A 71239-nucleotide genomic window follows, 5' to 3' on the forward strand; every position below is an offset into this window, starting at 1 on the left:
TATCTCTTATCAATTTTGGGAGCTTCCTCCCTTTTGAAACTTTTAAAGGCTCTTTGTTGTGATAATATCTTCCAGATAATAGAGAAGAAAAACCCACTCTCTAATATAAGGAGGAGTAAATCACAAATCAGAATCATATTCATATGATAAATACAACAACATGATCACGAAAGCTTGAAGGTGATTTAATGAATTTTAACATTAATCGTATAAGATATATTATTATAAGAAGATAGAAAAGATCTCAATTTCAAAGTTCAATTGTTATATTGAAATAAACTTTTGATTTTAAAAGAAAATTACACTACTAAAGGAGTTATAGGAGGAGAAAATAATCAACGGTGTTTCTTCCTTTAACTAATTTAGGGATGTCACTCATTGTTTATAAATTTTCAAAAACAAAAGACAAATAAGCATGTCATTCTAGCAGTGACCAAAATAAGAAAATTGTAGAGAAAAATAATATAAAAATGAAAAATAAAAAATAACGACACATAAATGAAGCCAGACACAAAAAAAAAAGATCATGAAACAAAACATTCAGAGTTCAGAAATCATCAATTTCATGCATTTATGTATATGACACCTAATCTGGACCTTAAGATGCTAAAATTTTCAAAGGCCAGTGATTTAATAAAAATATCAGCTAGTTGATTTTCAGTTGCTACATGGTATAGCTCAATTTCCTCTTTAGTAACATGGTCCTTAATGAAGTGGTGCCTAATGTAAATATTTTTTGTTCTAAAATATTAGATATTATTTTTAGAAATACAGATGGCATTAGTGTTATCAGATATAATTGATATTGTGCCTACATGTAATCCTAAATGCAGAATCTGTTGTTTTAATTAAAGGACTTGGGCCACAGAACTTCCTAAGGCTATGTATTCAGCTTCAACAGTCAAAAGTATAATTAAGTTTTATTTTCTATTGGATCGGGAGACTAAGGACAGCCCTATGAATTAACATGTTCCAGAGGTGCTCTTTTTATCAACCTTAAATCCTTCAAAGTATGAATCAGAATATCTTATAATTTTAAAAGAAGTGTTATGTCTTAGATACCATATTCTATGTTTTGGGTTCCTAAGAGATATCAAAATATTTTCTTAATTACAGTTAGGTAGGATTCCTTTAGATCAGATTAAAACCTAGCACAATGATACACACTAAATATTATATCATGTCTGCTAACTGTCAAGTAATGGAGCGATCCAATTATTCCTCTGTACTTCTTTTTATCAATAGATTTTTCATTTGAGACTTTATCTAATTGAACACTAGAGCTCATGGGAGTGTTTATTCGCTTGGTTTTATCCATTTCATGTTTCTTCAAGATGTCCTTAATGTATTTCGATTTATTAAGAAAAGTTCCATTACCAAATTATCTTATTTTAAACCCCAAAAATTAAGATAATTTTCCCATCATACGCATTTCAAATTCTTTACTCATTATTTTAGAAAAATCATCACAAATTTTTTTTCAGAAGAATCAAACAGTATATCATCAACATAGATTTGGACAATGAGTAATTCATCTCATACTTTCCTCAAAAAAAGTGTAGTGTCGACACTCCCCTTAACAAACTCTCTTTTTAGTAGGAACGTGCTAATCCTCTCATACCATACCCTAGGTGCCTATTTTAAATCATATAAATCCTTTTTTAACTTGAAAATATGATTTGGAAATTGGGAATTCACAAAACCTAGAAGTTGCTCTACAAACACATCTTCTTTTATCACTAAATTTAAAAATGCACTATTGACATCCATTTGGAAAAGCTAAATCCCTTATAATTGGTAAAGGCTAATAGCACTCTAATCACTTCCAATCTAGCTGCAGGGATAAAAAGACTCCTCGAAATCAATCCCTTCTATTTAATTATATCCCTTAGCAACCAATATTGCCTTATTCCTAACCAACACACCCAAACATTCATTTTTTTCTTAAAGACCCATTTGGTTCCTACTACACTTTGGTCCATAAGTCTTTCTATTAGCTCCTAGACATTATTACTAATAAATTGGTTTAATTTCCCTTGCATGGCTATGATCTAAAATTGATCATAAAGGGCTTGATTGATGTTGGTGGGTCAATCATTGATATAAAGGTAGAGTGGTTTACTTATTTTCTAAGTCTATGCCATGTTTTAACACCTTCAGAAGGGTCTCCTAAGATTAATTCCTTAGGATGACTTGAATAATATCACCACTCTCTAGGCAATGTGTTTTAAGGTTTTACCTGGTCCTCCATATTTATTCTTTTTACTCCTTGGGTAATCTCACCTACTTCATCTTCTTCCTCAACCCTAGATTTCTATGAATTAGATTAATAAAACATTACATGAGTAGTCTCCTTTACCACCAATGTTCTCTTATTAAAAACTCTATAGGATTTCCCTACACTTGAATAGCCTAAGAACACTCCATCAAATTTTGGGTAAAATTATCCTAGAGTGATTTCCCATTATTCAGAATAAAAACTTTACAACCAAAGACATGGTGGTGTGAAAGGTTGGGTGTCCTACCTTTAATGATCTCATATGGTGTCTTATTTAATGTGGATCTAACATTGACCTTATTGAACATATAATAACCTGTGTTCATCACTTCAGCCCAAAAGTATTTTGGAAGTGAATACTTAGCAAGCATGGCTCTAGTGGCTTCCACTAAGGTTCTGTTCTTCCTTTTAGCTACCCTATTCTATTGAGGGGTCCTAAGTGCAGAGAAGTTGTGACTAATCCCATTCCATTTAGAGGTGCTAATGTTCTTAATGGAATGTAAAGATGATTTGACTTATTTCTCTAATTGATCAGCATCATACAGGTTATCCTTAGTGAACTCAAGCTTGGGGATTCCTCTCACTAAGTCTTTTTGGGTTACTTTTCTAAGTGTTCTCATGCTAGAATTACATAATCTCCTATGCCACAACCATGACTCATCAGCAATAGTTTTTAAGCAAAATGAAACAACACATTCAATATTATTTAAATCATGCATAAAAATATTGTTGGTCATTTTTTCCTGCAAATTAGTATTGTTATTTAATCTTATAATAGAACTATTTGATATAAACTTTATACTGAAGTCTTTATTACATAGCTGACTGATGTTGAGCTACTTATGTTTCAAGCCATCAGTAAGTAAAATATTTTCAATCAAAAGGTTCTTAGACTTTCATATTATACTTGCACCCACCACTTTCTTTGTAGTATTATCTCCAAGAGTGACCTTGCCTCCAGCCCTAACCTCCAGTAAAATGAAGTGATTAATATCTCCAGTAATATGGTGTGAGCAATTACTATTTAGGAACAATATTCTCTCACGAGATCTTTTGTAAGAGCTCACCTACAAATCATAAATTATTAGATTTAAGAACCGAAACAACTTTGGATCCCTTCTTATAGAAAGAAGAATACAATGAATGTTTGTTATATTATGTATCATGCAATTTGGCTCTCTACATGAAATGTGTTCTATGGTGAATGGTGTATATGGGAGAAATAGGTCCAAGCATGCCACAGGAAAAGCTTCTAACACCAGGAAAAGGTTTTACTAGTCTACTTGTGTTATAGTGTCTCTCCCTAGGTTTGAATGATTCATGTTGTTGTGATGGATTATAACATTCTTCAAGTTAAGGTGGTTTTTTATTTTCTTTCAAAGCATTTATTTTGATTTGTAAAAATTATTTTACACTTCTAAGATTTTCATTTTCAACTTTCAAAGTATGCTTCCTACTATGTAAATCAGTTGCAAGAGTATCTAAGTCCCTGTATGCAGTTTATAGCTCAACATGTAATCTTTTCAGGGAATCATGCTCATCTGTGAATTAAGAATACTTTTTGTTCAAAGTTTCTAATTCATCTAATAATATCATGTGATTTCTATCAAGTGTAGAATGATCTTTACTTAAAAGTTTATGCTTGTTTTATAAATTTAGAAATTCCAGTTTCAAGTTAGCATGTGATTTTTTAAGCTTTCTATAAGATGAATGAATTTTTTTAGAAATATCAATCAATTGATCGTATGTTAATTCACATACCTCTCCTTTGTCAGAGTGACCAAGATGATCATCCACCATCAAACATAAGTTTTGGTCTCATCTTTAGCTTTAGTTTCAGAGAAGTCAGATGTAGAATCTGCCTAGAAAGCCTTCTGGGTTCTAAGCTTTCCCTTCTTGAACTTAGGTTTCTCCTCACCCTTATTCTTTCTTGGGTAATCCTTAAGTGTAGGGTAATAAACTTTATATATACTAGCTTCCTGCATTCAAAGAAAATCATACCATAAGAACCTTTAGAATTCTTTCTATTGTTACCTTTGTTCCATTTCGGTTGGTGCTTATCTTTCTTTCTCAAAAAGCTTTTGAACTTCCTTATAATTATGATACTATTATCATTCTCAAAACGTGAAGTATCAGTGTCATAATCCTCAGCCTTTAATGCTACAATTTTTTCCTACTTTTTCTCCCCTACATCAAGCTGTCTTTGGTTCACTCCTTACTCGTAAGCAATGAGTGATCCAAGCAAGTTATCTATAGAATAAACATTCAAATCCTTAGATTCAGTTTTAGCAGTAATATTAGCATCGAAGAAAGAATGTAAACATCTCAAAATTTTGTAAACATTCTCATACTTTGTTAGCTCTCTTCCTAAAGCATGTATGGAGGTGACTATTCGCGTAAACCTAGTATACAATTTAGATATCGACTCACTAGGTTTCATGTGAAAAAGTTCATAGTTATGAAGTAAAATATTTAACCTAGATTGCTTAAATTCACTTGTGCCTTCATAAGTAATACATAATCTATTCCAGATTTCTTTACTAGTAGCACATGTTGAAACATGCATGTAATATTTAGACTTTAGAGCACATAAAAAATAGTTTAAATATTTTACAATAAGTTGTGTTAGATCTCTATCATCAAAAGTCCACTTAGTAAATGGAAGTTTGGTTTTTTCTCTATTAACAAGTTTAATTGGTATAGAATATACATCCATCCACATGCGATAATCTATAGATTGAAAAAAGGTGGATATATGAATTTTCTATAAATGGAAAGGTATATTATCAAATAAGCGTGGTTGAGTAATGGAATACCCTTCCATCGTGTTCTGATTATAAAAGTTAGTCATTGATTTTTAATTTAAAGTTTTCTAATACTTGATATTTTGAATCCCACTCTGATGCCACCTGATAGTTTGTTAGGGTGTTAACCCCTTATAAACTAGTCCCGAGGCTAACCAAGAGGGGGGTAAATTGGATATTTAAAAAAAATTCTTTAACTAAAAGAAAATCTTTTTGTATCTTGCAGTAGAAATAAATTAAAAAAACAATCAAAATGACTAATCAGAGATTTCAACTAAGCAGTTAATCACAGTAAAAATAAAGTGTAAAAATAATCAGAAAGAACACACCAGATTTTATAGTGGTTAAGTCAACTTGATCTATGTTCACTCCCGAAGCCTCTCCTCCAAGTTTTGCACTAAAACCACAGAGAATCTCCCTTTACTCCCACAACAATGTGGGAAAGCCTTTACAAAATCCTTTTCATCAACCCCGATGGCACAGAGAACCCAGACTCCTTTTGCTTCCTCCTGAAGCAGGCAGAGAACCAAAACTCCTTTTACTTCCTCTTGAAGTAGGAAGAGAACCTTCTTTTATATATAATGAAGACCTCTCTAGAGCCACCAAGTAATAAGGGATGATGATTGGAGAAGAAGACCTGAATCCTTATTTATAGAAACCTTTGTGAACACCTCATAAACTCCCCCTCATAAGATCCGCTCCCTCTCTCCCAAGCTCTCCCACTCCTTCTCTAATATCTCTTAGGTTAGGAAAACATCAAATGATCCTCTCATTATAAATAAGATATCATATAAATAAGGCCTTAAAATTGCCCTCATTTTTAACTTGCCGTCAAAGATTGTCAAATACAATTGACATATCATCATGTACGATAGTGTAATTCAGCCCTTCCAACTAGGACGATAAAGTTTTACTGTACAATTAAAACATAATATTTGTTCATATTATCCAAGACAATGTGGACATCATCCCATATGATTAGTTCATAATCATACATTATTAACCAGCAGATAGTTCTGGACATCTAGGAGATAAATCTAGATGATAAAAAAATATGTATGATCATCTAGGACGATACTTCGATCATTATGTACGATTAGTTTAAAATTACTGATTATGGTCCAATAGATAGTTCAGGTCGTCCTGGAGAAATATATGGACAATGAAGAAATATAACTGATCATCTAGTAGATAGTTCGGGACGTCCAAGAGAATTAGGAGAATTCTAAGTTTTTTTTTACGGATCATCCTGGCTGATCCTGAGATCGTCTAGGATGATATGATCGATCAATCTAACCTTAATTACTTTTCTTAATCACCTGATTAATTTAGGCATGATTGTAATGAATCATCCAGGATGACATGTGATCGTTCTATATGATTAGAAAGTTTAGTGAACATAACAAATTAAGCAGATATGCAAGTATCGCACTAGTTAAAGAACAAAAATATTTGTTATCATCAAAATCATAGAACTTGGGTCCAAATTTGCAACAAGGGCTAGCTATAATGGAGGTTATTATCTTAAGCTAAATAATTCAAACATCTGAGCTTCTTTGACTATTGTTGACTATTTGACCTCTCAACTTTGTCAAGTGAGCTGAGGTAGCATTCTAAAGAATGAAACTACTAGTGGAGTGTATTCAAAGATACCTAGGGGTGTGAACTTGATGTTTGAGGAAAGACATCAACATATATAAAGGTATGACCATTCTTTATGATTTTACTCTACTAACGCAACCATGGTTTAACCCATGTTGAGTTAAAGAAGGTTTCATAGGGTATGAATGGAATGCCATTGGGATTTGAAAATGGGATAAGTGTATAGCTTGATTTAAACCACTATAGATAAATTGACCAAGTTAAATCTTAGATGGCCTGACTCATGTTAGGTTTGAAGGCACTTGAATTATGCATTGTAATTGGGTTATGTATTTGGATATGTTGATTTGGCTAGGGGTAATGATTTGACTTAGTCAGATTTGATCATACATAGGTCTAGTTGACCAAGTAAACTGGTGATTGGGTCAACATGTCTAGTCAAGTCCAAATTATTGGGATGGGTTTTCATGGGAGTCCGAATGAATATGTGATTTATTTATAATTGGATTGATTGAACAAAGGGTTTATGGTTAATCTAACCAACCTAATAAAACTTGGTAAACCAAGTTAACCTAGGGATAGGGATTGGGCTTACCAAGTTTAGATTGATAATTAGAGTCCCTTAGAGCCCCCAATGGATGGATTGGTCATTTTGGTTCATTTAACCATTTTGACACTTAATGGGCTATTTGGTCAAGCTAGGTTAATTTGGTCAACAATGTTAACCCAAGAGCTGGGTTTGAGCTCAATAAATTTAAAATAATAAAAAAAGATATGTTGAACGTAGTTTTATAGGCTTGTGGAGTAATTTAGTCCAAAAAAGTGTGCTTGGACCCTTAAGGGATATTTTAGTCAACCATAATTGACTTGGTCAGCTAGGTCAAATCAAAACTTTAGCCTGGATCCAATGGATCTCAAATGACATTTGGTATTCATTTGAAGAAGTTTCAAGGGTTGGAGAGGTTGAACCATATTGAGTATTGGCCAAAAGTCCAAAAATCCCCCTAAAAGATATTTTGATCATTTTGACCTCTAATCAACTCTAGGTCAAACTAGGTCCAAAAAATTGTAGTTTACTTGTCAACATACCTTAATAAAGGTTATGGGTATAGTCAATGGCCTTGGGAGAGGCCCTATGGTCAATATCAACAAGGTGATACATCTAGTGGCATATGGCATAATATTTAAAGGTTTTGCAGCCTTTGGAAATAGATTTAGGTTCTAGGGCTAGAAACCTCTGAATGAGTTCAAATATAGTGTGTTGAATCTAAAAACATGTCTGATCAATATGCAATTGATAGATCATAAATCTGGGATCATTTTAGTAGGTTTCTAAGGGTTTTAGGACTTACCCTTTTGGCCTTAGGTTTTGAATTGAAAGTCTAAGTTTGAGATGGATTCTGGATTTAATTAGTTATGTTTTGGAATACCCAAAATAATCACAGTCTGATAAATGATAGGAGTTTATTGGATAAGACCAAGGTTTTGTTGGAGATCATATTGAATTATGATTGTATGCAGGGTAGGACTCAAGGGTTGGAATTGGAATGATGACTGGATTAAAATTTTATTGGGGTCTCTATAATTGACAAGTGGACAACTCTAAATCCTACAATCACCAAGTAGGAGTCTGGACAGGTCCAAATGACCTCAAATAAAAATGAGGTCAACAAAACCTTAATGTTTATCTCATATGCAAAGGAATAGATGATTCAATCTAATAAGACTATAATCTAATTGGGCTGCTTTGACTACCTAAAGGAAAATAATTCCTTTCACTACTTTCTATAGACATTCATTAGATCTCAGAGGATTATTACCCCACATCTCTATAGATATATCAAGTAAAATCATTTGTTTGTGAAAATATGTATCTTTACTTAGTTTGAGATAATTAGACAACCTTTAGATAAGATAATTCATGGTTATTAATAGAGCTACTTATGGTAGGTTGGACTGATTACCTTCACGATTAAGTGATCTTGTGTTTTATAATGGAGGTTGATGGATCCTTAAAGTCCTTATTTGATTATTTCCACTCTTTTTTAGAATCCTTGATATATGATTTACAAATTTTTCAACATTCCTTCCTTTTGAATTCTAATGATTCATCAATTATCATCACATAGGATTTTTTAAGAGGAAAGATGGTCATTCAGTTTGTTTCTAAGATTCACCTTCTTACACGTGGTCAGACTTGTCTTGAAGCATAGACTGTTATATTAGGTTGTTATTTTTTATTCATAATCTGCCCCATGATATCCACTGCGTAAAAAAGAACACAAAATGTTTCCCTTATTAAGAGCATTGATTGGAGGTGTCATCAACTATAATAAGTTTTAGAGTTTTTCTTTTCTTTGGCAGACTAATTGACCAAGTTTCTCTTATTTTAAATTTCAAAAATTCAAATGTGATAACATTACATTTTATACGTATTGTACAAGAGTTAGAATAAACCTTGTTGCTTCTATCTCCTTTAATAAATTTTCCAATAATTTTCATGGAATGTCCATACGAATGGCCTTCTTATGTCAACAATTTTTTTAAAATCATTTGTCAGACATTAAATTATTTGTATATTATATTTCAAGCTTATTCAAAGTTTGTTGTGTCGTCTAGATTTCTAACCTATTGTTCGATGATCTTTCTTGAACATAGTGTTCTTATTGTGATAAGGGGCAAAAACATGAGATCACTAACATTGGAAGGGATGTTGAATGCATTATAACTTTTAAAAATATATATATTATTAACATACACTATAACTATCAATATTGGAAGGGATTACATGAGGGAATTGTTGAAGGCTTTGAGTTCAATGAAGATGCAATGAAAAGGGCATAATTTGCTCAATCAAATAAAGAGTTGCTTGAGAAGATGCATGATTGATAGAAATCTAAGTTTAAATATATAAAAATGTTCGCAAGATTGGGCGGTGTTTTCTCTCCTATTTTCATATAACTATTTTTTTTCTATAATTTTAAAGGCTATTTGGTGAAATAAAATTATAATTATCATAATAGTTAAAATAGGTGTATTATGAGGGATATAAAATATAATTTTCTATATAAATAGAGTCATTAAATATTGTAGTTGGCTATTGACCCTCATCTCATACCCAAAGGAACAAAAGGGAGAAGAAAGAAAAAATAGAAATCCTTCATACATACCTCATACCCATCGGATCGTCAAAATCTTGCCGAATTGCGCCGATTCGGCGCCGAATTGCGCCGATTAGGCGCCGTTTGTGTCGCTTCCCCACGAATCCCGCAACGACAGCCTCGATCGCTGATTTTTTACGCCTTTAAAAGCCAACCAAGCAGACACCTTTAGGGCCACTCCTCTGACACATTCGACTCCTCCACGCGATCCCAGAGCCACTTCCAACCCAGTTCTTCTCTCGCGACCAACCCCGACTACAGCTCTTCCTCCCGATCTCCCCACTTCTCCCTCCTCCACAATCCCAACCTCCTACCTCCAGTTTGCAAGCGCTCGACCACCCGTATCCTTTATAATATACACTTCAAAACCTTCCACGCCATTTCCTCAACCTAGCCGAACACAAGCCCAAGGCAACGTCTACCTCAGCCTCCCCATCCCGACGTTCGAGCTTGCACTATGGCTGACTCTTGCTCTCAGATCGTTGAGGTTTGATCCAAGAGAGAGAAGAGAGAGAGAGAGTAGAGATCCACTTAGCTGTTGAAAACCTTCCACTTCTCGAACCCTTAGCCAGCTCCTACCGACTCCAGGCCAAACTAAGAAAACCTCCCGATCTCCTCTCTTGTTGTTCGATCCCGCAAAGCGCAATAGCAGACGAGGTTGAGGCTTATTATTATTAATTATTAATATTATTATTATTATTATTATTATTATTATTATTATTTATTATTATTATTTTATTATTATTATTATTATTAATTATTAATTTATATTTTAGGTATTACTTTATTTTATTAGTTACTAATTTAATTAATTATAAATTAATACCCTTTATTTATATATATTTATAAATAATCATTAATTATAAATAATTAAATTATTATTAATTCATTATAATTATATTCAATTAGTCATAATTTTTTAATTAGTATTAATTAATTATTAATTATAATTTGTTAATTAATAATGAGTAATTATTTATAGTTAAATATTTTAAATTATAATTAATTATAATTAATTAATTAATTAATAATCTATAATTAATTATTCTTAATTTAAACTAATCATTATTAATTATAAATAATTATGATTAATTATAATTAACTATAATTAATTATGGTTATTATGATTATTAATTGTTAAAAAAATAGAGAAAGAAAATTTTCTCCTTTTGCTTCTATCTACACGTCGACGGTCTCTATAGTATAACACTCCTAAACCCTAAAACTCCGAGAACCAATTTTCAATGTTTGCAACAAAATAAAATGACCACCTTTACACGCTTTTCTTAGCATGGTGGGACGAAGTTTGTTGCGGTAATCTCGACGAATCTGGTGATCACTTGATGTTCCTTCTTTAAAGTTCATAGCACACCAGAAAATTGCCTATGCACACTTTTCTTAGCGTGGTGGGATGGGAACCTAGTGCGATGTGTATGACGAAGCGGGGATACCCATAAGTACCCCCTAGTAGGGAAACAATTGCTTTTCTCTTGCAACAGGTACCAAAGACCATACAGATAAAAAAGAAATACAAGACCGTGGTGTCCTCCTCCGAGGACACCTACTACCATACACGCTTTTCTTAGCATGGTGGGAAAGGCCCAGTTTCCCTTAGTTTGCCTCTAAACTGGGGAGACGCCGGGAGGCTACCAAAATTTTGGGTGAATGCAATGCTACACAATTGAACTCAAAGGACAACCGAACTCGGACTCAAAATTATGAACCTTTGAATTTGATTGAACATTCGTAGAAGACTTGTGGGTAAAATGCAAATGACTAATTCTGAACTTAATTAAAATAAAATTGAAATGAGAACTTGACTCAAGCTTTCTTTGAACTCGAATTGAATAATAATAAGCTTGAACTTGAAAATGATACAAGGGACTTGATGAACTACAAAGGGCTACACTCAAACTTGATAATAGCTTTAATTGAAGTTAAACTCACACTTGATTTGGAAATCAAATGATGTGAGAAAAGACTTGAACAACTTGAATACAAGCAAAGACTTGCAATTTAACTATGAAGATCAATAAACTTGAACTTGGGTCACTTGGACTTGCATACAGGAAAATGCAATGGATTATGCATAACTTGAACTAAAATGAACAAATACAAAGAATTTGAGTTTTGAATAATAATGAACTTGCAAGCAATCATTAACATGGAGCAAATGGAGAATACAATGACATGCTCATAATGAAATAGGAGGTGCAATGATGTGTCCACAATTAATATCAAGATTTCAATGAAATATCAAATGAGCATCGTACCAACATCAGTAGGTGAATCTACAACGTTAAATATGAGTTCTCTTCAAAATCTACAAAGGACCCATGATATATGATACGACTCATGCATAAATAGTAACTAATAAATATTATAGAAGATGTAATGATGCCCTGACAATCAAGAGCAATTCCATTGTGGAAGAATACACCAATCCCTTACAAATAACAAATGCAATGACTTATTTGTTAATGTGTATCCAAGAGGTTCGAAATGAAATGCAATTTACAAACAATCAAAGTTGCTTGATTGCAAACACACGTAGTAATATTGCCTACAAATCACAATACTTCATATAAATATATGTGATACAGTTTGTTGATGAATGAACTTATCTCCTACAAATGAAGATATATAATGAACGCGAGCCTGACACTTGTACAAGTATAAAAGTTCATATGTATTAGGAAGAATGTCATTTGCAAATAACAAAAATACTAAAAGAGATATGATTTTGCATAGGAGACATTTTTACAAGAATGATATGGTATATTTCAATCATAAGAAACGAAAGGAATCGTAAGAAATGTAATGAGTTACCTATGAATTATGGTACAAAATTGACTCATCCATGTTCATAGAGTACTGGGGCCCAGTTTCATTCCCCATCGTTCAATTAGAATAGTACTAAGTGGATCTAAAGAAATTTTCCCTTAGTGATATGCTGGATGATTTTCCCCAACAATGAATTCACAGAAAGATTCAGAATGCAAAGAATTGAAAAACCAAGGTAGGATATTAGTTAGTGCACTATAATATACCTGTGTAAATCATGCAAGTAGTGCATGATAGTCTACCTGTACGAAGCAGTGAACAACTCTATTCAAAAGCTAATATGCCATGCCACCAGATCCATGATAATCATACAAGCGAACAAAAGGCATTTCTAAATATTTTCAAAGTACCCCCACACGTGCACCATAGTTTGTATACGCATATGTATACTAAAAGGGGTAAAAATAATCAAAAAAACCTCGTATGGTCCCTGGTGATCGTGTTATTGGTCCACACGTGACGTGTAGGGATGCTACATCGGCTATTAAATTTGAACCCAATCCTTCTAAGTAGATAAAAGAAGTTGACATGGTTCAATGATAAAATGCCCTCAAACACCCGCATGGGCCCCAGCAAACATGTCATTGGTTCACATGTGATGTCTAGGGATGCTGCGCAGGTCAATAAGTGAATTCTAGTTCGAACCCAATCCTTCTATACAGATTAATAGGAGTCGACAGGGTTTGAACCTTCAAATAAATACACGGTTATGGCGACCAGTGTATTTGTTATAAAACATTCATATTAGGCCTTCAAGGCCTATAATAAAGAGAATTCACTAATAAAGGCATAACACCCATGAAACTTAATCCTCTGTCGACTAGTAGACAGAGTCGACAAGGTTCAATCCAGAAAATGAAAATGCCCCGAAACACTCCGATGATGGCCGTGTTGAATGTTTATCTTAACCGGAGGGGTTCAAAAATATTTTAAAGCTCCACCTAAATAGCCACAAAAATCTAAAACTCCATAAAGTCCAAATCCAAAAACCCAAAAATTCAAAATAAAAAATTCCAAAAAAAAATCTAAAAATTTCAAAATCCAAAGATATTTAAAATTGAAATAAATTTATCAAACCACTAAAAGAAAAATCCCTCCACCCTCCGTAACAGTTTGCTGAGATGGACAAATTAAAATTTACTTCATATCACATAAAGCCAAATGCCTAATCGAATATATCACTAGGATCCATTCTCAAACAATATCCTGCTACTAAGGATGTGGTACGTGTCCTCTAACCGGTAATTTTGGCGCCAAATGGCACCGCAGTATAAACGGTTATTACCTGGGGCCCTTTGAACTGAGTTGTTTTGCCGCCAAATGGCACTACGAAATATTGGTTATGGTCAGAGCCAATACGCTCCTTAGTGGAATCAAATCCTTTATATATGAATCAATATGATATGATTGATAAGGAAAAAAGACCTCTATTAACTAAGGTTGATTCAAATTTGTCCTCTTAGGCAAATATACAACTTAGGTCTACAAGGTACCCTTAGATGAAGCAACCCATGGCTTCCGACAAGGATCCTTCTATCAGGTTGGGTTGACTACCTCTTATGAATAAGTAGACCAGGGACCATAATGGACTGGGACGACGGAACCATGGGATCTTGATCGGGTCTATCATCCATTCCCCCACCTTCCGCTTTAAGTGCAAGATGGTGCAATTTCTAATTTTAAATATCAAATCTCCAAATTTTCAAATCAAAACTTAAAACTTATATCAATGCCCATTGTTGCTACTCTGTGCCAGATAACACGTATCTCTATGTATCTGATTAAAAATTAGCCTTAATCAAAAGTTCTCTCTCATTATCGGGAGGGGTAATTAACTATAGGGGCTTGCGCCTATAGGAAACCAGAACTCATATCATAAAGTCCTCACAAAATGAGGGCCAAATCTCTTGGTAGTGTCTTATCTACAAACCCATCTGCCTTCCAAAATTTACCCTAAAACTTACTTCGTTAAAACTCCCTCGCCAAAGATAAAAAGCAAAGCAAATAATGCGCGGCAGGGAGGCTAGGGCTGAAATTTTTGGATCCCACAGATTTTTGATGACTCTGCTGGGGATTGGTTTCTCTTTTCATCTTTGGCTAGTCATCTCAGAGCTATAGTAAAAGTAAAAATTAATTTGAGCTTAAAACTCAGAACACTTTCAAAATGATCATTCAAAAAAATTAGATCTTTGAACATTCTAAAGAATGATTGTTCAAAAAATTTTTCATTGAGATAACGTATTTAGTAGTATTTTAGATTTATATTTTTTTAATTGCTCGCTAATATTATATGTTTTTATTTTTATGTTTTGTGCAAGTCTCTGCATTTTGAAAGTGTGGGGTGACGTATCACATTTTGATTACTAATTCATACCTTTCATTTATGCAGATGGATCTACAAAACACCTTGATGACCGTCCAGTTGGGACGATCAGCCAAGATTCAACTGGTAAATACTGTTATTAAAACTGGAAATACTGGAGCTACCATTCAGTTTGGTAGCATTGATTTTCCTACAGTCGTTGCAAAGACTACCGCCATTTCTTTGAATTGAAGGAGTGCTGAGAGGCCTTCCAGGAGGCCCCATTCTATTGAAGCTGTCACCCGTCGTGTACATCTACCGGCACATCGACTTATTGCTAAAAATTCTTATGAGAGGGTTTCTGTATTCATGAGACTATCATAGCCTGAGGTCCTGACCACCAGAAGAATTATGAATGGCTGAAGAGTCTCTATGGTGACTGCAAACACCACGGCCTTGTCAATCGGGTTATCTGCACCTGGGAAATATAATGCTGAAGCCTCCTCATCTGGAGTAAGGACTACAAGGAGGCAGAGAAGAAAGATGAATAGCCCAACAGTAACTGGTGCTTGTTCACCCTTCAAACCTATATACCCAAGAGTCTGAAGCTACCATTCCAACCCGGAATGGGTTTACAAGTATGAAGTGGGTCAAAAGAAATAGCTCTACTAGGGAGATAAAAAAACCTTTTTGGGATCAACGGCCTGAAGCTCCAATCCCTCCAAGGAAGAAATAGCCTGAGACTCTTTTAGCTTGAGTTTATCAAGTTATGAAGACCGTGAAAGAGAAAGGTCTGAAGAAGAAGAACTTCCAACGGCCTTTGGTGATATAGGCCAGGAGAACCCCGCCAAGAGAATGCCTATCTTTTTATGGTGGAAAGAAGAGAAAGAAAGCAAATTCCATGCGATGAATGTCGGGGCGTGACACCTTAACCATATGTTCAGGGATCCGCCCCTAAAAGGTCCCAGTAGAAAGAAAAACAAATATGGAGGCCAATACCTTGTAGACAAGAAAGAAAAGGAAGAAGAAATGATATGGGTGTGACAACCGGTATGGCTTCCCAGAGATCCGCCACCATCTATAATGAACGTTATAAATGGGTCCCAAAAAAGATCTATAATGACTCCCCTCCCTACGGTCGACACCATGAAGATTCCTCCAAGAGATCCCTTCGCCCACCATCCCCTCCAAAGGAATAAACTAACTTTGACCGCAGTCCACTAATCAAAGAAATCTCCTTGCCTAACCAAGAACCGGAGATCCATTGGCTCGTCGCCGCTTACAAATCCAAATAGTATGAGAAAATATGGAAGAAGAAGAAAATATAGAAGGAGAAGACTACCTTAAAGGGGAAGAAAATATTGAAGAGAATGCTGAAGAAAATATTGATGAATTTATGGCGGAAAACATCGAAGAATATTTGAAGAAAAATCTAAAAGAAGAACTGCAAGAAATAAATAACACTCTTGATATAGAAGTTATCTATATAGTGACACATATAAACATTATTGATGGAGCCGATTATGATGAAGATGAAGATAAAAATCGTTGGCAATTTCCACCAAGACAGGTATACCGCATCGCCGCTTAGATAGGTCTGCCACTGGCCGAAGTGGCCATTCTCAAGAAGAACAGGAAGTAAACGAAGTGGAGGAGAATCCTTTGGATGATGAAAATGTTAAACTCGCCGATATGATAAGGCAGATGAGGCGACAAATGAGAGCCAAGGATAGAGAAATCTCTTAGTTAAATGAAAAAATGAATGAGATGATGGCTCAAATGGGGGAAATGATGTAGATGATGAAGAGAACTGCTACTATTGGCGTCATGCCTAATCCTCTTGCTGATCCTCTAAACTTTCAAATACTATAAGTTTCAGGAGTACGGGGAGCTCCTAAAGGTGATCGTGAAGTTCATAATATCGTTCGCCAACCCACTCCATAAAATATTGCAAGTACTTCTAAACCTATGATAGATGCACAGTTGGAAGGAATTATTACGAGAAGATCAAGACTATCATAGCCGTTGATCAGGCGGAGAAGTTGGTGGAAAATGATCACCTGTACCCAACTGAGTATGATCAGGTGCCATGTCCAAAAGGATATTCAGTACCAAAATTATACACTTTTGATTGTAACAAAAATCCTTGGCAGCACCTAGCATAATTTAAAACTACTTGTGGGAACACAGGAGGCAACGACACCTTACTCTTCCGTCAATTTGTTAGCAGTTTGACAACAACTACTTTTGAATGGTATGCAGAACTGCCAAATGATTCTGTGAAGACTTTTGTAAAAATAAAAACTATGTTCATAAAGAGTTTCGCTAGTGTAACATAGAAGATCACCATCGCTGGCCTTGCTCTGGATAAAATAAAAAGGGAAGAATTATTGATGAAATATATCACTCGCTGGAGAAATTAGAGCATGAAATGTGAGTAGCAGCTCGAAGAAGAACATGTCGTATATTTGTTAATGGGCAACATTGATGACAAAATCCAACCATTCTTATGCATGGCTATAATTACCACATTTCAAGTTTTTCTGGATAGAGTGGCTAAGTTTGAGAAACTGAACTTATCCAGATCAGAGAGCCACTTTGATAAGCCCAAGAAGGCTAAAGCCTCAGGTGCTAGAATAGGCGAGGGCGACTCCACATTTTTGTCCAGAGCTGATAAGGGAAAATAGGTGGTTTATAATGTAGTCAAAAGCAAGTAGCCGATACAATATCAAGAAAAGTCTAAGCAACTTTACAACCTTAATCCTCAACCAAAACTCATACTCGGGGGCAATAATAAGCCACAAACTTCCCAGGTTTGTGGAGAACGCCCGAGACAAGCAATAGGAACTGGTGATAGAACGTTCCCATCTCTCAAGAAAAAGATGAACAAAGAATATTCATTCAAGAAGGAAAGTGTCGCAAAGTTATTTCGATAGGTATTGAAAATGAGTCTAGAACTGCTTGAATGCAAGAGGCCCGAAGAGTCGAAGCACCCTGGTTACCCAAATTATTGCCTATACCATCAGAAAGTCAGACATCGTATTGAAGATTGTTATGTTTTTAAAGATTGGATTGGAAGAAAATACGAGAAGGGAGAGATTATATTATTAGATAATGTATTGAATAATCCCAAAAAGAATTAATTCGGGTGGTTACGTCCTCTTCAGTAACCTCGGTTGACGAAAGAAGAAATAAAAATAAAATAACTCAAGAAGAGGAATGGGAGATTGTAATCTCCAAGAAGACAGTGAAAATGTTGAAGTAACTTGAAGGAGTTTCGGGTGTAAAGAGGAAGTCTCCTATTGAGCCGACGATAGATTTGAAGGCACTGCCTATGACACAAGCATCTACTTCTAGACAAACCTTCAACCAAGCTAGCACTTCAAAGCCTGGAAGAGTAAAATCCTCTAAGAAGAAGACCAAGTTGAAGAAGCCCAAGGAGAAGATGACTGCAACTCAAAGGGTTATTGATAGTCTGAATAAATACTACCAGACTATGAGGTGACCTATTAAGCTCATTGACTTTATGTCACAGCTTGAAATAGATGAAGTTGAAGAAGGTGATGAGAATTCCCTTCCCATAGAAATATGTCGGTGATACCAATGAAAAAATACTACCAGACTACGAGGCTATTAAGCTCATTGACTCAGTGGCACTAAATACGCTGATAAAAGAATAATACATTGAAGAAGTACCCTTTGAATCATGTATGATGGTATTTCTAATGGATTACAGTTTGGAGGAGGATCTGTACTTTCCAAAGGAAGATGGGTTGGACACCGACTTAGCCTCACAGATGGGACATATAAATATGGGTGGTGATTCTGAATCAATAGATGAATCCTTGGATGCAACAATGGCTGACTTTGAATAAAATATCCCAATAAAGAAGCTTAAACAAGAGGAAGTCGATCAAGTGCAACTAAGGAGTGGTAAGATATTTCCGCCTCCACCAAAAAAAAAGGGATCTTGATTAGAGATCAGTAGAAAGAGATAGTCATCAATGATAATATTATTCCTTAGGATCCTAAGAGAAAGAGCATTTCAACAAAGGGGATAGATTATAATATCTTATCCCACTCGAAGAAGATCCCAGCACAACTCAGCATATATGATGATCTCTTGATGTCTAAAGACCTTCGAGAGTCTTTGATTCATGCTCTTAAAAACCCCGAAAGGTATGAGGCATATTTTGTCGAGCGTAATATGACGGAAGTCTTGCAAGCCTGCAATGAGCCATTCATTACCTTCTTTGAAGAAGACATGATGCTCAGAACGGCGGATCATAATCTCCCTCTATATATTACTCCAGAAAGTGATGGTATGATGATTAGTCGAATTTTGATTGATCCAGGGTCATCTATAAATCTAATGAACTTGAAAGCATTAAGATCAATATGCATCGATGTGGAGCATTTTGGATCAAATAAGTTAATGGTACATGGTTTTAATGAGAAGGGGTAGAAGACCCTAGGATTGTTTACACTCTCCCTCACATTTGGAGAGCTTCATATGAATGACAAGTTTCATGTAATTGATGCAGATACTGCCTTTAAAGCGCTTCTTGGTAGCCCTTGGCTGCATGAGTACGGCATCGTCTCATCAACGCCATGGATGGAGAAGAATTCAGAATCTCTAGTGACATCCAACCCTTTGCAGTTCATGAAGTGAAGATATATGAAGATATTAAATACTTTATACCAAAGAAGTTGAAATCATTGAGCCCTCTTGAGGTACAAGCATCAGAACCAGAGACTCCAAAGCGACCTAAATAAGAAATCAAGAAGCAGCAGGTGGGGAAAAAGAAGGCAATGCCTACTCTTCTTAAGGTATCAACCATCCCGAAAGAAAAGAAATACATACCTCATTTAGGGAGTGGCACATATGAAAGTGATGCCACCCCTACAAAATCCAAGAGGATACATTAGTCAACAACCAAAAGGAGTATGGAGGTTGAATATTCAAATGATTATTATGACTATGACTCTATTTATATAAATACGGTGCAGGGTATATTCTCCAGAAGGATAAATAACCTATCAATCTTAGATAGCATACTTGTAATCACACGTGTTCACTTACAATACTTCAAGGAAGTCATCCCGTGCGAGGAACACAATGTTGAAGAACTCGTGAAATTCTATGTGCCTCAACCAAAAGAAAAGAATGAATCGACGAGTCTATTTTATTCAATTGGGAAACTAGAAGAAGAGATAAATCGAGATTGATTTCGTACACTCATTGATTCCGGGGAATTAGTAGTTACGAGGTTTCCCAAGTACAATATCATAAATATTCAAAGAATATTGCGAAAGTAGGGTAAAACTCGTTCCTCCAAACATCAATTTTATTTCTTCTTGAGCCTATGGTATCGAAGAAATCCCCACTCAATAAAGAAGAAGGATATTTTTGCAAAAAAGGGTCTAAGATTTAGAAACGAGATTTGCCAAACAATCACATATAGGGAAATTAAATCTGAGGACGATGGTGATGAGGAGGCATACGAAGTTGATGATTATGATGAGCAACCTGTAAAAGCCAAACCTACACCAGAAGATCTTGAAGATTGTGGACAGGCAGCCACTATAGATGAGCTAAAAGAAGTCAACTTGGGGACTGAGGAGGATCCTCGTCCAACCTTCATTAGTTCTCTCCTACTCGAGGAATAAATAGAAGAAATAAAACAACTTCTTTGTGAATTCAGGGACTACTTTGCCTGGACATATGCTGAGATGCCCGGCTTATCCCCTGATGAGGCAATTCACAGTTTGGCCATCAAATCAAATGCAGTACCTATCAAACAAGCTCCAAGGAGAATGAGATTAAAAATTAAAGAACAGGTGATTGCAGAGACAAATAAGCTTATAGTTGTTGGCTTCATACGAGAAGAAAAATATGCCAATTGGATCACAAATATCATCCCAATGAAGAAGAAGAACCGGTAGATTCGTATCTGTATCGACTTCTAGGACCTCAACAAGGGTTGCCCAAAGATGACTTTCCACTCCCTGTATCAGAACTACTAGTGGACAACACTTCTAACTATGAAATATTCTCATTTATGGATTAATCATCAGGCTACAGCCAGATCAAGATGGCACCTGAAGATAAGAAGCATACATCATTCAGGACGCCCATCGGCATTTTCTACTATACGGTCATGCCCTTTGGCCTGAAGAACGCTGGTGCCACTTATCAATGGGCGATGATGCGTATATTTGATGAGTTAATACATCAAAAGGTCGAATGCTATATGGATGACCTTATTGTTAAGAGCATGGATCGAAAATACCACTTAAGTGATCTAAGGATCATATTTGAGAGAATAAGAAAGATTGATCTGAAGATGAATTCTCTCAAATGTGCTTTTGGGGTCTCTTTCGACAAATTTTTGGGGTATGTTGTGCGCCACCGAGGAATCAGATCGATTCCAACAAAATCAAAGCAATTATGGAGATGCCGCCTCCCAAAAACCTTCGCCGACTTCATTCTTTGTAAGGATAACTGGCCTTCATTTGGCGATTCATATCAAATCTATCGGATAGGTGCCAACCATTTTCAAAGCTAATGAAAAAAGATGTCCATTTCAAATGGGATAAAGAATATCAGGAAGTATTCGACAATATTAAAAGATATATATTGATTCTTGCCATTCTTGCTGCACCAATCCCGGGGAAGCCTCTTATACTATATAATGCAGCACTAGAAGAGTCTCTCGGAGAACTATTGGCCCAGCATAGTGAAGAAGGAAAAGATAATGCATTTTACTACATCAGTCGGAGATTGATTGGAGCAGAAGTGAGGTATTCCCCGTTTGAAAAGCATTGCTTGGTATTAATTTTTATAGTTCAAAAACTTTGCCATTACATGCAATCCCATAAAATCACCTTGATATCAAAGATTGATATGTTGAAGTTCTTGATGACAAGACCAGTATTGATTAGTCATTTATCCAGGTGGGTTGTACTGCTCCTACAATTTGACATCACATATATGCCACAAAAGATAGTGAAATGGCAGGTGATAGCAGACTTCTTAGCTGCACATCCAATCCGGACAGATTCCCTACTAAATGATTATTTGACCTATGAAGAAATTTACTTAATGCATTCTGCATTTCTTAAAAAAAAAAAAAGAGACCTATGAACAAATCATGCAAGTTGACAAGAATGAAAAGCAACCGTTCTGGGAGATGTATTTTGACGGGGCACCATCTATTAGACCTACCCAACCTCCAAATATTGCAAGGGCCTGAGCTGGCATTGGGCTCATTTTCATAGAACCAAAGGGAGGCATAATGAGATTTTCATTTAGTTTGACTGAACCTCATACAAATAATGAAGCCAAGTATGAAGCTCTAATAGTAGGATTGGAGATTGCGATCGATGTCAAATCCAACATCTCCAAATCTTAGGTGATTCTCAGCTCATGATAAATCAAGTCCTCGGTATTTATAAAGTTAGTAAAGTTGAATTGGCCCATTACCACTGACGAAGTACCAAATATTGAAATAGCTTGAGTTCCTCGAGGATAGAATGTTAAAGTTGATTCCTTGGCCAAATTAACTAAAGAAATAGAAAATATTAATGAGAAGAGGCCTATATTCAATGGAGTTTACACTCGTAGGGTCTTAGAGCCTGCTCTATTACAATTCCAGGTGGCAGAAAGAATTCTATATTCATTCTAGCAGAATGAAACCCTGGTTGACCCTCAACTACTCCATCAGATCATTATGAAAATTTATCCAGAAGGATATCATATGGCCAAGAGACGTAAAGCTATTCAAGCTTCATAATTGTGGTGGCATTGTTTAGAAATTGAAGTCAAAAAGACTGGAGACAGTCATTTATTAACTAGTTCAAAGAAAACAAACTCCCAATAGAAAATTATATGGTTGCAGAAATTTGAAAAATGACGTTGTGATACGCATTTGTCAATGACACATAGTACAGATAAGCTTTTGATCAAATGTGACTAAGGTGCCTAGGGAACAAGAAAGCTAATAAAGTGGTAGTAGAAGTTCACGAAGGACTTTGTTGAGCACACCAGTTAGGTGCCAAGATGGCTGCTAAAATCAAGATGATGGGATATTATTAGCCGACCATGGTCAGAGATTGCATTGACCACACAAAGAGGTGCAATGACTGTCAGATCCTTGGTGATGTTATACATCAACCTCCAAATTCTTTACACCTAACAATAGCATCCTGGCCATTTGAATGCTTGGGTATTGATATCATCGGGCCAATAGATTCGTCATCATCAGCAGGTCACCGTTTCATTCTAGCAGCGATGGATAACTTTTCCAAGTGGGCAGAAGCAGCTCCATTCAGAGAGGTCACATCCGAGCATATGATCAATTTCTTTACCCATAATGTTGTCTACAAATTTGGTGTGCCATGCCGCATAATATCAGACAACGGCACTGCATTCAAAAGTATAAAGATCTATAAGTTCATTGATCGGTATAAAATTGATTGGCGTTATTCTTCCATATACAATCCAAAAGAAAATGGGATGGCAAAAGCCTTCAATAAGATGTTGGTGAAGTTGTTGAAGAAGATCCTCACCAAGAATAAATGAGAGTGGCATACGAAGATGGTAGAAGCACTGTGGGCATATCGTACAACATACAAGACACCAACAAAATGAAAGTTTGTTAGGGATGTTAAGCCCTATGAACTAGTCCCGAGGTATTTTAAAATTCTTTAAAAATAAAAGAATGATTATCACAAACCAAAATCACCACGGAAAATTAAATGTGGAAAATTAAAGTGCGGAAGCAGTACAAAGAACACAAGGGTTTATAGTGGTTCGGTCAACTTGACCTACGTCCACTCCCCGGAGGCGGCCTCCGAATATTGCACTACCAACGTGACTCTCGTTTAGCCCCCACAGCTAGGTGGAGAAGCCCTCACACAAACACCTCCTTTTTGCCATACCCGGTAAGACAGGGAACCCAACTCATTTTGCTTCCTCCTGAAGCAGGCAGAGAACCGCGATCACTTTACTGAAACTTACCTCTTCCAACTCTTCCAAGGATAAGAGACTCTAAGGAAGAAGAAGTGGAACAATTCTTAAAGCAACTCTTGTGAACCCCCTCACAAGCTCCCCCTCACAAGATTTTCTAACTCTCTCTCTCCTTTAGGTTTTCTCAGGTCAAGATAGCAGCCAAGGATGTTCAAAAAAGTTGAACAAGAGCTCTTAAATAGAAGTGCATCAAAGGAGCTCATTAATTGCAAGTTACTAACTTTATCTTCTAGGACGATATGGAAATCATCCTGGCCGATCAGTATAAAACTCATAAGATCGGCTAGAGCATCGACCCAAATGTAAACTGGATGATTTAAAATTTTCTTGATCGTCCCGGATGATCTCACGATTGTCCTGGCCGATCAGTTCAAATAATAGGAAAATCGTCCAGAGCATTGCCCAAAATTTGAGCAGGTCGATATTTATCATCTAGAAGAAACTACAGGTTTTTGAATAGATCGTCCTGGCCGATACTGCGATCATCCAGGATGATGTGATCGTATCAATCATCCTAAATTACTTCCTTGATTCATGGATCAATTTAGACATAATTGTGTGATATCGTCCATGCCGATTTCCAAAAATACAGAATACCTAAATTGATCATGGCGACAAATTCTTTCTGTATTGAGCATATCGTCCTGGCCGATACAGGTATCGTCCAAGCGGATCGGTTAATTACGGCTACCTTAACTAAGAAATCCTGATTAGATCTTCTGTTTTGAACTCGATCGTCCATGACGATACAAAATATCATCCGTAACGATGTGAGTAAAAACACAAGTTCTAAATTTCTCAAGTGTGTGTGTGGGGGTTACTTAACATCAGTCACTTCAAGCAATTACAATTGACTCAGAAAAGAAAAAAGAAAATTACAGACTAACTCAATCCTAATATACCCAGTCTTGAGCTGATTATGATTTCCGTCCGATCTTTGAGTCTTGAAAAGTCAATGTAAAAAGGCAGTCGTAGTGAAACAAGATTTATTTTCTATCATCAAAATCATAATCCAAAAAATATGTTTATAACAATCTCCCCCTTTTTGATGATGTCAAACATATCGATAATTAATTCTAAAACAATAATGCAAAACTAAACAAGCTTTCAAATTTTTGAACATAACAAGTACAAACATACTACAAGAGCAAGTACATTTCTAATCCCCCTTTTGACATCTCAAAAAGGAGGAGGAAACTAAAAACACAAACTAAAGCAACTAAAAACACAATTAAAAAAAATAGAAATCAATCCACAGAAAATAGAAACTAAAACTACATAAACGAGCGATCCTGATCATCAGATGGAGGTGGAGGTGGTGGAGCCTGCTGAAAGTAGCTTGCTAGCGTAGTAAACTGAGCATTGAACCAGGCTATATCCTGGTCGTGTTGCTGCTACTGGTGAGTAATGTAGCTGTCAAAATGGGCTAAGTCCTCTGTGCGGTGCTGCTCATAGCGGGCAATGTCCTAAGAATGTTACTGCTCCTGTGCAGCAACATAAGCATCGAAACGGGTCTCCCAATGATCAAATCTCTCCATTAACTGGTCAAACTATGAGTGCTGGTGAAGAGGAGCAGGAATAGGAACGGGAGCGGGAGCCTCCTCCTCCTCGGCCCCCTGAGGTTCCCCATCCCCTGGGTGGAGATGAGTACTGTGAATGATATTAAAAGAGCTATTTGAGTAGCAATGAGGCTGAAGGTCGTGACGAGTAGGATATTGAAGATTGTATTGGTTTCAAGAATATATGTTATGAGATGTCCTAAAGCAAGATTGGGTTTCCTCTTATAGCGTGGATCATGAATAGTTGTTAAATGATCAATGTATCAAAAAAATTAAGTCATTAGCATTAAACTCTCTCTGGGCCATGATGAAAAAGGTAGTCAAAGAAAGCAGAGGAGTGATGTGGACTCGGTCCCCGGCTTTTGGAGTAATGGAGGTGCGAAAGACATGCTGAATTGTCCTAGCATCTTTGAATAAAGAGCTAGTCTCTCCAACATAAATGGGTGTGTTGGTCTGGCAAAGAAAATGATTTGCCATAGACCAGTCAAAATTAGGATCTAAGACAATTATATGCAGCTTATCCCCAGTGGTGGATAGGCGCAATAGTTCAGTATAGTCCTGATATATAATCTCGATCGGGCATCGATTCACATAGGAGGTCAGGGCTGTGAAAGTAGAATTTATACAAAGATTTGCATAAAATTCTAACAGAAGTTCTAAGAAAAAAGGGACAGCGAGGGTAAGAATGAAACATAGATAAGTGTGAGCAAAGAGATCCATTACCGGATATGAAAGGTGGACATGATTAAAGATTCTGGAAAGGATGATGCCACATTCTTTGTAACGATGGTAATCTGCTTGATCCTCCACTTCACTGAATCGAGGGTCCAAAGTGGCCCTCGAGGAACTTTCAGAAGCTTGTCGGACTCGCTTCCCACCAGTCAAAGTAAGAAATCAGAAAAAAATGAGATAAGAAGAAGCTTTGAGGTGAAAATAATGGCTGGAATGGCTTGCATTTAAAGAAACGGCCATATCGTCCAGGACGATCGCATAATCGTCCAAGACAATTTGATTCAATTATTTCGTACAGGTTGATTGGTCAAAAAGGCGGTCTGATCGGCCGGGCCGATCAGATATCGGCCAGGACGATTAGACACAGGCGATCGTCCTGAGGAGTCAAGTCGAACGACCGTTGAAAAAGCATATCGTCCGGTCCGATTAGGTGTATCGTACAAGACGATGCACAAAAATTGATCGTACTGGCCGAAGTTAAAACATTTTAAATCTATACCACGTGTATCGTCCAGGACGAACAGTGGATCGATCAGGACGACTGTCTAATAATGGATCGTCTGGGGCTAGTTTTAAGGATTTAAATATACTGACACGTGGATAGTCCGAGACGATCTAGTCTATCGGCTAGGATGATGACCATAAATGCATCGGCCAGGATGAAAATTGTATCGACTAAAACGATAAAGATGATTGTAACAGAGTTCAATCGGATCGTCCAGGACTATAATGTATCATCCGAGACGATGAGTTACAGAAGGCTCAAAAAAGTTTAGCATTTGGAATTTTAACGAGAAATTATCATATCGTCCAGGATGATAGAGGTATCGGCCAGGACGATGTGACAAGAATTTGAAAATCAATGAAAGATGAAGATGATCAGAGAAAACCTTAAACAAAAATAAATACAACAAAAATAGATAAAAATAAGAAAAGAAAAAAAAATAAGTTTTTGGTTTTTAATTTTTCTTTTTTTTTTAGCAAAGCAAGCATATGATAAATTTCCCAAATAATTAAATTTTAAAGATTTAAAAGATCAATGAGTTAACAATGTCAGAATCTGAAAACGGTAGAAAATCCGATCCGGTTTACCCTAGCTCGAACTTCTTTCAAGATAAAAATTGTCTTCTGAAAATAAGAGGTCTAACTCAGAATAATTTGGATAAAAAGAAGATCCGTTCAAAACATGGTTACAAATAAAATATCTTATAAAATAGTATACAAAAGTAATTTGTCTCTATCATGGAATTTGAAACCAAACCTTTGAAAACATCAAATAACCTATGAGTCCTTCTAAGCTTTAAAAGTTTTGAAAAGAGAGGATAGCTTGCATTTAGTGGGCTCATTTTATGCATCTTGTCACTTTGTTTGGCTCTTTGAGCATCTTTGATTTTTGATACACTTTCGTGTATATAGTTTTCTTTTCAATTTGACGTCATTGACCACTTTTTTTTTAATTTTTGCAAGCTAAAAACTATTTAACAAACCCTTAAAAAGGTTCTTAGTTGTGATTATATCTTCTATATATTAGAGAAGATGAGCTCTCTCTCTAACATAGGGAAGAACAAACCACAAAATGAAAATCAAAATCATATGATAAGTGCAACGACAAGATTTCAATTAACTTGAAAGATATATAAGAACTTTGGATCATATATATAAGATAGACTATTGTAGCAAGGTAAAAAGGATCTTAATTTCAAAAATCATTTGTTAAAATGAGATAGACTTTTTGTTTAAAAAAGAAAACTATATCACCAAAAGAGGTTATAGGGAGGGAAACCATCAACGGTGTTTTCCCCCTTTAACCAATTTAGAAATGCTAATCATTGACCATAAATCTCCAAAGTTTAAGAACAAGAAAAAATCATCATAAAGTAAAAAATGACTAGAACAACAAAAAAACTATCACAAAAATAAAACATAACAATAATCAAAATGCAATTCAAGAATTTATTAAACAGCAAGTTTAAGCTATTATGAGATGTGAGCCTCTGTTTGTCCAAGTATCTTATGCTCTCACGAGGTCTTTGGTGAGAGAATTACTGCAAGAATCAACAAATATCAGACTTAAGAACCCAAATAGGTTTGGGTCCCTTCTCATAAAAACTAGAGTATAATGCATGTGTGCTATGCTGTGAATCATGTAATTTTGGTCTCCACACCCAATATGTACTACGGTGAACAGTGCAAGTGTGTGAGAAGTGTCCTAGCATGCCACACAAAAAATATCTAACTCCGGGAAAAGGATTTCTTAAATGATTAGTGTTATAACGCCTCTTCCTAGGTTTTGTCTTTAGATCAAAAGTAGGTATCATCCTAGTTTTCTTAATTGTATTCAATTCATTTTGAATCCTCAAGTTAGTAAATTTTAAGGCATCATTATCAATCCTCAAATTTTTCTTCATCTCTTTAGACTTTTTAAAATTAGATTCAAGTGAGGTGTGTGTGACTTTTAGTAACTAATGCTTTTGTTTAAATCATCAAATTCATCAAGTAGAGCCATGTGATTTGAATCAATTGTAGAATGATCTTCGAGAATAATTTTATGCTCTTTTTGTAAATTTAAAAGTTTCAACTTCAAGCTAGCATGAGTTTTTTTAAGTTCTTTGTATGATGCATGAATTTTCTCACAAATTTTGAATAATTGATCATAAGTGTGTTTACATACCTCTTCTTCATCAAGAATATCATTTGCCATTAAGCACAAGTTTGTTGTCTCATCTTCTGGTTCTGTCTTCGATGAATCTAATGCAGAATCCGCCCAAAATTCCTTTTCAAGTCTCTTTTTGTCTTTTCTAAACTTGGATTTCTCCTCACTCTTTTCCTTGCTTGTGTGCGTCTTAAGTGTAGGGCAATCAGCTTTCACGTGTCCGGGCTTCTTGCATTCCTAACAAACCACATCAGAAGATCCTTTAGAATATTTGTTATCCTTACCTTTTCTCCAATTTTGATGATACTTTTGCTTCTTCCTTAGAAAGTTTTTGAAATGCCTTGTGATAAAGGCAAAGTCATCGCTCTCAGACCCGGAAGAATCAGAGTCAGATTTGTGTGCCTTCAGTGCCACTATTTTCTCTTTTTTTTCTCACATGCATCAAGATTTCTTTGATTTTCCCCTTACTCGTAAGCAATGAGTGATCCAAGTAAGTTATCAATCGAATATGTGTTTAAATCCTTAGATTCAATTATAGCAGTTATTTTAGCATCAAAAGACGAAGGCAAGTATCTCAAAATCTTGTTTACTTTTTCATAATTTGAAAGTTCTCTTCCTATGGCATGCAAAGAAGTTGCAATTTGAGTAAACCTTGTATACATATCAGAAATTGATTCAGAAGGTTTCATACAAAAATGTTCGTAGTCATGCAAGAGAATATTCAAACGAGATTGTTTCACTTCATTGGTTCCTTCATAAGTAATGCACAACTTATCCCAAATCTCTTTTCCAGTAGTGCAAGTAGAAACACGCATGTAATCCTTAGACTTTAAAGAATAGAAAAAATAGTTGAAACACTTCACATTCAATTGAGCTAAATCTCTTTCATCGATAGTCCATTCATTAAAAGCAACTTTAGTTTTAATTCCGTTAACTTCATGAGTAGGTGGAGAATATCCTTCTTTAATAAGCATCCACATTCGATAGCCAGTTGATTGCCAAAAAGTAGCCATGCGTGTTTTCCAAAAATCAAAAGGAAGGTTGTCAAACAATGGAGGTCATGTAATAGAATATTCTTCAGTTGTATTACGATTCCCAAAGTTAGCGATGGATCAAAATTCAAAAAGTTTTCAAACTTAGTTTTTATGAATCCTGCTCTGATACCCCTTGAAAGTTCGTTTGGGATGTTAAGCCCTATGAACTAGTCCCGAGGCTAACCAAGATGGGGGTGAATTGATATTTTAAAATTCTTTAAAAATAAAAGAACGATTATGATAAACCAAAATCACCACAGAGAAACAAATACGAAAAATTAAAGTGTGGAACAGAAAGAAGAACGCAAGGGTTTATAGTGGTTCGGTCAACTTGACCTACGTCCACTCCCCGGAGGAGCCCTCTGAGTATTGCACTACCAAAGTGACTCTCCTTTAGCCCCCACAGCTAGGCGGAGAAGCCCTCACACAAATACCTCCTTTTTGTCACACCCGGCAAGGAAGAGAACCTAACACCTTTTTCTTCCTCCTGAAGCAGGCAGAGAATCATGATCACTTTGCTGAAATGTACCTCTCCCAACCCTTCCAAGGATAAGAGACTCTAGGGAAGAAGAAGTGGAACAATGCTAGGAACAACCATTGTGAACCCCCTCACAATATCCTCTCTCTCTCTCTCTCTCTCTCTCTCTCTCTCTCTCTCGTCTCCTTGCACCCATACTGAAGCTCACCTGCATTTCTCTTCTTTAGTATTTCTTACGGTAAGACGCACAGAACATGTTAAAATGATTGGCAAAGAGCTGTAAAAGAAGATGCTTAAGGAAAGCTCATTAATTATAAGTTGCTGACTTTATCGTCAAGAACGATACGGAAATCGCCCTGTCCGATCAGTACAAAATTCATAAGATCGGCCAGAGCATCGTCCTGAATGCAAACTGGACGATTGAAAATTTGCTTGATCGTCTCGGACGATCTCACGATCGTCCTGGCCGATCAGTTCAAATCAGAGGAAAATCGTTCAGAGCATCGCCCTGAATTTGAGCTGGCCGATATTTATCGTCCAGAAGCAACTAAGGGTTTTTGAATAGATCTTCATGGCCGATACTGCGATCACCCAGGATGATGTGATCGTATCAATCATCCTTAGTTACTTCCTTAATTCTTGGATCAATTTAGGCATAATTGTGTGATATCGTCCAGGCCGATCTCATGATCATCCTGGCCTATTTCCAAAAGTACAGAATACCTAAATTGATCATGACAGCAAATTCTTTCTGTATTAAGTATATCATCCTGATCGATACAGGTATCATCCAGGCCGATCGGCTAATTACGGCTGTCTTAACTAAAAAATCCTGATTAGATCTTCTGTTTTGAACTCGATCGTCCAGGACGATATAAAATATCATCCAGGATGATGTGAGTAAAAATACAAGTTCTAAATTTCTCAAATGTGTGTGTGGCGGGTTACTTAACATCAGTCACTTCAAGCAATTACAATTGACTCAAAAAAGAAAAAAGAAAATTACAGACTGACTCAATCCTAATCTACCCAGTCTTGAGATGATTCTGATTTTCGTCTAATGTTTGAGTCTTGAAAAGTCAGTAGAAAAAAGGCAGTCGTGGTGAAAAATGATTTGTTTGCTATCATCAAAATCATAATTCAAAAAATATGTTTGTAACACTAAAGCCACTCCTTACTCTCTAGTGTTCGGTGTTGAAGCCGTATTATCATTGGAGATTGAACTATCGTCACTTCGGGTAGAAATTCAGAATGATCTCACTTAAGAGAAAAATGCCCACCTCAGAATAGAAGAGCTCTACGCACTTGATGAACTCAGGTTACAAGCTCAATAAAACCTAGAAATCTATCGATGAAGAATGGAAAAATCCTTTGATTGGGTGGTGCGCCCTCAGACATTTCAAGAAGGGGAACTGGTCCTGGTGTTGAGAAGACCAATCGCCCCTCACCAAAAAATTAGTGGGAAATTCATATCTAATTGGGAATGCCCCTTCGTCGTTGAGAAGGTGTAGCAAAGAGGAATATATAAGTGGATCGATCTGAATGGTCAGAGACCTATGCTACCTATCAACGGCCGATATTTAAAGAAATATCATGTATGAAAATTCCATTACTAATGTACTTTATAATAATCAAAGTTTTATGTGCATAATTATCAATGCAATCTTACATCTATATTTTAAAATTCTCTTGTGTTGAAAGAATACATTTCAAAATTCCTCATCAGACTGGGGGCATTTTAGATATTTATTTCGATCGACATCGTACCACATACTGAGATCCTCTAATAAATATTTAAAATCCCAAAAATACAAAGCCTATCCAAAATATCCCTGCGAGATAGGGGCATTTTAAATATTCATTTAGGTTGACTTCGTGCTACACGACGAGAGCCCCAAATGAATATTTAAAATTTCAAAATTCTAAATTTATGTTGTTCTAGAATGTCACTATGAGACAGGGTTATTTTAAATATTTATTCAGGTCGACATCGCGCTGCATACCGAGATCTCTGAATAAATATTTAAAATTATCAAATCAAATGTTCTTTTGTGCTAAAGAATACACATATTTATTTTCCAAAGTATATATAGGTGATCTTTCAAATGCTAGAGACATCACCTTCTCCAATGAAAAAAGACTCAAAAGTCAAGAAAGAGACTTTTGTGGCTACACACTCCTATAAAATTGAGCTAAGAAGCTTGAAGTCTTTCGACAACATGAAACTTAAGGTTCGAATGGGTGTAAAAGATTGAATACAACATGCCCAAATATGTCCAAATCGCTGGCAGCTTCGTCTACTCAATATGACATAAGAAAGGCCGTAGTAGCGGAACCTCCACTTCATTAACCCGTTAGTAGGGACTATAGGAAGGATGAAGGCCAATTTGACTCGACAAGTTCAAGCGATTATAATCCATTGAATTCTCCTAAATGACTGGAGAATCAAGGTTTCAATGGGAAGATGAGTCTCGAGCAACTATAAAAAATTTGTAGCCCTCAAAGTCTTCAACCACCAAGGAGAACTCTAAATCTACTAACTTTAGTGAAATCAGCATTAGGAAGTGCATTTCTCATAGCTCAAGTATGAAGCCTTAATAAGTGTAAGATGTTGGATCCAATAAGACCAAATATGACAAGATCATTGGTAGCTCCATCTACTCAACAATCCATAAGAAAGGATGTAGTAGAGGAACCCCCATCTCAGCAACCAGATAACAAAGAGCTATCAAATACTAGCTCTCCCAATCTGATAAACTCAAGTGAGTCAGATTAAAGTCTTCTCAAGTGGTTAAAGATCAAGATACTACCTACGTTCGGTACTATCAACTAAATCCAAAACCTGCAAATCCTTCAACAAATCTGTAAGGCACAAAGCAATGATCAAAGAAACTTTTCTTTAATAAGTCTGCCAAAGCACAAAGCAAAGGAACGAAGAGAACTATCCTAAAGTTCATGAAAAGCTCAAGGTTGAACTAAGAGGATTCCATCATCAATAAGTCTGTTATGCACAAGGCTTTGGACCGATGACTTTTCACCATTGATCTATCACAAACCTAAGGGTTTAGGTCATCGACATCCACTCCTTCATCAAGCCCATCAAAGCTAGAAGCCTAAGGCCAAAGGTACCAATCTCCTGACAAGTCAGTGAAGATAAATCAGATAATTCTCCATCAATATCCACAGCATAAAGCATAGGGCCGAAGAAATCAATATCTAAACAATCTATTGATACATCCAAGAGATCTATGGAGGAAGAAAATCTTAGTGTGACATCCAAGCAAAATTTTGGAGATCCACTAAATGGAAACCTCTGTTTGACATCTAGAGCAAATATCTAAAGATCCACAGGGTTAATCAGCATACAAAAAATGTGGTTTGCTCTAGCCATGTATCACATTTGTTGGGGGGCATTTGTTGACCCTCATGTCATATCCAAAGGAACAAAAGGGAGAAGAAAGAAAAAAATAGAAATCCTGCATATATACCTCATTCCCATTGGATCCTCAAAATATTGTCGAAATCGAGCCATTTGGCGCTGTTCGTGTCGCTTCCCCGCGAATCCCATAATGACAGCCTCGATCACTGGTTTTTAATGTCTTTAAAAGCCAATCGAGTGGACACCCTCAGATCTCCTCCTCTGACAAATTCGCCTCCTCTATGTGAACCTAGAGCCACTTCCAATCTCGTTCTTCTCTAGCGACCGACCCCGACTACAGCTCTTCCTCCCGATCTATCCAGTTCACCCTCCTACACGATCCAACCTCCTACCTTCAATTTTTAAGCCTCCGACACCCTATCCCATAGTCTCCTCACCCATCTGAACACAAGCCCAAGGTCAACATCCACCTCGCCTTCCCATCTCGATGTTCGAGCCTTACACATGGTTGACCCTTGCTCTCGATCATGAGATCCGATCCGCACAAAGAGAGAGAGAGAGAGAGAGAGAGAGAGAGAGAGAGAGAGAGAGTTTTCTCTCTAACCTAGTGCATGATCCGAGCTCCATACCCGGCCTCCTCCTCCTCTCTGCCCGATACCCTCTCATAGCCGAACCGAGCAAGCCCCTTTAATCCCCAAGCTCACTCACTCAACTCACCTACTCACCTCAACTCAGTCCACTCAAAATCCAACTAACCTAAAGCCTCAACTCATTCACTCCCTAACCCGATCTAACAGAATCAGATGTTCTACCTTCTTCTGATTAGGATTTGTTAAACTTCTTGATCTCTTGGAACATTAAAAGTTTAACTTTTTGAAAAGAATTCTCATATGATGCCTATATAAAATAAAAAAACAATTAGAAAAATTAAAATCCAAAAAATATTCGTGGTTTGATTTTCGTTGTTTTTTGTTTTTATTTTACTATGTGTTGACTGTTTTTTTTCTTTTGTTTTATTTTTGAGGGTCTTGATCATCACCATCTTTTCCTGTTTTCAATTCCTAGTCACATCGTTCTGGCCGATACTTTTATCGACCTGGATGATATGACAAATCATCTTCAAAATCCATCTGCTGACCTTTTTCTGTGCTTACTCTAACTCATCGTCCTGGACGATCCTATATCGTCCTGGATGATTTTATCGAACTCATGGTGATAGTCCTGGTCGATAGTATAGTTATCTGGCAGATGCATTTTATGTGCATCATCCTGGCCGATACACTGGATCGTCCTGGACGATCCATGTGTCAGCACGTTTTGATCTTTAAATTCGGCCCCGAATGATCTATTATTGGACAATCGGCTGGGCCGATCCACTGTTCATCCTGGACGATACACGTGGCAAGCATTTAAACGTTTTAACTTCGGTCGGTACGATCAATTATTGTGCATCGTCCTGGACGATAAACTTAATCAGCCCAGACGATCTGCTTTTTCAACCGTCGTCCGGATTGACTCATCAGGCCGATCGCCTGTGTCTAATCGACCTGGCCGATATCTGATCGGCCCGGACGATAGGACCGCCTTTTTTGACCAATCGGCCTGTACGTAATTATTGAGCCATATCGGCCTGGACGATTCTGCGATCGGCCAGGACGATATGGTCGTTTCTTTAAATTCAGGCCGTTCCAACCATGTTCTTTTTCACTTCCAGCCCTTTCTCCTCTTGTGTTTTCTTGCTAACTTCTCTCTATGGCTGGTGGAAAACGTGTCCGTCAAACTTCTGGGAGTTCCTCGAGGGCAAGGATTGACCCTCGTTTCAGGGAAGCAGAAGATGAAGCCGCCTATCATCGTTACAAAGAGTATGGAATTACGGTCTCCAGAATCATCAATCCTGTCCACATCTCTTACCCGGTAATGGATCTTTTTGCTCACACCTCCCTTTGCTTCATTCTGTCTCTTGCCTTCCCTTTCAATTCAGAGTTTCTTCGAGAGTTTTTGGCAAACCTTCGCATCAACCCTACCTTCACCCCTGACCTCCTATGTGAATCGACGCCCTGTCGAAATCACATATCAAGATTGTGTTGATCTTTTACAGCTATCCACCACCAGGGATAAGCTGCACCTAATTGCCTCTGACCCTGATCTTGACTGGTCCACGGCAAATCACTTCCTTCGCCAGATCAATGTACCTTACCATGTTGGAGAGACTAGCTCTTTAGTTAAAGATGCTAGGACAATCCAACATGTCCTTCGCACCTCCGTCATTCCAAAAGCCGGCGACCGAATCCACATCACCCCTCTACTTTCACTCACTACCTTCTACATCATGGCTCATAGGGAATTTAATACTGCGGACCTAATTTTCCGATACATTGATCACTTAACCACAATCCGTGATCCAGGCCACAAAAGGAAACCCCATCTAGCCTTAGGACACATCATAGCCTATGTCCTTGAAACCAAATACCAACTTCAGTATCCTATTCCACCAAACCTCTCAACTCCCTTCTACTCAAACAATTCCTTCAGCACCCTTCACAGTACTCGTCTCCACCCTGAAGAACCTCAGGGGGCTAGAGAGGAGGAGGCTCCCGCTCCAGCTCCCGTTCTTGATCCTGTCCCTCTCCACCAGCACTCTCCGATTGATCAGTTGATTGAGAGGTTTGATCGTTGGGAGACTCGGTTTGACGCCTACATTGCTGCACAGGAGCAGCAACACTTTGAGGATATTACCCGCTACGAATAGCACCGCGCTGAGGATTTAGCCCGATTTGACAGTTTCCTTACTCACCAGCAGCAGCATCATGACTAGAACATCGCCTGGTTCAATGCTCAGTTTACCACGCTTTCCAGTTACTTTCAGCAGCCACCTCCTCCACCTCCATCTGATGATCAGGATCCCTCGTTCTTTTAGTCTGTGTTTTCTGTTGTTTGTTTCCTATTGTTTGCTTTTAGTCGTTATTTGTTTTTTGGACCCTCTTTTTGTGATGACAAAAGGGGGAGTAGGTGTGGTAGGAAAAGTTATTTAGGTGTAGTGAAAAGTTGTTTAGGTGTAGTTGTTTGTAACTTTGAAAATCTAATGAATATTTTTGAATATTTTCCTACTTGTGTTTGCCATCATCAAAAAGGGGGAGATTGTTGCAAATCTATTTTTCATGGCTTATGTTTTGATGATTGACAAACACTATGTCTCTTGGACTACTTGTTTCTTCTAACTTTTCAGGAATCAGAGATCGGACGATCAAGATGGAGCCAAGTTCAGGATTGCATAGGTTTAGGGTTTAGTGAGTCTGTACTTTTGATTTTCACCTTTTGAGTCTACTTGTAATGGTCAAAGAGACTGATGCTAAGTAACCCTACATACACACACTTGAGGGACTTAGAATTTCTGTTTTTGCCCACATCGGCCCGGCCGATATTTATATCGTCTGGGACGATCAGCTTAAAATAGAAAGTCTAAGTAAGGATTCTTAATTAAGGCAGCCATCATTAACATATCGGCCTGGATGATACGTGTATCGGCCAAGACGATAAGCTCAAAATAGAAAGAAGTAGCCACCATAGACAGTTAAGGTATACTGTATTTTTAAATTATTGGCCAGGACGATCCAAGGATCGGCCTGGACGAAATTACCAAATTATGCCTTAATTGATCAGGAAATCAAAGGAGTAATTAAGGATGATTGATACGATCATATCGTCCTGGACGATCGCAGGATCGGCCAGGAAGATCCAGTCAAAAAAACCTTAAGTTACTTCAGGACGATAAGTTTCGGCCAGCTCGTATCCAGGGCTATTGTCAGGACGATTTTTCTCTGATTTGAACTGATCGGCCAGGACGATCGTGAGATCGGCCTGAACAATCAAGTCAATTTTCAATCGTCTAGTTTTGCATTCAGGGCGATACTCTGGCCGATCTTCTTTAATTTGTACTGATCGGCCAGGCCGAGTCCATATCAGCCTGGACGATATTGTCGGAAACTTGCAATTAATGAGCTCTTTTGAAGCTCTTCTATTTAAGAGCTCTTGTTAAACGTTTTTCAAGACCTTTGATTGCTGCCTTGACCTGAAAAGACCTTGAGGAGAGAAAGAGAGAGAGGAGAGAGAGAGAGGATCTTGTGAGGGGGAGCTTGTGACAGGATTCACAAGGGTTGCTTCAAGGATCGCTCTGCTTCATCTTTGTCTAGAGTTTCTCGTCCGTGGAAGGGTCGGTAGAGGTAAGGAGTTTTGCTTTTGGTTTTGGTTCTCTGCCAGCTTCAGGAGGAAGCAAAAGGAGGTAGGTTCTCTGCCTTGCCGGGGTGGCAAAAAGGAGGTCTTGTGAGGGCTTCTCCGTCTAGCCGTGGAGGCTAAAGGAGAGTCACGTTTTATAGTGCAATACTTGGAGGGTGCCTCCAAGGAGTGGACGTAGGTCGAGTCGACCGAACCACTATAAATTTCTGTGTTCTTTTTTCTTGCTTCCGCGCTTTTAAATTCCGCATTTATTTCTGTGGTGTCATTTGGTTTATGCAATTTTTTTTCTTTGTGAAAAGAGTTTTTAAAATACTAATTCACCCCCCCTCTTGGTTAGCTTGGGACTAAGTTCATAGGGCTTAACATCCCTTAACGAACTTTCATTCTCCCTTCTTTTCTCACCTGCATCAAGATTTCTTTGATTCACTCATTGCTCGTAAGCAATGAGTGAGCCAAGTAAGTTGTCAATCAAATACGTATTCAAATCTTTAGATTCAGTGATTGCAGTGATTTTAGCATCAAAAGATGAAGGCAAGCATCTCAAAATCTTGTTCACTTTTTTATAGTTTGAAAGTTCTCTTCCTAAGGCATGCAAAGAAGTAACAATCTGATTAAATCTCGTATACATTTTAGAAATTGATTCATGAGGTTTCATACGAAAAAGTTCATAGTCATGCAAAAGAATATTCAAACGGGATGTTTAACTTCAATTAGTGCAATTCATAAGTGATCACACAATTTTATCAAATTTCTTTACAGTTTTGCAAGTGGAAACCGATGTAGTGTTTCTGATTTTAAAGCAAGACAAAAGCTAATTAAGACATTTTTGCATTTAATTGAGCCAATCCCTATCATCTAAAGTCCATTAGTAAAAAGGAAGTGGGAAGTATACGTTTAAGTTTACAGTTGGAGTGTGTAGCTCTTAATAAGCTCACATGCGATAATCAGTAGATTATAAAACGTAGACATGCGAGTTTTCTTAAAAATTAAATAGTATATTATAAACAAAGGTGGTCAGGTAATAGAATACTTTCCGGTGTATTACGATTCCAAAGTTATGTCATGGATCAAAATTCAAAAAAGTTTTCAAAAACTTAGTTTTTTTATGAACTCGCTTGATAAACTTCAAGTTTTGTTAGGGATGTTAAGCCTAATAGAACTGGCCCGAGGCTAACCAAGAGGGGGTTGAATTGCATTTAACAACAATTTCTTTTAAGCAAAAAAAATGATTATTACAAACCAAATCACCACAAAAATAAGTGCAAAAGAAAATAAATGCGGAAGCAATAAAAATAAGAACACAAGGGTTTATAGTTGTTCGGTCAACTCGACCTACGTCCACTCCCCGGAGGGCCCTCTGAGTATTACACTACCAACGTGACTCTCCTTTAGCCCCCACAGCTAGACGGAGAAGCCCTTACAAAAACACCTCCTTTTTGCCACACCCGACAAGGTAGAGAACCCAACTCTTTTTGCTTCCTCCTGAAGCAGGCAGAGAACCACGATCACTTGCTGAAACTTACCTCTCCCAACCCTTCCAAGGACAAGAGACTCTAGGGAAGAAGAAGTGGAACGATGCTTAGAGCAACCCTTGTGAATCCTCTCACAAGCTCCCCCTCACAAGATCCTCTCTCTCTCTCCCTCTCTCTCTCCCCTTTAGGTTTTCTCAGGTCAAGACAACAGCCAAGGATGTTCAAAAATATTGAACAAGTGCTCTTTAATAGAAGAGCTTCAAAGGGGCTCATTAATTGCAAGTTGCTGACTTTATCATCCAGGACGATATTTAAATCGTCATGGCCGATCAATACAAATCTCATAGGATAGGCCAGAGCATCACCCTGAATGCAAACTGGACGATTGAAAATTTGCTTGATCGTCCCGGACAATCTCACGATCGTCCTGGCCGATCAGTTCAAATCAAAGGAAAATCATCCAGAGCATCGCCCTGAATTTGAGCTGTCCGATCTAAATCAGCCAGCGCATCGCCCTGAATTTATACTGGCCGATATTTATCATCCAGGAGAAACCAAGGGTTTTTGAATGGATCGTCCAGGATGATCTTGCGATCGTCTAGGACAATGTGATCGTATCAATCATCCTTAATTACTCTCATGATTGTCGGATCAATTTAGGCATAATTATACAATATCGTCTAGACCGATCAAATAATCGTCCTGACCGATTTCCAAAAATATAGAATACCTAAACTGATCGTGGCGGCAATTTCTTTCTGTATTGAGCATATCGTCCTGGCTGATACAGGTATCGTCCAGGCCGATCAGTTAATTACGGCTGCCTTAACTAAGAAATCCTGATTAGATCTTCTCTTTTGAACTCGATCGTCCGGGACGATGTGAGTAAAAACACAAGTTCTAAATATCTCAAGTGTGTGTGTAGGGTTACTTAACATCAGTCACTTCAAGCAATTACAATTGACTCAAAAAAAGAAAAGAAGAAAATTACAGACTGACTCAATCCTAATCCACCCAGTCTTGAGCTGATTCCGATTTCCGTCCGATCTTTGAGTCCTGAAAAATCAGTAGAAAAAGACAGTCGTAGTGAAACAAGATTTGTTTGCTATCATCAAAATCATAATCCAAAAACATATTTGTAACAAAAACTGCTATAAGTATTCGCTTGTATGGAGCATGAATAATCCAAATTGATCAGAAGAATGATTTGTTCTCGGTATGTTCTTAAGGGAACTCATACAGGTTCGTGCATGCTCAAGGGAGACACTCTCAATAGTGATTGAGCTCTGGAGATCACACATCATACAACCAATGTCCCTCAATCCATTTGCAAGAAGCACACACCACAAGGATTTCGAACTAAGATCTTCCATACAGCTATTCCTTAGCTTTTAATCATTGGCACAAGAAGAAATTGCCCCTCATCCTTAGATGGTCATGCGATGTCCCTAAGGACTCATTGCCATAACTAGTGGACTTCTCCACGCAAACCCTCTCACTTGTCTTATCTTGAGGACTCAACCATGAACACTACGTCTATGAAAACCAGCCGCAGAATTGTGGGTCATGTCTGAAGTAGGGAGCCATATGGATGACCATCAATGGAACAATGTGTCAGATAAAGCCAATAATAAGTCTTGGGTACGTAGCATTATACACACTTTTTTTTCCTTATTTTATCTTTGTACATAGTCTTATTTGCCAACCTCCAAACCCTTAATATAAAGAGTTGGAGATGCACTTTTTGGATCATTTAGATATTATTGTTTTTCTGCTTTGGTTGGGCATACTTAATACTGTCGTCTCTTCGTCTCTTTAACTCTTCATACTCATCCAAGTTTTTCTATGTTCTAAAGTTCTGGTCTAGAAGATTACTTGCTAGTAAACTTGGTGTCACCCGTGGATAAATATTAATAAAAGAAAAGCTAAGGCAGATAACTTATGGTTTACAAATTGATGCTTGACATCGGCAGCTTGATGTATATGACCCATAGAATAGATGAAACAAAATGAAATATGGTGATGGCGAGATTGTATAAAAAGCTGGCAAATAATAGCACAATCAAGGCTGGTCACGTATCCCATTGAATACTATTGAGTGGGTTGTATTTTCTTTATTGAATAATGGCATGTAAATGTATCTGATTGAGCTTTGTTAGCTAAATGATTACCACATATTTTTATAGATTTATTTAATGAAATTTATTCTTCCCATGTCAATTTATGATTTATAAATGTTAAAATTCAAAATAAAAATAGGTTATTGTTCCAATTAATCTTTAAAAATGCTTCCATGTCGCCATCCTTAATCAATAAAGTTTATTTATGGAATTTTTAAATTTTACAATTTCTATTTTCTATTTTTGTTTGATACTTTATATGTTTTAGAACTGAATTAAATATATTTATATATATATATATATATTGTATTTAGGAATTTTTGAACTAATTATAGGCTAACTAACACACACATCACATATATAAGTTTCAAATTAAAGATCTCTTCATTAGTAGCTAATTCTTTTAACCAACAGATTTATAGGTGAGCTATATATGAATAATACAGACACAATTAATTTACTTACTAAAATTGCTAAGTTAAACGTTTATTAATGTTATCTACAACCTAAGAACAACATAGTATTTTAATTTGATCACCAAAGGTTCGGTCAAAATCAGAAATGGATGATGAAGTGGACGGCTTAAATGTCATTAAAGTAAATTTTGTTATATTTATTTCTAAATGAAATTCCTTGCGGCTCGAGTTGTCGGAAACCGAGTTGTGGCTCGTTGATTGACAACACACGTTCCTCCTTCAAGAGTCGTGCTCGAATAGCTCAAACTGCTTTTTAAAAAACAGACTCTTTTAAATATTCCAGATGTCTTTTTACAAATGTTAAAAAATTTATGTAGTTTTAGCACCACTAGACTGTCAAAATTTTTAAAAAGCTCATCATGACGGGGTTTTTTCTGGAACGCTAAAACATTAATAAAGAAGATCTTCATAGTTATTTCCAAGAACTAAACTCTATAGTTTTTTTGCATCTTTGGCTTAGGGGGTGTTTGGTATCGGATTTGTCTTCACTTTTAAGTAGGATTTAACCTAAATCCAGCTAAACACCTTTTCTTGTGCATCTAAATCCGGCGACTCCCTAAATCTGGGATTTACGGATTTACGGCATAAATCCGGTAAATCCGGGTAAATCCTAATCTCATCTTTTCCCAGATTTAACAAGATTGACGGGATTTCGCCGGAGAAGAGCGCGAAAGGGAGAAAGTTATCTTCAAAGCAAGCGAGCTCCCGGTGTTGAATCCGATCAAAATGTCGTAACTTCCGATCCGATAGGAAGGGAAAGTCGACGAAGGAGTGAAGTCGAACAACCACGAAGGATGAAGGAGCCGAAGAAGCAACGCGTGCAATCTCTACACCACCTGCGAAGCAACGAAGCCGAACAAAAACTACGAAAAGAGAAGATGAAAGGCAAACCCGACACGCCTATGAAGTTATTACTGCTTAACTTAATTAATATAAGTTAAAATAATAATAATTGAGTAAATTAGTAATATAATTAGTGCATAAAATATTTATCTAATTTAACTTAATTGAAAAATTCTTGATATATTAATAATTAAATATAATATCATTAGTTTAATTAATATAACTTTAAAAATATATTACTAAATATATAATTAATAGTGTAATTAAACGAGTAATTTGAACTTAATAATCTTGATAATCATATAATTTAAGTCTGTAACAAATTCTAAAATATATTGTCAAATAACATCTCAAAATTTAACATTTATCTTACCAAACACTTTTAAGGAGGATTTATTAAATTTGAATTTACAGGATCCCCTCAAGCTAGCAGGGCTTTATCTCATGGCCACTTCAAAACAGATCAACGTGCCGCCTACTTCTGCTAACCCACGCCAGCCACTGCCGCACCACCTCACTGAAGCGGACGAAGAGGACGAGAACGTGAAGCAGCTAAATGAATGCTCTAATCTGTACTTAGCCCTACAGGTATATCTGCTGACTACCCCTTTCCTTCCCTCTCTCTAAAGTCTACTTCCATACCTAATTCCGATAAACCTGAACATGCTGTGTTTGTAGGAATGCCTCAACCGTTCCAACCGTAACTGGAAATCCTGCCAACCTGGTAAGATCTCGATCCAGTTCTGCACTCACAAAATTTGGTAGTGTCAAATTTTTTGCCTTTCATTGGCGCATTCTGCTACGTTAAAAATAGTGCAGTCATGAGATAAACTGATAGGCAAATAGTGTGTAATTTTATATGTTTCACTATTCCTTCAATAACAAAGTTGAAACTGCAATCTTGTGTGTTATATTGTTCAAAATAATGAAGGAAATGTAGTAAGTTTAAGAGATCCCTCTATTTTGATGTTATTAGATCCAAATGTACATGTGAACAACATCTGACTTTATTATTAGTAAGCACTCCTAAGAGATAAGAACATGAACACATATGGGCTGTTTGGAGGCACCTAAGATTTAATTTAAGTAGGATTTTATAAATCCTCTAAATCCAGATTCACTAAATCTTAAGTTTGTTAAATCTTGAAAACTGTTTAGTAACATTCAATATAAATCTGGATAAATCCTATGTGACTGTTTGACAATTCAATTTAGGAGTTAAGGTAGTTCACATATTTGAAATTTATTTTAGGGATGATTAAAATACAACAATAGAAGTTCAAATGAAATACATCTTATATATCCTTAAAAAATTATCTTGAGCATAATCAAGTTGGAAACTTCAAAAATTAAATCGGAGACCATATGAACTTCAATTTCATCAAACTTACAGTTGAACTGAACGTCGGAAATTCGAACCAAAGGGCACCAAATTCGACCCAATCCGAGCTCAAATGGGTTCAAATCAATGACCAGAAGCACATTTGGAAGGTTCAAACCATAATTTGGATTACCAAACGGTCTCCAAACGTGACATGCTTATAACCGAATCGACCGGCTCGACGAAACGAATCTAACGAGCTCACGATCGTCAAATTATGATATCATTAAGATATTCAAATATCCAATAAACGCACCATGATCAAGGGATTCAACATCAGCCTTCCATTCAAACCACTCCCAACTTGCCCCTAATCTCCTCCTTATTTATTGTTCATGTTACTCTAAAAAAACTATAAATAGACCTCTTATTTCTCATAGAAGGGATCCCAAAGGGTGGGGAGAAGAAGGCCCAAGCAAGAAGAAAAGGAAGAAAAGACTCCTCCTCGACCACTGCCGGACATCCACCTGGCAGTCAACCGACACTGGAGTTCTACTTGATCGCCAACTGGCGCCGGAATTAAGCAAGAAGAAAATGAAGAAAAGGATGAGAAGGAAGAGAATCCTCCTCGATCACTGACGGACTTTCACCTGGTAGCTGACTGATGCTGGAGTTCTGCTCGACCACCAATTGACGCTGGAGTTCTGCCCATCCGCTGACCGTCATTGGATTTCTACCCAACACGAAATTCCGCCCATCGTCGAACTTCTTCCCTTCACCAGACTTTCAATGAACTTCTACCCGATGTCAGACATCCATCCAACGCCAAGCTTTTGCCCGTCACTGGATTTCTACCCGATGTCAGACTTCTGCCTGTCGCTGAATTTTTGTCAGACTTCTACCGGACGTCAAAATTTTTGCCTGTCATTGGATTTCTACCCGACGGTGGACTTCCGTCTGTCGTCAGACTTCCGCCTGTCGTAGGACTTCTACCCGATGATGAACTTCCACCAGTCGCCGAACTCCTACCCGATTCCACCAGTCGTCAAATTCCTACCCGACGCCAGACTTCTGTCCATCGTCAGACTTTCGTCGGACTTCTACCCGACACCAAACTTACACCTGTCACAGGAATCCTACTCGATGTCGGATTTCTACCCGACGACAAACTTTTGTCCGTCGTCGGACTTTCATTAGACTTCTACCCAACGCCTTCAACATGTCACCGGACTCTTACCAAACGCCAGATTTCTACCCGACGCCAAACTTTTGTCTGTCATCGGACTTTCATCAGACTTCTACCTAACGTCGGTCTTCCATCCGTCATCAGATTTTACCCGACATCAGACTTTCACCCGTCGTTGAACTTCTTCCAGTCACCAGATTTTTACCTGACACTGGACTTCTACCTGTCAACAGTCCTACCGAACTCCGTCGCCCGCTAACTACGGTCCTTCCAACCTCTATCACCAGATAACAATTTTTATGACATCCGTCGCCTGCTGACTAAGATCCTTCTAACCAGACGAACACATCAATAGTGATTTTTTGTGTGCCCATCATGTAATGTACTCCATATGATGTACATCAAGCCAAGACCTTTCCCCCAAGGAGGGTCTTTATTTGTAATTGACAGCAAGTAATAGTGGATTCATTCAAACTGGGCTAGCCCATATGGTTTTTTCACTTTTAAGGATTTTCAATATAAAATATTGGTCTCTTATGATTACCGCACCTTATCTTTTCATATGATTGCGTGTTGGATCCTCGTACAATGCTAAAACGCTAAACTTTATATTTCTCTACCGCCGCGAATACTCTAGGATGCAATAGTTTGGCGCCGTCTGTAAGAACGTGGTTCTCTACTGGGGGGCAATTTTAGCTCCAACCTCAAAATGTCGTTCGTGTCAACGTCCTAGCATCAACTATTACTATATTAATTTCATAAGAATCAGATGCGGATTGGGTGTCAATTTTGACTCCTACTATGGTAAAAAAGATCATGCAATGTTTTCAACATCAAAATGATATTTCAGAAAAATTCCAGCAAATGCAAGGATGCTTTCAATCAATTAGAAACTTTATGCAGTCCCTTGTTGGACTTCTCTTTAACTTTAGATCGAAGAGGAAAGTAGCCGTTATATTTTTTCTCTTTAAATTATTAATTTCCATTGTTTTAATAATTTTTTTTTGGTTAGAACCCATATATGGGCCTACGCGTTAATAAAAAAAAAAGATTACAAGGTCCTTAAGGAGGACCTTCAGCTCACTAATGCTCAAAAGGGCTACAAAATAAATCAAAAGAAAACCTACGAGTCAAAGGTTCCATCTAAGAAATATAACAATAAATCCTAGTAACATTCTAGGGTGGCCAAAACCTCGAGCCGATACACCACAAAATAAAGGCTGGAAAACAAAATATTGCACAGAATAACTTAGAAATAAAATAACAGAATGGATATTTGAAAAGCATAATGATAGTAGGAATTAAAAAGAATATATATGAACTGAGCCATGTTCCACACGAAGAGTACAACAGCAGAACTAAAACATTATCAATGGTAATAAAGTATAGCCGACAGCAGCACCCCAGGATAAGCAAGGGCAGCACAAAGAACATGGACAAGAAACAGCTCAAAACACAGCTATAATCAAGACCATACATAAGCTAGACAACATCAATACATAACAGCACGTACGGCTAGACAGTTATCCAACAGACCCACAACAGTATAAGAAGGAAGACTCATTGAGCAGTAAACAGCAAGGACCCAAACACAGGCATATAACCCAGAATTGTCCATCAAACCATGATAACTATAAAAGCAAAAACTAAGCCAATTAGAAGTGTTGTACTGGCTCAGCTGTGTAGTATCAGTAATGTCATGCAGACCATTAACCACCTGCCGCTCCAATCTAATCCAAAAACAACCCAAAGTAATAGGATAATAGATGGGAAAAGTTTCAAAACCAAGTGGCAGACCAAGCACAACACCAACAACACCACCTGCTTAAAAGCCTTGCACATGCAGAAAATACAACACCCTATAAGATAAGATAGCAGATGACTGATCATGATGAAAAAGATAGAAAATTAGGTGTAAACGGATCAGAGATAACGAAATTAACCCAACAATACAGAAAACGAAAAGTTCAACACTGATTATAACAAACATGACACATGAAGGTCATTCCATAATGACAATCAATCTTCCCTCTCAAGATCATAAAAGGAGAAGATGAGCAGCAGATTTGATGAAAGTAATGATCCATAAACATACAATCATTGCCAGACAAAACCCTCCCAACACCATCATGAACCAATAACATAAATAAATATGCTTGTCATTGTCGTAAAAGTTCTGATTATTATTAAAAAAGATAAGGGAAACAAAAAGCAGCCAAAAGCATAAAATAACCAGCTCTATACTAATAGAGACTTTAAAATCGTGATGAAGGGGCAGCAAAACAGCAATGGAACTAAAAAAAAAAATCCTCATCATTAACCGCAACTTCATAGAAGATAACCCAAAGAAGACAATGCTGTTTTGGGAGGTACATCAAAAATGGAGATTAACTCAAAGACGGTAACCAGCAAGAGGTACATCAAAAATCACAAACGAGACGTCAATAAGAGAAGCCCAAGAACCAGAAAACATTAATTTGATCTAATGTGAGGAAGGCCCAGCCTATCCATTATCCAAGCGCATTAGGTCCATGATGCAGAACGGAATTGATGGCAGCCACCCAAAGAAAGGATATTCCAAGGTTCCTGTGGTGGTTTGAGGGCTTGAGAGGAAGTAGACATCAAGTGCTGGCTCCTTGGCGTCTGGATAAGAACCAATTTCGTTCTTGAACCTTTGGACAGCACATAGAAAAACTGGGACAGCAATTGGTGGTCTTCCAAAGTGCTGGATAGCAGGTTTTCTTTGCTGGAATAAGTGGACAGCAAGCTGGTCTACTTAAAACAGCAGGTTCTGGCAGTGTCACAGTGAATTTCCTTTGCTGGAATTTCCAACGTAAGCAGCAGTTTTGAGGCTTCTGTAGGGTGGGGAAGCAAGGACAGTGGCTGGAATTCCTTGGCTGCAGTAGAAGAAGGTAGAGGGCTCAATGTGGGAAGAGTTTTGAGAAGGATTGGGTGGAGAAACCAACGTACAGAACTTGGGTTAAATTCGGCCAGCACAGGATTGTGATGGAGAGTTATTTCCCAACGTAAAAGGAGGAGTTTGGAAAGATTTGGGGGGGAATTACAGCTAGGAGGATTTCGGCCAGATTTAGATGAAGGGGGTATTGAATTCTTTCTAAAATTTGGTTATGGGACTAAGAAATAAATCTCTAGGATTTATTTGAAGGTGGGGCCGGCGGCATACATGAGCTAGGGGAAATTATTGGGGCCATTAATGCTTACTTAATTAATAAATCAAGATTGGAAAGAAATAATTGATCCTCTCTTAATTTAAAATTTAAATAAGAATTAATTTAAAAGTTTCCTAAAATGAAATCTATAAATTAAGTAACTATTTGAAATTCAAATTGATTTGAATGAATTCAAATAATAGTTACCAAATTTATGAAATTTAATTTAGGAAGAGAGTTTCAATTTAAATCCCAATGAATAAAATATTCAAAGGATGTCATTCGAATACTTTCCTAAAATAGAACAATCAAATTAGGAAATATTTCGAATTCAAATTCAAAAGGATTTGAAATTTTTTTGATCATCCCAATTAAATCATCAACCTAATTAGGAAATTTCAAGGAGACGGAGAAGTGGGGATGAGACCGGCGGCTAGGGAGTCAAGGCCGGCGGTTTGGAGGATTTCGGGTGAGGTTAGAATCCGGCGGCCAAACGAAGATGGGGAGGAGGAAGAAGATGAAGATAACGATGAAGAGCAACAAGAAGGAACAAAAGCAAATAAACAAAAACAAGAGACAAAATATTAAAGATACAACCGCGAGCCCGGACACATCCTGCGACTGACGGGTACTACGTTGCCCTTCTCCAAGGGACTTCACGCCACGAGCCCGGACCCGTCCTGCGGCTGGTGGAAACTCCAAATCCCTCCCATAGGGATTTCACTCTCGTCCTCTCTCAAGAAGAACACAAGTGCAAAAACACAAATTTTATTAATAATCCATCATCCTAATACAAGAGCAAATGCCTCTCTATATAGGCCTTAAAAGAAACTAAAAGACAATTTTGCCCCTTGGGCTTACATAAGACAAATCCCTTAAGTAAGGGTAAAAAAGGAAAAATGCATAATTAAATAAAAAATTACAATTAATAAAATAAGATAAAATGAAGGGATCTCGGCCGTCGATCTTTAGCTCCTCCTCGGATAGGCATGGACGGTTGGATGTCCACATCAGTCCATAAGCTTGGTAGTAGGTAAAGAGACAGCCGTAAATTCAGTAAAACCAATAAGATTGCAACCCAAATTAGTCAAATAATCAGCAGCTAAATTGCCTTCTCTTAAAGTATAAGAAATGAAAAGAATATGAGGGAAAGCCAATGCTTAATCTTTCTAATGAGATAGAAATTAGAAGGGCTAGAAATTAAATTACCCTTAATATAATGAATAAGAGTAACATCAACTTCAATCCAAACATTAGTAGTCCCTAATGAAATACACAATTGCAAAACATAATGAAGAGCTAGCAGTCCAGCCATTATAATAGTTGTAGCTTCCGAGGGACCAACATATGCCACAATGTCATGGCCATTGAAGTCACAGATAAGACCCACAATCAGCATTAGACTAATTAACAGTGCCCTCAGTGTTGAGTTTAAAGAAACCATGGATACGTTTAAGCCATCTCACAATTCTCTCTTTGAAGATATGAGGAATGGAGGAAAGATTATTACCAAATTCCACAGCAGTATGGCGAAAATCTTTGAAACAATCAATCTTAATCAAACTAACCAAAAATAATTGCTTCACTTTATCTTTAACTTTAACGATTATATTCAAAGCATTCATATCAAAGCATTCATAGTAATGTCTTCATGCTTACTCCTTCCTACCCCTTAAAAATCAACATATAATGACAGGTAAGACATTACAAATATGACCCTTATTAGGAACAAACCAAGCTTGCACAATATCAGTGATGCAACTATAATTAATGCAGAAATGAGCATTAAATATATTATCAAAGTATAATCACAATTTAAGAGAAATGGAGTCACTAACAAAAACATGATTCAGACTTTCAATGTAAAAACAACATTGACATTTAGAGGCAATATTAAAACCTATTTTAACTAAAATATAATCCACTTGAATATAATTATGAAAAAAATTTCACGTTAAAATGGAATAAGAAACAAGAATAGCCTTTTGGATTGGTGCTTCTTCATCCACACTTGAGGCTTGGCCTTTGGTTCTTTTTACTCTGTCTAGCCCTTATGGAGGGTGATTTCTCCATATGGTGAGATCATGACGCAAGGCCATTACAGAGGATTCAATCACTTGGTTTTATTCATAAGAATTAACATGGTTATTGGCGAGTTAAAATAATTCCATAAGCATTTTTTGTAGTTGTAGGCCTAGTGCATATCAGAAGGGACCTTCCCTCAGCCCCTGCCTTAGGGCTGCTTGAGTGATTGCTAGCTTAATGTCTTTAGTTTGAACATTTCCTTTTGAAATTACAATACGAAGCTTCTCAGTGACTCGCCTTTTTCTTGTCTCATCTTTAGTGGGACTTGTGAGCTTTTATAGGAGATCTCTGGGCATAGGTGAATTGTTTAACAAACATTTGCTTGAAGTCAGTGAAGAAGATGATCATCCCACTGCATAGGCAAATGAACCACCATAGCACTAAGTCATTCAAAGTAGTGAAGAAGAGATGACACTGAAGGCCATCAATAATGTCGAGAAGAGAGGTCCAGGACTCCAAAGAGGTCACTTGATCCGTAGGATCCATTTTGCCTTAGTGAGCTTCAAGTTGAGGTACCTTGAACTTGGGAGGTACTCTTGCTTCGATGTTCATCCTAGTGAAGACATTAGTTTGCCCTGGTTCGATTTCCTTGGTCTGTCCAATTGTCAGACTAGAGTTTTCATCTCTTGCCTTGGGGCGATTGCGATTGCCAGTTGGATTTGAAGCATGAGCTTCTTCTTGTGGCTCTTGCTAAGCACCAAAATTGGATGATCCTTCGAGCGTGCTAACCGTTCATAGTGGATGGTTAGTGGCAATGAGTATATCTTGAATGGACTTCAAGAGACACTTCTCAGTTTCATGTATCTCACAGCGAATGGTGTACTAAGGGTTCATGGTATTCTCCAAGGGCCTGAGGCTATAGGTCTGGTAGTTATTGGGTTTCTTGCCTTTAGCATTAATCAATGCTCAATACAACTAAGAGGATGTTGAATCCCATTTTATTTGATGTATGATACCAGGCCGTATTTTGTGCTACTTGTGTCCTGAGATTTTTTGGGGAGAAGGTAATGAAGCATTAGTGTGAGAAATGGAGAGAGATATAAAATTATACAAGGATTTTATTATCCAATATTTTGTGCTACTTGTGTCCTGAGATTTTTTGGGGAGAAGGTAATGAAGCATTAGTGTGAGAAATGGAGAGAGATATAAAATTATACAAGGATTTTATTATCCAAGAAAGAGATACAAAAATAATGAAAGTACGAGCTTTCCGTCATGAAGCTCGAGCTGTGCAAAGTAAAATGATTCAATGCTTTATGAATCTCTCCTCTCTTTGGATTTCCCCCCTCTTTCTCTCTCTCTCTCTTTGTCCTCAGTTATATTACATATGATCCTCAAGTTATTTCTAAAAAAAAGTCTTTTCCTCCCCCCTTTTGTAGGTTTCAGAAGAATGCAGGAGTTACGTTCTGGTATTTAGCTGTCCCATGAATCCTTAGTTGCAATTTGTCGGTGCCAAGATGGTCGATAGTTGAGTAGGGTAAGTCGTGCAAGATCGGATGATAATTTGTGGTTACTCCGTTGCAATGAGAGGAGGCGAGTGTTGTCAAGATGCTGTCGTGATGATGGACTGACATGAGATGGGAGGCTGGTCTTGGTTGACCTGTTAATGAAAGAGGAGCTAGTAGCATTCAAATGTGGTCTTCAAGCAAATGTGAGAGGGAGATCATTGAAGAGGCAATGTTTGTCATTAGTTGCTTTGTGTACTTGCATGGGGGACTTAACTCTTGCTTGGTTGAATAAATATCTATCTAGCTAAAAGAGAAACTTCTAAGGTCGCCCTCCCCCCACCCCACGGGAGACAATTTCTTGGATGATATGATCGGTCCTGGTTCGTCGTGCTCCAGTGTTAAGCTCTTTCCATCTCCTAAGCGAGTCCCTCGAATGAACTGTTAAAAGTGAGGAGTGCACCATCCTTTTGCTCGACTAGATCATAACCTATAAGACACCTCCGAATGGGTACCTACATAGGTAATTATGAGTGTACAATTATCATTAATGAAGTCAGTCAAGAGATGACGTGTCCTATGAAGACTATTGTTTGAGTCATTATCTTATGAATTTATTTATTATTCTTTTATATATATATCTTTTATAGTAGCACTAAGATCCCTATAAATAAATGACAAACAATTAGGAACTTTTGCATCATTGGCATCCCTTGACACTTGTATTATAGATACTTAAGCTAGTGAATAAAATAGGATACGCATTTAACTCGCTTGCTAGTAAAGTAGGGTATCACCAATGGACAAACTTGAATCCATTAGAGGAACTATTAGATACCTAAGTTGAACCTACGTATGCATATAAGATTATATAAGAATTACTAATTTTAGACACCAAAATCTCTGTAACCCAAAGTTTTTCCAACTTAGATATGATGATAAATTTAACATAATATATACCTTAATTCTTATCAACATAAAGGACTTGGTAATCTTTTGATATTTAAGTTCAACTTCACGTCGCTCTCCACAACTTCATTTCCTTGAAGTTTTGTTCATTGATTTCATGTCAATATTTTCTTATGGTTGTAAGTAGGTGCATGCCTACATTGTTTTACTCAGTTTGAAATCTAAAATACCATACTATAATTTAACATTATTAATAGCAGACTAGTTTCTTCGCTGGTTTCCTAATATGGTGTATTATTTTGATATGGATATCGTTTGCTAAAATATATTATATGTTCTTTTTACAAAAACCAGAAGTTCTGGCACTAAAAGCCTGTTACTCAAGGAAAAGCGAAGGCGGAGGGAACTGAAAGTTCGAGCATACAACTATTTTTGCCGCCACAAAGATTGTTCTTGAGGCATATCATGCCTTCTTTAATTATGTCACCAGTCTGATAATTGAATGATGTTGACGGAGATGCACTTTCCGTAAATCATTTCTAAATTAAATGAACTATTAAAAGTTCATATCAACTCGTCTATTCACGAAAAATATCTCGTTAAAGCTGCAGTAACGTTTATTGTGTAAATAAATGACTAGAGATGGAACTTGAACTCAAGGCTTCTTTACCTAGCGGCCAAGTTATCAATAAGCTAGTTTTTGTTTTGTTTGATTTCTATCATATTTAGGGCATAATTAGGTCATTTTTTAATCTATTTTGCTTGGTTAAATTCTGCCATAATTAAATTTGGAGAACTACATTTTGATGAAGTTCTGCTGCCAATGCAACTTTTTTAGTCGTAAGTCTAATTTTCAGGTTTCCTTTGTGGATGAAAACAAACCAACAAACAAAATGTCCTTAAGTTTCCGAAAAAAAAAATTGTCCTTTAAGTTTGGCATCTCATTACATCTCACCCTGGTATGATGTGCTGCCATTCAGGCAGGCGTAAAGATTGTGGTTTGCCATGGGTGACAGCAGGTTTAAGGTTGAAAAGGACATGGAGAGAGTATGGCGTTGGGTTACGGGCAAATTAAGAATCGACTAAGATTGCACTCCTCTCTACCTTTCCTCTATTTTCTCAAATTTGAAAACAAACCTGGATCTTCTCGGCAAAAGTCATCCTGCTTAAAAGATTTTTTCCCTTCCTCTGCTCCGGCTGATCTCAACTCCTATTTCCCGTCTCCTCCGGCTTTGCCGGAGGACCTCCTCCTCTTCCTTTCATGGATTCTGTGCTCTCCCCATTTGATTTCCCTCCCTTGGTTTCTTCTTCTGGTGGTGCCTCGTCGGCACCCCCTAGGAACTGGAACCTTGTATTTGCTGCTGACAATAGCTCTAAAAAAACCCTAACAGACGAACAGGTGTTTGTCCTGGACTATTAGTTATTTAAGAAAATTTTTATGATGGTTTGAAACGTCCCTCACAAAAAAATGCCACGTGTTCGTATGTACGAACTGAATGTTCGTACGTACGATCAGAAATAAAAACTAATCTTATATGTATAATTGTCTACATGTATACATACGGATGCATACACATCATCCGGATGATCTATGGATTGTACAGATGAATGTTAATAAAAATTGAAAAATTGCATGCAAATAGTTTAACTCAATAATTAATACGTCACAGGATTCGTCCAGTACGTAGATATATTCGTAAAGATGAATGTCACACTTAGAAATTTTCATATGATTGCTCAAAAAACACAAATTTTGATGTGAAAATATATACAACAAATAGATAAGAAATTGCAAAAGTAAACACTAACAAGAATTGAAAAATACATACAAAAAATCACAAAATAAAAAAACACACTAACAAAACACATATCAATATTGCAGAAATATTTATTCAAGCATTTAAGTCAATCACACCAACCATTATTCTTAATGTACTGAAAGAATCAAAGGCTAGTGATTTTGTAAAAATATCTGCAAGTTAATTTTTAGTTGAAACATGATTGAGTTCAATTTCTCCTTTGGATTCATGATCCCTTATAAAATGATGCATGATGTCTATATATTTAATTCTTGAATGTTGAATTGGATTTTTTGAAATACAAATGTCACTAGTGTTATCACAATAAATGTGAATAATGCATATAATTAATCCTAAATCAATCAAATATTGTTTCAACTAAAGTATTTGTGCCACTAATTTTCTAGGACAATGTATTCAACTTCAGCAGTAGATAGGGCTACGAAATTCTATTTTCTACTGGACGAAGGGACTAAAGAATTTTTAATAAATTGACATATTTCAGAAGTGCTCTTTCTATCAACCCTATAATTAGCAAAATCTAAATCTGAATATTCAATTATTTCAAATGAAGAGCTAAACTTAAGATACCAAATTTCTAAGTTCTGAGTTCATAAGAGATATCTTAAAATCCTTTTCACTGTTGTTAAATGTAATTCTTTTAGATTTGATTGAAATTTTGCACATAAACAAACACTAAACATGATATCAGGTTGGCTAGTGAAATTACTAAACGACAAGAGAGGGGGGGTGAATTGTGAAAATCTTTTTCTCAATAAAAATAACCCTAAACAGTAGTTTTAATTTTTCTTGTTATTTTTGAAATTTTACAACAAAACTTTAAGCAAGTTTTCTTCCACAAATTTCACCATGCAATAGTTATGAAAATTAAATGCAAGTAAAAAGTAAATGACGATAAGGAAAAAACACACCAAGAATTTTTATAGTGGTTCGGTCAAAATATGACCTACGTCCACTCCCCGGAGTCCTCCGCTACGGGATTTTCGCTACCAAAATAGTTCTCCTTTTGCCCCCCTCGGCAAGGCGGAGAAGCCTTTACAAACATCCCTTTCACCAACCCGGCGTGGCGGAGTGCTAAACTCTGTTTTCGCCCTCCTGGCGACGGCAGAGAACCTTCTCGTTTTTCTCCCTCCTGGAGAAGGCAGAGAACCTCGAGGTAACAGATGTAGACGAGCCTTTCCCTTGGAGATCCTCCCTCAAATTCTTCTAGGGTCACAGGAGGAGCAAGATGCAGCAAGTACGGAGCAACTGTGTGATCTCCCTCACACCTCTTCTCCCTCACAACGCTCACCTTCTCCTTCCTCTCTCACCCTAAAGAACTTCTCTTAGAGCTCTCTCCCTTGGAGTCCCTCTCTAACCACGTTCTTCTCTCTGTTGATTCTTACTGAAAAAGAACTTGATTGACATCTAAAACGGGCTCCAAAAATCTCTGATTTCAAAAGTAGCTTTCATGTTCCTGTTCGTACAGTACGATTACACATCGTACAGTACGATCTTCATAAACAGACTTCGTCCTGTGGTACGAAGCTGTACGAACATGTTAAAAACAATTTCGTACTGTACGATATAATATCATTGTACGGTTATGATCCACAAAATAATATTCATACAGGACGATGGTCTGACGACCAATGTTCAGTCTCTGTTCATCGTATGGTCGCACTATCGTATAGTACGATGAGACAAAAACCAAGAGATCGTCCAGAACGATATCCAGGATGATCAAACTTCGTCTCTGTTCATTGTATGGTACGATCCTGTTCGTACAGTACGATGTTTAAAAATTAATTAGGCCTGGATTTCATGCACTAATCACGTGTTAATTTAAGTAAGTATTTAAAATAGATCATACAGTACGAAACGATTCGTACAGTACGAACGACGCAAAATCACTTACTTAAACTAAACTACGGCTAGGGTTTTGGATCTGAACATATCGTACAGTACGAAGATAGTCGTACAGTACGATCTATTCACAGAATCGTCCACATAGCTCGGATCGTACGGTACGAATTAAAATCGTACAGTACGATCTCCAGAGAAGAAATTCTAATACATTTTGCATTTAAAAACAAACTCTCCCTCTGTGTGTGTGCATGATTGCTCTTACTCTTATGCATTTTGTGGCTAGACACAAGAAAATAAAAATACAATAAATAGAAAAATACAATATCTGACTCATACTCCTAATCTATCCGTTCTTGAGTCTTCCTTTCGTCCTGAGTCACTTGTGGTCTTCCTGAAATGTTAGTACTCAAGGACAATAGCAAATAAAATAATATTCAATAAAAAGTTGTTCAAGAACACTCATTATTTGACATCATCAAAATCTCAAACTCGGGGTCATGAGTTGCAACAGCTAGCTGTCAAGTAAAGCAAAGATCCAATTATTACTCTAAATTTCTTTTGATCAAAAGATTTTCCCTTAGGGTCCTTATCCAACTGAACTGAGAAACTCATAGGTATACTAACAGGTTTAGCATTATCCATTTCAAACTTTTTGAGAATGTCCTTAACATATTTTGACCGACAAAGAAGTGTACCTTCCTCAATTTGCTTAATGCTAAAACCTAGAAAGTAACTCAAATCTCCATTAGACTCATCTCAAATTCACTACTCATTATTTTTGAAAAATTATCACAAAGATTTTTATTTGTTGATATAAAGATGATATCATCAACATAAATTTGTAAAATGATTATATCATCTCCAAATTTCTTTAAAATGAGAGTTGTGTCCACACTTCTTTTTTCAAAAGATCTCTCAAGTAAGAAGGTGCTCAACCTCTCATACCAAGCCCAAGGTTCCTATTTTAATCCGTATAATACCTTTTTCAATTTGAAAACATGATTTGGATGTTAGAATTTTCAAAGCCTAGAGGTTGTTCCATATAAACATCTTCTTAAATCACCCCATTTAAAAAAGCACTTTTAACATCCATTTGATATAATTTAAATCATCTAAAATAGGCAAAGGCTAATAAAACCCTAATTACTTCAAGTCTAGCTATAGGGGCAAAAGTCTCTTTAAAATCAATCCCTTCAATTTGATTATACCCCTTAGTCACATATCTAGCCTTATTTCTAATGACTACTCCCGAGTCATTTATTTTGTTCTTGAATACCCACTTAATTCCAAATACACTTTAATCCTTTGACCTTACAGTTAATTCCCAAACTTCATTTCTTACAAATTGATTTAATTATTCTTGCATAGTTAATATCCAAAATTCATCCGAAAGTGCTTGATCAATATTTATGGGTTTTATCATTGAAATAAAGGCTGAAGATTAACTTCTTTGTTCAGTCCACGCCTAGTACTAACACCCTCACTAGTTCGCCTATAATCAATTCCATTGGGTAGTTTTTAGAAAATCTCAAATCTCTAGGCATCGAGTTTTCTGTCTCAAAATTTTCTTATAAATTTATTTTCTCAATCTTTTGGGAGTTAATCTCTATCTCATCTTCTTTAATAATCGGCTCTTCTAAAAGTCCAGATTCATCAAATACAATATGTGTGGTCTCCTCAATTACCAAAGTTCTTTTATTAAATACTCTATAAGATTTTTCTATAATTGAGTATCCTATAAAAATTCCTTCATCTGATTTTAGATCAAATTTTCCTAAGGCATATTTTCTATTGTTATGTATGAACGCCTCATATCCAAAAACATGCAAATATGATAAATTAGGTGTTCTCCCCTTTAGTAACTCATAGGATGTTTTATTCAAGTTTGATCTAACATTCATCGTATTCAGAACATAACATGCGGTGCTAACTGCCTCAGCCCAAAAATATTTAGGAAGTAAATATTCTGCCAACATGGCTCAAGCGGCTTCTACTAATGTTCTTATTTTTCTTTTGACTACCCTATTCTGCTGAGGGGTTCTAGGTGCAAAAAAATTATGATCAATCCCTTTGTCCTTACAAAAATCCTCAAAAATTTTCATTTTTAAATTTCCCTTCATGATCACTTTGAATTATCAAAATCTCGCATCCTAGTTTCCTTTGAATCCAGTCAAAAAATTTCTAAATTTCTCAATTGATTCACTCTTATGATATAGAAATCTAACCCATGTGAATCTAGAGAAATAATCCATAATTATAAATCTATATACTTTCTCTCCTAGACTTATAGTTCTAACTGATCCAAAAAGATTCATATGTAAAATCTCCAATGGTTTATGAATTCTAAGATTCTTATTGGACTGAAAAGAGGACTTCACTTATTTTCCTAATTAACATGCATCGCAAAGGTGATCCTTAATAATGTCTAGTTTTGGTATACCTCTCACTAAGTTCTTTTGGGTAATTCTCTAAAGATTTTTTATACTAGAGTGACAAAGTCTCATATGCCAAAGCTATGACTCATCAGAAATAATTTTTTAAACAAAAATAGTAGTAGTTTTGATATAATTCAAGTCTAGCATATACACATTGTTTACCCGTATACCATGCAAAACATTATTACCATTCAGGCTTAATATGCAGCTAGTAGGAAAAAATTTTACACAATATTTTTTATCACATAGCTGACTAATACTTAAAAGAATATGCTTTAAGCCTTTTACTAATAAAACATTTTCTATAATTTTTTTTTTAGTTTCCAATTATACCTAACCCTACCACATTCCTTATGGTGTTATCTCCAAGTGTAACCCTGCCTCCACTCATGGCTTTCAATGATATGAATTGTATAGTATATCTAGTCATATACTTTGAACAACCACTCTCCAGGTACCATATGCTCTCACTAGGCCATGTGTGAGAGCAATCTTGCAAAATCATTAAATGTTAGACTTGGGAACCCAACCAAGTTTGGGTTCACCTTTTTGTAAATTATAAACAGATGCATATTTGTTATTCCTAGATTTATGCATCTTAGGCTTCCACACCAAAAAGATTTTCTATCTGAAGTATATGTTTGTACTATGTGTCCAAACATGCCACAATTAAAACATTTAACTCCAAGAAATGGATTTCTTAATTTTCTATAATTATTCTGTTTCCTGTTCTGCTTTAAAAATTTTGGATATAAAATAGGATTTGTAAAATTTTCAAGTGTTGGTGGTATCATATTATCCTCAAGAGCTTTTATCTTCAATTTATAAAGGTATTCATATCTTCCAATATACGATTTGTATATAATTTTTGATCTTAGATTCATCCTTAAAATTTTTAAATTCTTTTTCAAGTTCTGCATATGATGATTTTAAAATTTTATGGTTCTTATTCAAATTATCGAACTCATCAAGTAATTTCATATGGTTGTTATCAATTAAACCATAATCTTTCCTAAGGATCTCTTGTTATCTTTGTAGTTCTTATAACTCTAAGTTCAGACTAACATGCATTTTCTTTAACTTCATATATACAACATGTATGCATTCAGAGACTTCTAAAAGTTTATTATAAGTCAAATCATATACCTCTTCTTGATCTGATTGATCAAGATTATCGACCATCAAGCATAGACTAGTGACTTTCTATTCCTTTTCATTCTTTGATGAGTCTGAAACCGAGTCCATCCAGAAAGCTCTTTAGAATTTCTTCTTGCCCTTCTTCACCATTAGTTTCTCCTCTACCTTCTTCTTAATAAGAGTGGCTTTGAGTTTTGTTCATTCTGACTTAATGTGTCTAAGTTTCCTGCACTCATAGAAAATAACATCATTTGAAACCTTAATATTCCTATTAAACTTACCTCAATTCCATTGCTGGCATCTCTTTTGCTTTCTCTTCAAAAATCTTCTGAAATGTCTAGTCATTAGTGCGATGTCGCCTTCATCCTCATGTTGTGATAGTTCACTCTCTGACTCCACTTTCAGTGCTATATTATTCTCCCTTTATGGTTCACCTACATCAATCTTTCTTTAACTTACTCCTTGCTTGTAGGGAATTAGTGATCCGAGAAGATAATCAATAGAGTAAATATTTAAATCTTTAGACTCTATAATCATAGTTATTTTAGCATCATATGTAGTAGGAAAATAATGAAGTATCTTATTAACCATTTCAGCGTTTGTTAGTTCCCTATCCAATGCATGTAAAGAGGTGACTATTTGTGTGAATCTTGTGTATATGTATGAAATGGATTCATTAGGTTTCATGCAAAATAATTCATAGTCATGTAACAAGATATTAAGTCTAGATTATTTAACTTTATTAGTCCATCCATATGTTATATAAATTCTGTCCCATATGTCCTTTCCACTCTTAAAAGTGGAAACCCATATGTAATCTTCTGATATAAGTGCATAAAAGAAACTATTTAAACATTTAGCATTCAGTTGTGCTAAGTCACATTCTTTTATACTCTAATCCACAAAGGGTGTTTCTATTCTAATGCAATCAACTAATCTTGTTTGTTTTGTATACCCTTCATGAACTAAGATCCACATATGATAATCTAGTGACTGTAAAAATATTGACATACGTGTTTTCCAAAATCAAAAGAAATATTGTCAAATAAGGAAGGTCTAGTTATAGGGTAACCTTCAGGCGTGTTTCTGTTTCCAAATATAGCCATGGTCGTTAATCAAAAAGTAGTCTAAACTTATGATTTTGAAACAAAGCTCTAATACCACTTGTGAAACTTATTAATTATGAATTAGGTTGTTAGGCCTAAGCTTATGTCCCAATGGCTAACCAAGAGAGGGGGTGAATTAGTAATTTAAAATTATCCTCTTAAACCGATTTAAATTTAATGATTTTTTAAAAATGACTTTTCAACCACGACAACAACAACAACATCAAGCCTTTATCCCACTACGTGGGGTCGGCTACATGAATCCTTTTTCTCCATTGTGTCCTATTAAAAGTCAAATTCTCATTTAAATCTAATAAAGAAAGGTCATTCCTAATATTTTCTAACCAAGTCTTTTTAGGTCTACCCCTACCTTTCTTAACATAAGTCAAATCTAATACCTCTACTCTCCTAACCGGGTCATCGAAAGGCCGCCGTTTTATGTGACCAAACCATCTAAGGCGACTCTCTCTAATCTTATCTTCTACTGGAGCTACTCCAACCTTTTCACGTATATGCTCATTTCGTATCCTATCTCTAAGGGTAAAGCCACTCATCCACCTGAGCATCCTCATCTTTGCCACACTTAACTTAGTATTATGCTTATCTTTTAATGGGCAACATTCATCACCATAAAGCATTGCAGGCCTAACTACCATCTTATAGAATTTCCCTTAAGTTTGAGGGGTACATTTCTATCACATAACAAGCCCGATGCATTCCTCAACTTCAACCATCCAACTTGAATTCTGCTGATAATATCCCCATTTATTTCACCATCACTCTGAACAATTGATCCAAGATATTTAAATGTGTACTCTTATTAATGACTTGATCGCCCAAAGTCACAATCCCTTCACTAGGTCTATTACTACTAAAATTATACTACATATATTCCATTTTAGATCTACTCAAGCGAAAACCTTTAGACTCTAAGATTGACCTCCATAATTCAAGTTTACCTTCAACTCCCTCTCTAGTCTTATCAACAAGAAGAATATCATCAACAAAAAGCATACACCAAGGTACATCCTCTTGCAAATGTCTAGTGAGAACATCCAAGACTAAAGAAAAAAGATATGTGCTTAAGGCTGATCCTGTAAGTAACCCAACCGAAATAGGGAAATACTTGGCAATCCACCTTGTGTGTGAACACAAGTAATAGCTCATGCATACATATCTTTAATGATTTGAATATAAGCGTTATTGACTCCTTTATTTTCAAGAACTCTCCATAGCACTTCTCTTGGAACTTTATCATATGCTTTTTCTAAATCAATAAATATCATATGTAGATCCTCCTTATTTTCTCTATATTTCTCCATCAAACCTCTTAATAAATATATGGCTTCCATAGTCGACCTACCCGACATGAATCCAAATTGATTTTGAGAAACATTAGTATCACGCCGCAAACTATGCTCCATAACTCACTGCCATAGTTTTAAAGTATGACACATTAACTTAATACCTCTATAATTCGCACAATCTTGTGCATCACCTTTATTCTTAAAAATAGGAATTAACATACTCATTCTCCATTCATCTAACATCTTTTTAGTCTTCAAAATACTATTAAAAAGTTTAGTAAGCCATGAAATTCTTTCATCCTCTATTGAAAATAAAAAGCAGCAGAAAATAAAAGACATAAGATTTATAGTGGTTCGGTCAAACACGACCTACATCTACTCCCTGAAGTCTCCCACTTCAGGTATTGCACCATTACTACTAGTGTCTCTCCTTTTGTGCACACAATAAGGCAGAGAAGCCTTCATAAAAACCTATCTTCCACCACTACTCGGTGCAACAGAGAACTGTCATCCTTTTACACCCTCCAAGTGTAGGCAGAATACATTCATCTTTGTACACCTTTAAAGTGTAGGCAGAGAACCTTCCACTGTTGACAATCTCCAAGTGTAGGCAGAGAACCTTCTGCTGTTCACACTATCTAAGTGTAGGCAGAGAACCTTTCGCTGTTCACACTCTCCAAGTGTAGGTGTTAAGAGAGTTGCTATTTGCATGTTTCACATTCTTACAACTTTTATAATTTTGATGATTTCAAATATTATTATTTTATGTATAGTTATCTCCTAATACTTTTTGGAAAAGTTGTTTTTACTCTTGTGTGTACTAACATTTTAGGAAAATCAAACTCCAGACTACAAAGACTTCAAATCAAATTCAGCATGAGATACCTTGTGGATTTAAAACTTGAATTTTTTCTTTGAATTAAGTTTTGAAAGGGAGTGATTGTAGTTTAGTGAACACACACACACACACACACACACACACACACACTTAAGAAGATATTGAGAAATTTTTAGTGATCGTATGGGATGAACATAGTTCGTATGGGACGATCAAGTTAGTTATCTCCTCATAAGAGCAATGTAATGAGCAGGAGTCAAAGGAAATTTTTCTAAGTCCTGATCGTCCAGGATGAAGTGTATTCGTCCCATGATGAAATTTTCTTCGAAAAATTTTTATTAAAAAATGAAGTGTATTCGTTCCAGGACGCGTTGCTCTCTGGATTGCTATCGTCCAGGATGAAGTGTATTCGTCCCGGGACAATTTGCTCTTTGTAAAACTTTCGTCCGGACTTTTTCCCCTGTAGCTAGACTTGAAATATTAGGGTTTTCCTAGACTTTGCCTGTTTTAGAATATTCAAATTATATCAAATGGATGTCAAAAGTGCCTTTTTAAATGGGGTAATTCAAGAGGATGTTTTTGTAGACAACCTCCAAGTTTTGAAAATTCTAAGTACCCAAATCATGTTTTCAAGTTGGAAAAGATATTATATGGATTGAAATAGGTACTTAGGGCTTGGTATGAGAGGTTGAGCACCTTCCTACTTGAAAGATTTTTTGAAAAAAAAAGTATGTATATAACTCTCTTTTTGAAGAAATGTGGAAAGGATATACTCGTTGTTCAAATTTATGTGGATGATATCATTTTTTGATCTTCAAATAAAAATCTTTGTGATGATTTTTCTAAAATAATGAGTAATGAATTTAAGATGAGTCTAATGGGAGATTTGAGTTACTTTTTAGGATTTAGCATTAAACAAATTGAGGAAGGTATATTTCTTAGTCAGTCAAAGTATGCTAAGGACATCCTCAAAAAGTATGAAATGGATAATGCTAAACCTATTAGTATACTAATGATTTCCTCTGTTCAGTTGGATAAGGTCCCTAAGGGAAAATCTGTTGATCAAAAAAAATTTAGAGGGATAATTAGATCTTTGCTTTACTTGATAGCTAGCCACCCCGATATCATATTTAGTGTCTGTTTGTGTACTAGATTTCAATCAGATCCAAAAGAATCACATTTGACAGCAGTGAAAAATATTTTAAGATATCTGTTAGGAACTTAGAACATAGAAATCTGGTATCCTAAGTTTAGTTCTTCATTTAAAATTATTGGTTATTCAGATTCTAACTTTACAGGTTGTAGGGTGGATAGAAAGAGCACTTCTGGAACATGTCAATTTATTGGAAATTCACTAGTCTCTTGGTCCAGTAGAAAACAAAATTTAGTAGCCCTATCTGCTGCAGAAGTTAAATATATAGCATTAGAAAGTTGTGTAGTACAAGTACTTTGGTTGAAACAATAATTGATTGATTTAGGATTGACTATAGGCACTATTCTAATTTATTGTGATAACACTAGTACTATTTGTATTTCTAAAAATCCTATTCAATATTCAAGAACCAAATATATAGACATAAGACATCATTTCATAAGAGATCATGTATCCAAAGGAGAAGTTGAACTCACTCATGTTTCTACTGAAAATCAACTTGCAAACATTTTTACAAAACCTTTAGCCTTTGATACTTTTAGTGCATTAAGAACAAGGGTTGGTGTGATTAATTTGAATGCTTGAATAAAAATGTTTTTGCAACATTGATGTTTGTTTACTAGTTAGATGTGTTGTGTTTTTATGTGTTCATGAACTTGTTTGTGTGATTTTCTATATTTGGAGTTTATATTTTTTCGTTGTTTTGTGTTTTTAGTGTGCTTGTGTTTAAGTTTTTTGATTGAGAACAAAAATTTGAAAATTTTGAGTGACAATCGTTCGGGATGAAATATTTTCGTACGGGACGATGTATGTAATGTGACAAACTGTCAGATTTTGAACCGTTTGAGTGCAATTTTCAGTGTTTTATTATCACTTCATCTGTATGATCATCACGATCGTCTTGGATGAAATATTTTTCAAATGACGGGATGAATAAATAGGTTGAATGGATAAGGTAGTTTTTAATATGAACTTCGTACATACGAACCTTTGGTTCGTCTGGACGAACACATGTCGGTTCGATGTAGGGGACGATTTCAATTGCCATTAAAATGATATAAGTTCTGATCATCCCAGGATGAGCACGTGTTCGTCTGTACGATCAGAATGGTCAAATCCTATACAAAAGGACGCTTTATAAGTTGTGTTGATTACGAAAAACTATTTCATTTTGACGCTTTGGATCATCTAAACAAAATTTTTTCGTATAGGATGAATTGAAAATTTTGTACGGGACGATATTTTTTCGTCTGGTATGAATGGATCATTTTCAATAAATAGAATGGCTTTTGAACTTAACATTCACACTCAAAACTTCACTTTCAATCTCTTTCGTACTCTAGATCCTCTTCCAAATGGCGAGTTCAAGCAAGAGACAAAAGGTTATGGCAAAGAAACCACATCGAAATTCCTCTGAAAATTTACTTTCTAAAGCAAATGAGGAATCTTTTCTTAGGTTTGCCTCTGCAAAGATCACACCCTCAAGAATACTAATCCAAGAACAACTTACCTTTCAAGTAATGAACTTATTTGCCTCAACACAGTTTGGTTTTATCCTTACCCTTATCCATCTCTACAATAAGGAAACCTTCCACTTCTTCCTTGCTAATATGTCTTTTAATTCTGACCACTCTATAATCTGTTCCTTTGTCTTCAAACAAAAAGTTGAAATCACCAAGCATGACTTATGAGCCTTTTTGAATTTAAGGACAGAGGGAGTCAGAGCCCTTCACTTGATCAACACTCATGATTATTCATTGTCTGAAATTAATAATTTAATGAGAGCGAACAATGTGAACGAACATGTGGCTAGAGTATCCGGTCTAGTTCGTAATGCATGACTCATCCAGCATGTCCTTAGAACTTCCATAATTCCTAAAGCTGGTGATAGGATCAACATTGCCCCTCTTCTTACTATGGTGACTTTCTTGATCATGATTAAAGAATCTATAGATGAAGCCCAACTTATCCTTGACTATCTTTGTGGGTTGTCTGAAATTGGACATGTAGAGCATAAGAGAAAGAAGAACATCGTCTTAGGACATCTTGTTGTTTATATTCTGGAGAAGAAATACAAATTAGTTCATCCTAATCAAGAGTTTGAAGAACCGCTCTACTACAACGATGGATCATTTAGAGCAATCTTGAAAGAAGAACCAAGTAAAACTCATGTCATTAGTGATATAGAGGAAGAACCGGAAGCTGCACCTGCACCTAGTAATGAACCAAATTATCAGGATTTGGTTCAAAGATTTGATCACTTAGAGATTCATTTTGATCAACGCTTTGATCAAATTGATACTCATCTTCAGCAGCTGACCGCACAGTATCAACATGACATGAATTTTATGAGGGATTAGATGAATGATATCAATACCAATGTGCTTATGATGAGTACTTAATTTAACATCTTTGGTGCTGCACCTCCTCCTCCTCCACCAGATCAAGGTCCTTCTCAGTGATTGTAACACTTAGTTTTATGTATTTTCTCTAGTTTGTGTTTTAGATGTATTTTCAATAAGTTTGTTGTATTTTCTTTTCTTTAGCTGTTTTGTTTCTGTATTGATATCCTGACTGTAAATTGTAATATCTTCATAGTGATATCAATTTATGTTCACGTGTTTTGGATTTAATTGTATTGAAATGTGTGTTAGCCTTTATGACAATTATTAGATTTTTAATCTTAATAGTGCTATACTTTGAAGTGTTAGTCTAAATTAAATTCAATAGAAAATCAATTTTTTTTCTAAATTTAAGTTATGCTTATAATTTGATATAATTAGAATTCTCAATTTCATGTATCTCATTTAGACTACATTAATTCTAATATTATTATTACAACTATGATGTTTTCTTATTTTATATTTCATTTATCAATAAATATTTATGCACTTAGAAAATTTTGAAATTTTTTATTATTGATTTTGGAAAGATCAAAATTACTCTTAAAAAAATGAACAAATGTACAAAAATCAAAAGAAATGCCCAATGGTTCGCACATAGAAAAAGAGACATAAAATAAGCCCAAAAATAAAAAAGATGCACAAAAATGTGCCAATAATTTGAAAAAGATGCGCAAAGCGCCACTTGTGGTAATTATTTCTTTCCATTATCTTTTAATTTCTTAATTCAAATTAATCTATTTTACATTTATATTCTGTATTGACATGTGAAATATACAAATTTTCTATTCATCCTATTTGCAATAATTTTCTTTATCTTATTGTTTAAATTGACTCATGCTTTTGATATATTCTTTATATTATCAATGTTATATCTCTTCTTGAATTCTATGAATTAATATGATTTGTCTAATATTTTAATTTTATTTGCATAACATATTTTAATCACTTTCAAGATTGACTTATCAAATGATTTTCATATGTCTGCTTACATTTCAAGTCTTTTTCTTCTTTACTTTTTGATGTTGTCAAAAATTAGGAGAAATTATTTGTATCGTGGTTTTTGTTTTTGTTGATTCATATTATATGTGTGTGTGTCTGTTTTTGATTTTGTTTAGGATTTTGTGTATGTTGTATTTTTATTATTGTTTATTATATATTTCTAAAAATGCCTACTTATTTACATGTGTTCATCAATTTAGGGGGAGTTTAGGAGATTTTTTAAATTTGAAAATTATACAAATAATAATTGTTTTGCCATCATAAAAAATGGGGAGATTGTTAAGAGAGTTGTTATTTGCATGTTTTATAGTCTTGCAACTTTTATAGTTTTGATGATCTCAAATATTATTATTTTATGTATATTTATCTCATAACACATTTTGGAAAAGTTGTTTTTGCTCTTGTATGTACTAACATTTCAGGAAAATCAAACTCCAGACTACAAAGACTTCAAATCAAATTCAGCATGAGATACTTTGTGGATTTAAAACTTGTATTTTTTCTTTGAATTAAGTTTTGAAAGGGAGTGATTGTAATTGAGTGAACACACACACACACACTTAAGGAGATCTTGAGAAATTTGTACTGATCGTACGGGACGAACATAGTTCGTACAGGAATCAAGTTAGTTATCTCCTCATAAGAGCAATGGAACGAGCAGGAGTCGAAGGAAATTTTTCTAAGTCCTGATCGTCTAGGAAGAAGTGTATTCATCCCAGGACTAAATGTTCATTGGAAAATTTTTGTTCAAAAATGAAGTGTATTGGTTCCAGGACGAGTTGCTCTCTGGATTGTTATCGTCCAAGACGAAGTGTATTCGTCCCAGGATGATTTGCTCTCTATAAAACTTTCATCCAGATGAACCTTAACTTTGTACAAGGTTGAAGTGAACCGACTCTGAAAATTAAGTGTCAATCTGCAGTTTTTGGAAACCGACCTATGGAATAACCGTTCGTACCAGACGAATTTAGTTCGTACGGGACGATGTGTGTGTACGAAATCATTTCATACCCATATACATTAGGTTCATTTCTAATGCACTTAAGTAAAATCGTCCAGGATGATTCACGAACGTATTGGACGATCCAATACCTATTGACTTGAAAATTTGCAGTTTTTAGACAGTTTTTTGTGTCTTTCCTATAAATAGTTCAAACTAAACTGCCACATAATATTTTTGCTCATTAATCTTCGTGCCCATTGAAAGAAGAGTCAAGGAGAGGGTGTGAGAGAGCATTCGAAAGAAGATTCTTACTACTGGAGCGAGAAGGCTTCACTTGGTGATTAAAGGTAAGAGTCTATACTTTTGATTTGGAATTACTTCACTGTTTTCTTTCTTCCTTCTAGATTTCTGATGAGAAGATCTATTAAGGAGATTCAGTTCTTTGCCGACACTAAGAGAGTGTGAACATCCGAAGGGTTCTCTGCCAACACTAGGAGAGTGTGAATAGCTAAAGGATTCTCTGCCTATAATAGGAGAGTGTGAAAGGAAGGACGATTCTCTGCCAATACTGCAGATAGTGTAAAAGGATGACGGTTCTATGCCGCACCGGGTAGTGGTGGAAAGAGTTTTTGTAAAGGCTTCTTCGCCTTGCTGTGGGTGCAAAAGGAGAGTCTCTATTGGTATTAGTTCAATACTCGGAGGGTGCCTCTAGGGAGTGGATGTAGGTCTGGTTTTGACCGAACTACTATAAATTTGGTGTTCTTTATTTTTTCGCTGTTTTTATTTTAACATTTACAACTTGTGATTGAAAAATCTATTTCTATACAACTTATTAAAGTTAGTTTTCATTTCCAAATTTTAAGAGGGTAAATTTTTTTTTAATTACCAATTCACCCCCGCTCTTGGTTAGCCGTGGGACATAAGCTTAGGTTTAACAACCTAATTCTTAGTGAACGAGTTTCAACAGTAGGCAAAGAACCTTCTGCTGTTCACACTCTCTAAGTGTAAGCAGAGAACCTTCCACTGTTCACACTCTCCAAGTTTGGGCAGAGAACATTTCACTATTCACACTCTCTAAGTGTAGGTAGAGAACCTTCTGCTGTTCACACTCTCCAAGTGTAGGCAGAGAACCTTCTGTTGTTCACACTCTCTAAGTGTAGGCAGAGAACCTTCCGCTGTTCATGAAAGTTTGTTAGGGATGTTAAGCCCTTATGAACTTAGTCCCAAGCTAACCAAGAGAGGGGTTAATTGGTATTTTAAAATTTTCTTTTCATAAAGAATAAAAAACACATAAACCAAACTCACACCACAAAAATAAATGCGGAAATAAAAGTGCGGAAGCAAGAAAACAAGAACACAGAAATTTATAGTGGTTCGGTTAACTCGACCTAAGTCCACTCCTTGGAGGCACCTCCAAGTATTACACTACAAAAAGTGACTCTCCTTTAGCCCCCACGGCTAGGCGGAGAAGCCCTCACAAGAACCTCCTTCTTGCCACCCCGGCAAGGCAGAGAACCTACCTCCTTTTGCTTCCTACTGAAGCTGGCAGAGAACCACAACCAGAAGCTAACTTTGTACCTCTACCGACCCTTCTACGAACGAGAAACTCTAGACGAAGAAGAAGCAGAGCGATCCTTGAAGTAACCCTTGTGAATCCCCACACAAGCTCCCCCTCACAATATCCTCTCTCTCTCTCCTTCTCTCTCTTTCTCTCCTCAAGGCCTTCTCAGGTCAAGGCAGCAGCCAAAGGTTCTTAAAAAATGTAGAACAAGAGCTCTTAAATAGAAGAGCTTCAAAGGAGCTCATTAATTGCAAGTTGCCGACTTTATCGTCCAGGCCGATATGGACATCGGACTGGTCGATCAGTACAAAACTCAGAAGAACGGCCAGAGCATCGCCCTGGATGCAAAGCTGGACGATTGAAAATTGGCTAGATCGTCTAGGCCGATCGCACGATCGTCCAGGCCGATCGCACGATCGTCCTGGCCGATCGCACGATCGTCCTGGCCGATCGCACGATCATCCCGGCCGATTAGTTCAAATCATTGGAAAATCGTCCTAACAATAGCCCTGGATACGAGCTGGCCGATATTTATCATCCTGAAGTAACTTAAGGTTTTTGACTGGATCG

The 71239-nt window shown here is 36.3% G+C and overlaps 1 protein-coding gene and 1 long non-coding RNA gene across 2 annotated transcripts; one reads left to right on the plus strand and one right to left on the minus strand.

The window, feature by feature from the left end:
* Positions 1-43368: 43368 nt before the first annotated feature.
* LOC110091854 (cytochrome c oxidase assembly factor 4 homolog, mitochondrial) lies at positions 43369-53830 on the plus strand. The gene is made up of 3 exons (XM_020816106.2): positions 43369-43589; positions 43680-43725; positions 53472-53830. Exons 1-3 carry the CDS (start codon positions 43446-43448, stop codon positions 53525-53527), a joined length of 246 nt encoding a protein of 81 aa, XP_020671765.1. The 5' UTR covers positions 43369-43445; the 3' UTR covers positions 53528-53830.
* On the minus strand, positions 49431-54489 carry LOC114579810. Its single transcript, XR_003700992.1, has 2 exons — positions 54255-54489; positions 49431-49700 (listed from the first exon to the last, which is right to left on the minus strand). It is a non-coding gene; the product is annotated as an uncharacterized LOC114579810 (long non-coding RNA).
* Between the last annotated feature and the right edge of the window lie 16750 nt (positions 54490-71239).

The sequence above is a fragment of the Dendrobium catenatum genome, unplaced genomic scaffold (genome assembly GCF_001605985.2).
Source record: "Dendrobium catenatum unplaced genomic scaffold, ASM160598v2 fragScaff_scaffold_647, whole genome shotgun sequence".
In the NCBI taxonomy this organism is placed as follows: Eukaryota; Viridiplantae; Streptophyta; class Magnoliopsida; order Asparagales; family Orchidaceae; genus Dendrobium; species Dendrobium catenatum.

Bases quoted from the DNA above. Each gene is read 5' to 3' on its own strand.
- LOC110091854 (XM_020816106.2), top strand. From the start codon at position 43,446: ATGGCCACTTCAAAACAGATCAACGTGCCGCCTACTTCTGCTAACCCA. The intron at 43,590-43,679 runs GTATATCTGCTG...CTGTGTTTGTAG, and splicing joins ATCTGTACTTAGCCCTACAG to GAATGCCTCAACCGTTCCAA. The intron at 43,726-53,471 runs GTAAGATCTCGA...TACAAAAACCAG, and splicing joins CTGGAAATCCTGCCAACCTG to AAGTTCTGGCACTAAAAGCC.